This window comes from Chlorocebus sabaeus, chromosome 25, assembly GCF_047675955.1.
Source record: "Chlorocebus sabaeus isolate Y175 chromosome 25, mChlSab1.0.hap1, whole genome shotgun sequence".
In the NCBI taxonomy this organism is placed as follows: Eukaryota; Metazoa; Chordata; class Mammalia; order Primates; family Cercopithecidae; genus Chlorocebus; species Chlorocebus sabaeus.
In genome coordinates, this window is record NC_132928.1 from 27,543,326 (window position 1) to 27,612,682 (window position 69,357).

General features: G+C 47.1%; 3 protein-coding genes, 1 long non-coding RNA gene and 1 other non-coding gene across 9 annotated transcripts; all 5 read right to left on the bottom strand.

Annotated features, from left to right (window-relative positions):
• Positions 1-1,521: 1,521 nt before the first annotated feature.
• On the bottom strand, positions 1,522-6,952 carry ELF3 (E74 like ETS transcription factor 3). Of its 2 annotated transcripts, none has more exons than XM_007988953.3 (9): positions 6,815-6,951; positions 6,222-6,392; positions 5,334-5,555; positions 5,076-5,168; positions 4,753-4,872; positions 4,476-4,565; positions 4,215-4,331; positions 3,517-3,712; positions 1,522-2,312 (listed from the first exon to the last, which is right to left on the bottom strand). In XM_007988953.3, the coding sequence occupies exons 2-9, from the start codon at positions 6,382-6,384 to the stop codon at positions 2,198-2,200; spliced, it is 1,116 nt and encodes a 371-aa protein (XP_007987144.1). In that variant the 5' UTR covers positions 6,385-6,392; positions 6,815-6,951; the 3' UTR covers positions 1,522-2,197. The 2 variants fall into 2 exon arrangements, with proteins under 2 accessions (XP_007987144.1, XP_007987143.2); XM_007988952.3 differs by having other exon boundaries at positions 2,096-2,312; positions 3,517-3,658; positions 6,815-6,952.
• A 4,439-nt stretch (positions 6,953-11,391) lies between these two features.
• RNPEP (arginyl aminopeptidase) lies at positions 11,392-36,081 on the bottom strand. Of its 2 annotated transcripts, XM_007988954.3 has the most exons (11): positions 35,583-36,081; positions 29,737-29,877; positions 29,251-29,399; positions 21,758-21,874; positions 20,482-20,717; positions 17,736-17,849; positions 16,329-16,441; positions 16,050-16,158; positions 14,330-14,554; positions 13,038-13,180; positions 11,392-11,988 (listed from the first exon to the last, which is right to left on the bottom strand). In XM_007988954.3, the coding sequence occupies exons 1-11, from the start codon at positions 36,027-36,029 to the stop codon at positions 11,830-11,832; spliced, it is 1,953 nt and encodes a 650-aa protein (XP_007987145.1). In that variant the 5' UTR covers positions 36,030-36,081; the 3' UTR covers positions 11,392-11,829. The 2 variants fall into 2 exon arrangements, with proteins under 2 accessions (XP_007987145.1, XP_037841681.1); XM_037985753.2 differs by lacking the exon at positions 29,251-29,399 and having other exon boundaries at positions 35,583-36,049.
• A 2,031-nt stretch (positions 36,082-38,112) lies between these two features.
• Positions 38,113-41,966, bottom strand: LOC140710257 (uncharacterized). Its single transcript, XR_012091215.1, has 2 exons — positions 40,040-41,966; positions 38,113-38,557 (listed from the first exon to the last, which is right to left on the bottom strand). It is a non-coding gene; the product is annotated as an uncharacterized lncRNA (long non-coding RNA).
• Positions 40,341-40,474, bottom strand: LOC119619847 (small nucleolar RNA SNORA70). The gene has a single exon (XR_005236292.1). It is a non-coding gene; the product is annotated as a small nucleolar RNA SNORA70 (small nucleolar RNA).
• A 3,845-nt stretch (positions 41,967-45,811) lies between the features above and the next one.
• Positions 45,812-60,293, bottom strand: TIMM17A (translocase of inner mitochondrial membrane 17A). Of its 3 annotated transcripts, none has more exons than XM_073011642.1 (7): positions 60,159-60,293; positions 58,309-58,408; positions 58,118-58,181; positions 52,273-52,401; positions 50,806-50,916; positions 48,618-48,701; positions 46,602-46,695 (listed from the first exon to the last, which is right to left on the bottom strand). In XM_073011642.1, exons 1-6 carry the CDS (start codon positions 60,182-60,184, stop codon positions 48,622-48,624), a joined length of 510 nt encoding a protein of 169 aa, XP_072867743.1. In that variant the 5' UTR covers positions 60,185-60,293; the 3' UTR covers positions 46,602-46,695; positions 48,618-48,621. The 3 variants fall into 3 exon arrangements, with proteins under 3 accessions (XP_007987146.1, XP_072867743.1, XP_072867742.1); XM_073011641.1 differs by lacking the exon at positions 48,618-48,701 and adding an exon at positions 48,320-48,437 and having other exon boundaries at positions 46,603-46,695; XM_007988955.3 differs by lacking the exon at positions 48,618-48,701 and having other exon boundaries at positions 45,812-46,695; positions 60,159-60,258.
• Positions 60,294-69,357: the final 9,064 nt, after the last annotated feature.

Here is a 69,357-nt window from a genome sequence, read left to right on the forward strand (position 1 = left end):
TCTTACGGGTGCAAGGACCCCAAGATATTGTGGCTAGGGAAACTAGACCAGAGTCTAATGCATAATTTTCAAGAAATGGGGTCATTTTTAGACTGAGTAGCTGTGAAAGCTTCCCCAGCTTCTGAGGCTACACCTACGCCCTGGCCCGCATCCCCTTTGTCTAACTGGCTCACACTTCAGAAGGGAAATGTAAATAAAAGTCTTTTTCCAAATGGTTCCAGGATTCTGGGTTCTCTCATGATCTCACTTTTCTCTCCAATCAGCTTCCCTACTCTCTTTTCTACCATTTCTTGCTTCTCCAGAGCAAGCATTTCCAGAAATCCACACACAAGCTTTAGTTTTTCTAAGATCCCTTCTTTACCCACATCACTTCAGCCAATAATCTGGTTGGTATTTCCAAGACAACAGAGCAGTATTTGAAACTCATGAATGGGATTTTAATATGCTCTATGGAATTTGAAGCCTCAAACTTAAGGAACTTTTCACCTGGAAAGCATTCTTCATAAGTAACATCAATGAACTGTCCTCCCTAAAACCTAGACACATTATCGCTGTGGAAACAGAATAATAGTTCTGGAGTCGATTGAGGATTAGGTTAGGAGAGCCTACACCAGGAAAAGCTCCCAGGAAACGGTTTGAGGACAGAATCAAGGCACACCTGTGGAAACTCTTTCCACATCTGTCAAATGGGGATACTGCGTCTCCTCTCTTCTTGGGAGAGGATTAAATGAGCCAGAGTGGGCTAGCACAGTGTCTGGCATGAGATTACGCTTTCAGTGGGTGCTATACTCACTACCTGGGTGACGGGATCATTCGCATCCCAAGCTCAGCATCACACAATATACCCATGTAACAAACCTGCACACGTACCTCCTAAATCTAGAGTAATAGTTGCAATTATTAAATAAAGAGAAACAGACTATACTTTCAACAAATGCCAACTCCTTCCCTCATTCTTTCTCAGCAAGTACTCATCTCCATTTTGTTTGTTTGTGGTTTTTTTTTTTCCTTTACAAGATCCTAACTCTGATTTTGTCAGACTCAAAAGCTGGGATTTATATTACAGATAAACAGCTTACAGCCCACTTGGCTGGAATGCAAAACCATCTATTCCACAAGGCCGGCCATGCAATTCTAGACATCTTGAGAACATCAGGTCCAAACCCTAGCCTTATAGGAAGAATCAGTCCCAAACAGGACAGACTTGGTCAAGGTCAAGGTCACCCAAGCAGTGTCGCGACAGCAGGATGTTTCTGACCTCAGCTTTCTGAGTTCATGTCCTTGCTTGCATGAAGTCTTGTAAGCGTTTTCTGACAGTCTCACCTGCTTCCTTTGTTCGCCTCCCAGCCCAGTCCATGTGTCTGTAAGCCCAAACCCGCTACAGGAAATCTATAACTCCCCTCTTCGTCAGCCTTTGCCCTCACCCTCAGCCTGGTAGACCTGCATTCTCCTCCCCTCCAACCTCTTGACCATATTCGATCCAAAGGCCCAAATTTCAGTACACAGGTAGCTAAGACAAAGGTTAGAAAAAGCCCAGAAGGCACTTTATTGGAGGTCTCTGCCTCCATTCACAGGAGAAAGGAGCCAGGAGTCCCATCCTGAGGGTCCCAGCATCAGCCCACTGGAGAGCCTGGAACAGTCCAGCACTCTGTGGGAGAGGGGAATGTTTTTAGTTTAGAAAAAATAGATCTCTATGTACATCTGACATATTTATAGCACATAAATTAGGGAGTGCTCTGACCCCTGCCCGTGGAGCCCAAGCACTGAGCAGGGAGATGAACGCCAGTCCAGAAAGAAGGTGCTGGAGCCCCTGCTCTGTCCTCTCCATTACGGTGCTCCCCTAGGGCCTCCCCAGGCCTCCTTGGCTCAGTCCAGGTGTCTGCAGGAGGAAGGTGTTGTCTGTATTTAGTGTCTGAGACTGGGTTTGAGGAGGCACCAGATTAAAGGAGACACATTTGCAGCTATACAGTCAGCTTCAAACCCCAGGTCTTGTAATTCCAAGAGAAGGGTGGGGAGGCGAGGCCATAGTCTCCAAGTCCCAGGATGATGGCTGACAATACACCAAAACTTCAGCTTCTCTCCACAGCACAGCTGGGAGAATTCCCCAGTGGAGGGGCCATCCGGCCTGCCTGTCCTCCCAGGAAGGTTTGCAGGCCTCGAGTGGTCGTGTGTTTGGTCCCGGGTATAGTTCCAACCCTCAGTTCCGACTCTGGAGAACTTCTTCCTCCTTCCAGCCACTTGAGTTTTTGCCAAACTTGTAGACGAGTCGCCGGCCATCCACCCGTTCCAGGATCTCCCGTTTGTAGTAGTACCTGGGTGGGGAGAAGGATGGTCAGAGGTGCTTAGGCAGGAAATGGGCCCCAAGTTGCCAGCCCTCCCACCTAGCCCGCGTTACCCCCAGGTGACCCATGCCCACGGGTATCTGCCTAAGCTGAGCCTGACTCACACTTCCTGAACTCCTCTGTTCTTCCCACCCGTAAGCAGAAGCTCTTTCCCTATACTGGCCAGTAACTGTGCCCAGGACACATGGCTCTCTGCCCTTGATTCTTTGTATCCTATGGCTATGACTGGGGTCTGATCATTAAAGTATATGATTTTTAAGGCCAGGCGGCTGGGCACGGTGGCTCACGCCTGTAATTCCAACATTTTGGGAGGCTGAGACAGGCGGATCACTTGAGGTCAGGAATTCAAGACCAGCCTGGCCAACAGGGTGAAACCCCCGTCTCTACTAAAAATACAAAAATTAGCCGGGCATGGTGGCAGGTGCCTGTAATCCCAGCTACTTGGGAGGCTGAGGCATAAGAATCACTTGAACTTGGGAGGCAGAGGTTGTAGCGAGCCAAGATTGTACCACTGCACTCCAGCCTGGTCAACAGAGCGAGACCCTGACTCAAAAAAAAAAAAAAAAAAAAGAAGAAGAAGAAGAAGAAGAAAAAAGAAAAAGCCAGGCACAGTGGTTCACACCTGTAATCCCAGCACTTTGGGAGGCCAAGGCAGGACAGTCATTTGAGACCAGGGGTTTGAGACTGGCCTGGCCAACACAGAGACCCTTGTCTCTATTTTAAAAAGAAAAGAAAAGAAAGAAAGAAAGAAAGTATATGATTTTAGGGCTGGATGGGACCTTAAGATGACCTAGTCTACCCCTGGACATAGGAGGAAACTGAGGCCCGGAGAAAAGCAACCTAAGTGCTTCAACGAGGAGAAAGCCAGGCCCTGGGTGGGCACAGCTCCCACCCACTTCCCGACTCTCCAGGTGCCTTCCTGAGGACGAGCCTCACAGGTGATACAAGAAATGTTGCCATTAGCTCAAGCACACTGTGTCTGCCGTCCACCAGGCTAATACTTTCTCCATGTTGTCGTTTAATCCACAAAGTAGGCCAACCCAGATGTTGTCCTCACTCTACAGGACTCAGCCTTGTTGCATGAAGCCAAGTGGCATCCAGGAGGAGGGCGGTGGAAGTGTGAGCACTGTTCCCGTGTCTGGCTGCATGGTGAGGGTCCTGGTCGCCAGCTCACCTCATGGCCCGGCTCAGCTTCTCATAGGTCATGTTGCTGTTCTTTTTCTTTTGGCCCCACAGTTGGGCCACAGCCTCGGAGCGCAGGAACTTGAAGACGCCTTCATGCCGATTCTCCCACTTCATGAGGCCCTCATTGAGCTCTGGGTGGATGAGGATGTCCCGGATGAACTCCCACAGGTGGGTACCTCTGGGTGCTACAAGGCCAGCCTCTGTCAGTTTGCCATCCAGGTGTCCCCTCTCACTCAAGGCCAGCTGGCCCTGCCCACCCCAGCGCACTGCTGACTCGGCCACAGCATGGGGCAAGCCCCTCCAGAGTGCCCTCTGTGTGGGTACTGCAGTGACTGCTTTTCTCCTCAGCCCACCTAAGCGCCCACCAGCTGCCTCCTTACACCGAGGGTGTTCCAGAAGGCAGGACAGTGGCCAAGCGCAGAGAGGGCTGGAGTCAGTGGACAGGACTCTAGTGCCATGAGCCTCCCACTGGGAGCCTTATTTCCTCCTCCTCTCCAGGACCACCAAGCCAGGCTTTGTAATTAGGTGGTGACCAATACCATAGAGCCCCCAGCTTGTGCACAGCCTTAACAAAGGCCGTGTGGAGGCCAGAGAGAACGGCAGGAGGGATACCCACAATGACCCGCAGTGCCCCGGGCAGCAGCTCAGCCTCGGTGCAGGGAGGACCCAGGGGCCCCTGGAGCTCACCGTGCTTGCTCTTCTTGCCCTCGAGACAGTCCCAGTACTCTTTGCTCAGCTTTCGGGGCCGACCTCGTTTCCGCTTCCCGTGCTTGGGATCCCCCTTCTTGCAGTCAGGAAAGCCGTCTGTGGGGACGGTGGTGGAAGATCAAGGAGGGCAAGGGGGGAGTTAGGGAGAGCAGCCCCTCTACAGGAAAAGGCTGCAGAAAGAGCCGGGCCCTCTGTACACTGCTAAATGGGACACCCTCTTGGGGACCTCCCTCAACTCACCTCTGGGGAAGAGCTTGCCGTCAGTGGGATCCAGGTCCACGTCACTTCCACCGGAGTCTGAGGAGTGGGAGCTCCGAGAAGCACCAGTCCCTGCGGGGTGGGGTCAGAGTAAGTCCCCTGCCGGCCCACCCTCTGCTGAACCATGCTGCTGGCTCTCAGGACACACTTCCCAGCCTGTTCCTATTCCTGCCAGAAGGCCTGAGTTCTGGTGCTGGGAGCCGGAGGGAACCAGGGACACTTTGGGGAAGGGAGGTTGTGGCCCAGAGAGGACTCTCACCTGCAGTGGAGACGTCAGAGCTGCCGGGGGAGGGGGCTCCTGCGCCACAGCTGCCGGGGTGGTAGGGGCTGGCTTGCTGACTGTCGTCCAGCAGCTCCTGGGCAAAGGGGCTGCCCTGGTCTGGGAAGAGGAGGTGAGAACTCAGAGAGGGCTCAGGGGACCAGACCAGGACAGGTGAGGCTGCCCATGGGTCTGATGACCTGCTGCAATTTTTCTAATTGAGGGAAGAAGAAGTCCGGGGAGGGGGTCATCTCTAGCACTCTGTGGAGGGGCAGGGATGGGACAAGACACGCTGGGGAAGGAAGGAGAAAACGGGTTCTCACCAAAGGGCCCTGGGTCTAGGGCCTCCTGGAAGGCCATGCCATCCTTCTCCAGCAGCTCAATGATCCAACTGAGCTCATCAGAAGAGCTGGATGCTGACAAGGAAGGAAGGAAGGGTCACACTCCCTTCGTCCCTCCCTGAAGAGCTCTCTCTGGCTATGCTGCTGGCCCAGAGCTCCAGGGCCTGCCCACTGTCACACTGAACTCAACTCAGCTCAACATATGGAGCTGCTCCCCCGCTTCCAGGGGCCTGGACTCACTGAGGTCTCGCAGCTGGGCATGGAGTTGGTCCCCCAGGGGCCCAAAGACCAGACGCAGCTCCTCAAGGGCACAATTGCAGAGGGTGGCCCCGTCCATGTCACACCGTGAGAAGTCAATGGCGCTTGCGTCGTACTTGTTCTTCTCTACTTGGTAGCTGATCCAGTCCAGAACTTGTGTCTTCGACCAGAACTGGGGCTGTTCCCCCGACCAGCTGGTCTTCTCTGCAAGGGCCAGGCATGGCAACAGGCTCAGCCCAGACCACCCAGCAGACCTTACAGCGCTGTTTTGTTTCTTTGTTTGTTTGTTTTTTGAGACGGAGTTTTGCTCCTGTCGCCCAGGCTGGGGTGCAATGGCGCGATCTCGCCTCACTGCAACCTCCACCTCCTGGGTTCAAGCAATTCTCCTGCGTCAGCCTCCCGAGTAGCTGGGCTTACAGGTGTCCACCACCAAGATGGGCTAAAATTTTTTTGTATTTTTAGTAGAGATGGGGTTTCACCATGTTGGCCAGGCTGGTCTCCAACTCTTGACCTCAGGTGATCCGCCCAGCTCAGCCTCCCAAAGTGCTGGGAATACAGGTGTGAGCCACCATTCCCAGCCCACACAGCCCCATTCCTGGAGCACACTGGGGATTCACACCTCAGCCCTTGGAGCCATCCCAAGAGTAGGGGCAGGAGGTAGCATTCACAACACCCTTGTCCTGGTATCTGACACCTCCCTCCGACTGTCACAGCCCCACAACCCCCAGCACCTCAGTCACTACGTCTCAGCCTCTAGCCCTGGAATTCGCCCAGAGACCCTCCTCCCTGCCCATTCTCCCATTTGTCTAACAGGCCCTTAGATGGATCTGTCTCCCACTCCGTGCCCCATCCCACCCCGCTGAGACCCACCTGTACCCTCCAATGACATCTGGGGGTTGCTCAGGGTCAGCACCAAGTCATCGGCCCCAAAGGCGGCAGCAGGGGGAACAGGGGCCAGGGTGGAGTCCTCTGAGCTGTACATCGCACTGACGTAGTTGCTAAAAATGTTGCTAATCTCACAGGTTGCAGCCATGAGGCTACCTGTGGGTAGGGGGAGAGGGGATGAGGTTGATGAGGGGACGAGGGTCCTCTCCTTACACTCCCAGCTACTCTGCTTTGCCCAATGATGGGCAAGAGTAGCCCCCAGGGGCAGGAAGATCATCAACTCTGCAGACACCCTCTCTTCAAGAAGGGCTCCAAGATCTCAGACCAGGACAGGACCACAGGAGCCTCCAGCTGGACTTCCCTCCTCAGATCTCTGGGGCCCTGGAGTCAGACTGGCAGCGTCATGGCCATTCTGCCCTCCCAGAGACGATCTCTCTCTGTTCTTCGACACTTAGAACACCTACGCTCTTGCTCGGAGATCCTAGACTGGAGTGTGCAGATTCAGAACCGCAAATCCTCTGGACCCCTCTGCAGTTTCCCAAGAGTTGTTCTAGGGAATGACAGGCAGGGAATCCTACCGGAGTGGTGGAGTCCGGCTGTGGCAGGCAGGCTGGCAGTCAGGCTTAAGCCGCAGGTGGGAGAGAAATCCAGTTCTGCCAGGTAGCGCTGAGGTGTCTGGCCGCTGCGATCCCCTACCTGGCTCTAAATAGAGCCTGGAGGGAGCTCCTCCCTGAGCTCAGGCCTTTATAGTACGTCCCCTGCAGTAACCTGAGCTGGTGGCTCATTGGACGGAGGGGATTTCCTGGCCTTTAGACTGGGCTCCTGGCCCCAGGTGATTTGCATATTCAGTGCCACTTGGCCCGGATCTTAGCAGGCGGTGCTGGGAAATCAGGCCCGGCTGGTTTAATGATTGTCAGAGTCTGTCATCCCGCACCCTCTGGGGTTGGGCACAGGGCACTAGCCTGGGCAGGTGGCGGGAACATTGCTGGGGTGGGCATCTGTGCTTTCTGCTGCCCTCTGGCCCAGGAAAATCCTCCCAGGGGCCAGGCCAGAGATGGGCCAGGCAGGGGCAGGGAAAGTGAGGGACTGTGAACCTCTGGCTGACCTAGATCAGAAAGCTGCTGGCCCCTAAATTCCAGCTATTTGGCGACAAAGAGGCCTAGTAGGGAGAGGAGTTACTAGGTTTAGGGGTTTTTCCCAGAACACCCAGTACTCTGGCCAGGGGCTGGCAGGTGCTCCAGGCTCAACGCTGGGCAATATTCATGGTTTAATTAGTGGTGGCTGGGCCTGCCAGCCTAGCCTTGGCTCCAGGGTCCCCACTAAAGGGGTCCTTCTCCAGCACTCAATCTGTTCGCAAGGTCTTCACTACCATCACCTGCCTGAACTCCATCCAAGCATCAGGGTTGCTGCAGTCACTCCTGAAGAGACCCAGCTCTGCTTGAAAGTTCTTCCCTCAGCGCCTGCTGAAGCCCTCCCTGCCGGAGTTGCCAGAATCCACACGGATAAGTTCATCCCTGCTCTCTGGACTCCATCTAATCTCTGGTTCACTCGGCCCAGTTTCCCAGTGCCTTCTGCTGCCCTCTAGTGGTCAGAAGCCTGACTATCTGGGTCACGTCATTCAAAGAGGGAACGCATAGTATTAATATATTTACCAAGCACTTTTCAACATATTCTCTCATTTAATCCTCACACCAAAAAAGTCCTGTAAGGAATGCATGGTTATTCCCATTTTATAGACGAGAAAGTTGCAGCGTGGAGGGTTCCCTCAGAATGGCTTGCCCAGGCCACACAGAGTTGGTGAAGGGGTGGGGCTGAGATTCACACCCAGGTATGCAGGTGTGTTGTACACGAAACCCTTGCTCTTTCCCTGCACAGGACTCAGAGTCTTCCCACCCAGCTCCATGGCCAGAGCCCTCGCCTTCCTTGTGGGCAGAGTCCCCCATGTCTGTGGTTGTCTCTATGGACTCAGCCTGAAACACAATGGACAGGGTCTTGTAGGCCCTCCTTGAGATCCTGAATGGGGTAATACAGGTGGCTGAGGCAGGAGACTTGTAGCCAACATCTGCAACTGTGTCATCTTGGGTGAGACCCTTGGAGTCTGCGCTTGTTTCCTCATCTATAAAAAATGAGGTTGTCTGAATTTAATTTAATAATCCCTAAGATCTCTTCTAGATCTAGCATTTTGTTTGTTTATTTTGTTTTGCGGTGGAATCTCGTTCTGTCACCCAGGTTGGAGTGCAGTGGCGCGATCTCTGCTCACTGCAACCTCTGCCTCCTGGGTTCAAGCAATTCTCCTGCCTCAGCTTCCCGAGTAGCCAGGATTACAGACCACCGCCACACCCGGCTTTTTGTATTTTTAGTAGAGATGGGATTTCACCGTGTTAGTCAGGATGGACTCGATCTCCTGACCTTGTGATCTGCCTGCCTCGGCCTCCCAAAGTACTGGGATTACAAGCATGAGCCACCGTGCCTAGCCCAGATCTAGACTTTTATGCATCTAAAAATGTAGGATCCGGTGGCTCACACCTGTAATCACTCCATTTCAAAAAAAAAAAAAAAAAAAAAAAAGTAGGATCTGTGTGACCCACCTCCATTAATGCATAACTTGCGGAGTTCCTGGCCACCCTCAGCCAGGGTGGGTGAAATGGTTACTCAAACAAAAGGTGACTCCACCCTCCACAGATACTCCTTTCTTTAACTCTATAGCCTGAGGACTAAGAAAATCTGCCCAGAGAATCTGCTTCTTACCTTCCTCCTCTCTGAAGCGCCTGGGTGCCTAGGGGAGAGTAATGTCCAGGATTCCCCCCCCAACCCCACCTCCGCCCCCGCCACCCCCGCACTGGGACAGTGCAGGCAGGAGAGCCTGGGGCTCAGTAGGATTTTCCCCAGCCCTTCAGGGGGCCTCCCCCAAGGAGCCTGAGGCAGGCACACCCTCCACCCAGTCCCTCACCCAGGAATGTGGGAGAACCGGCTTCTAGCCCCAGGGTTGCTCACGTGCTCCCTGCCCTGAAGAGTATCTGGCTGGGGCTCCCAGGATGGCGGGGTGAAGAGGAGAATGTATGAGAAAAATGAGAAGGCTGTCAGCCCCCTTGCCTTCTTGGGGCTTCCTCACCGGTGACATGGAGCTGAGATAAGGAATCCCTACAGACTAGCAGCTTGAGATAAGTGGGAAAGACTTGGATTTGAGGTCAGTGCCTTGGAAGCATGGGGATGGGGTTGGGGAGATGATTCCAGGATAGTGGTCAAGAGAGCTACGGAGCAGGATGCCAGGGGCTTCCCAGTACTCTGTGATGGCAAAAACAGCCCACTCGCCTCCCCTCTCCCCACAGAGCTTGCCCACACGGCAGCACAGCCTCATCTGTGGGATGGGAGGATGTCCTACAAAAGGACAGCCACATCCAGTAGGCCTGTCGGGTACAAAGGTGGCTAGTGAGGCAGGCTACACAGCTCAGGATACCCGTGGTATGAAATGGGAACCCACAAAGTTAGTGGAGTCACAGAACGGCTGTTAGAAGAAGGACTTCCAGCCTTTCCTTCCAGTGACCTTTCATGATTACTGGGCCTGTGGGTGCTATAGATTTTTGTAAAGAGCAAGGAAAGATAGCTACTGATAAGCTAGACACCAGGTTGGGGAGAGGGGGAGGCAACTGGATAGCCCTAAAATAGTCTTTGTCAATAACATATTGCCAGGAACAGTCCTGAAAGAGCCATAGGAGTTTGCTGTCAAAATGCCAGTGCCTAGAGTAGCTCTTCCGATCCTGGGCCTCCAGATCCCTCTCCTGTGACCCACATCGCCCTGATGGTGAAGTTGAGTGTGCCATGGGGCAGAGGCCTCTCCAGTCTACCACTTGGTCACCACTAGTCCCTTGCTCTTGCTGAGTGAAAGCAAATCGACTCATTCCCAACCCTTGTGCAGGGGAGGGAGAAAGCCTGTTCGATAACCTGAAGCCGAGGACAGAGCAGAGCTGCGAACAGAGGCTGGTTCAGGGGTGCCCTGTATTTAAAGAAAGGCAACTGAAACACACTAAATATTTCTTCCAACCCTCCCCTCATCCCACTCCCAAACCCAGATTGCTAACTGTTTAGGTCCCCATGTTGAGGCCAGGAAATCAGAATTTAGTGCTAAGTTCTAAAAGACTACTGATTACCACACCATTCAAATAGTCATCCAGGAGCAAAGACAGGTGAGGCCCAGTGAAGCCTTGGGGATGGGGAGAAGGGTAGAGAAAAAGTCGTAAGACAGTTTTTTATTTTTATTTTTGAGACAGGGTCTCACTGTCACTCAGGCTGGAGTTCAGTGGCACAGTCAAGACTCACTGTGGCCTTGACCTCTTGGGCTTAAGTGATCCTCCGCCTCAGCCTCCTGAGTAGCTGAAACCACAGGTATGCACCACCACGCCCAGCTATCTTTGTTTTGTTTTGTTTTGTTTTTAGAAGTCTTGCTCTGTCACCCAGGCTGGAGTACAGTGGCATGATTTCAGCTCACTGCAACCTCCACCTCCCAGGTTCAAGTGATTCTCCTGCCTCAACCTCCCAAGTAACTGGAACTACAGGTGTATGCCACCATGCATGGCTAATTTTTGTATATATATAATTTTTGCAGTAGAGATGGGGCTTCACCACGTTGGCCACGCTGGTCTTAAACTTCTGACCTCAAGTGATCTGCCTGCCTCGGCCTCCCAAAGTGTTCAGATTACAGGCGTGAACCATCACGCCCGACCTTTTTTTTTTTTTTTTTGGTAGAGATGAGGTCCCACTATGTTGGGCAGGCTGGTCTCAAACTCCTGGGCTCAAGCTATCCTCTCGCCTCAGCCTCCCAAAGTGCTGGGATTACAGGCATGAGCCACTGTGCCCAGCCCATTTTTTTTTTCTTAGTGATGGAAATGATAATAGGAATGCTGCTGCAGGGAGAGAATTCAGCTGCTTCACAGAGAACTGGAATGCTATTCCTTTTTCATTTTCCTGTACCAGCTGTGCCATTTTGCCATATATTTTTTCATATGCATGGGTGGGACACCCACCTCCTTCACCCTGGCTGTTTGCTGAGGACAGGGAAACACTGTCATTCTCTGGGCTTCCCCCAGTGACCTTTCCTGAACAAACACAGTGGGGACCCCTGGTGGAAGAAATGTAATAGTCACTCAATACATAACAATTTTTGCTTGAAAACTTTATTAAAATAAGGATTAAATCTGAAAAAAGAACAATCAGAATGCCAGCCCTTTGCATAAAATCAGCAAGAAAAAGGAGAGAAAAAAGAAAAGAAAAAAAAGAAGAGAAGAGAATCAGTCCTCTCCACTTCTTCCCAGAGACTTAGGCGGAGAGGCAGAGAAGGCCCGCTGCCCTGCAGTGCCCGCAGCCTGTAGCGGGGAGAGCTGTGGGCAGGTTCTCTGTCTCAGGGCTCAGTGGACTAGAGAAGGAAGTTCCCACCACAGCACAGGCCCAAGAGTCACAGATACCTAAGCCTAGAGAACAGATTATCCTGAGGGAATATAAACTCCAGGAAGTTGATCAGAGAACAGGAATTTGGGAACAAACAATTATTCTGAAAGCCTGCAGAGCCTGAAGAGGCAGGGGCCATGCACACGAGCCTCTAACTGCCCTTGGGTGCCACGATCTGCTGGACATAGTTGACAACATTGCTGTGAAGCTGGGAGGCGGTGGACGCAAAGGTCTCCTTGGCAAGGGTCTGGGCCACCTCACTGCCACCCATCATTGCGTGGTACAGCGGAAGTGTATACTTCTGCTTCCCCTGCAAGAAACACACATACACATGCCTAAGAAGCTTTCCCGGTGGGTCTGTCCAGCCCTCCTGCCCCCCAGTACCAGCCTAATAGCAGCCATGGCTAGGTGCTAAAAGGGATGTGGGTACCACAGTGGAATGAGGAGTTTCTTATCAGAAGTGCTCTAATTCTGGCATCTTCTTGGGGGCCAAAGATCCATGGAGATGGATCTCAATATGCATCCCAATCCATGCTAACTTGGGGATGTCTACACTCAACAAAACAAATGAGTTGGGTTGACACAGTGGGACTCCAGACTTTTGGAAAGGGGTAGGTGGTGAGCCATCAAGTGAATAGCAGATATCAACGGCTGCGGCACATAAAGCTCACAGCCGCATACGGTCCAACTGCAGGCAAACAAAGGAAAACCCACAGATCAAATTCACACAAATAAAAGCCAGCAACATCACAAGTTCCTAAAATCCAGAGCCTTGAGGAGGCTGTCAGAGGGCTCAGAATATCCCCAAACAGGCACGCAGCCCTGACTTTATGCAGAGCACTGCTTCGTCTCCAGTCCAGCCCCTCCCTGCTCCGGAATCTGATGACATTCAGTTCATCCTGAGAGCCTGGGGCCCTTCCCCAACAGGGCAACTTCCACATGGTGACAGAGGGTCTGGCTGCTGTCCCAACCATGCCCAAGTCACAGGGCAGCAGGGACCTATCCTCCAAGCCTTTGCTCTTCTCGCTCGACCTCTGGCCCCTTTCCCTCTTGCGTTTCCCGCATGATGTGATCACCCTCTTTCCCGCCTCTGGGTTGGCTCTGGCCAGCTTTTTTTCCTGGGGTCTCACCAGCTGAACTGCAGAAAGCTCCACAGGCCTGCAGGCTTCCTCTTGTCCCTAGGGCAATGCCTTCAAAGCCACACTAGTAAAGAGGCTGAGTGGTAGGGTCCTCAGGTCATTTGCCCCTCCCTCTGTGCCTCAGATGAGTCCTCGATGAGCCCTGTCCACATGATTACTTCATGTATGGCCGAGTGGGTCCCGGTGTGCTTTCGGGAAGAGCGAGGCAGAGGTCACCCACCTGGTTATGCAGGAACTCCTTCACTTTCCAGAAATCTTCCTGGTGGTCGTTCTTAAGGACGATTTGGCCCCATCGTAGCCGGAGCTCTGCATTCCGGGCGTTTGAGATACTTGGGTATGTCTCTCCAAGTTTTTTCACATTCCCTGGAGAAGAGAAAGAAATGATTTGTGGCTAGGCACGGTGGCTCACGCCTGTAACCCTAGAACTTTGGGAGGCTGAAGTGGCCGGATCACTTGAGGTCAGGAGTGTGAGACCAGCCTGGTCAACACGGCGAAACCCTGTCTCTACTAAAAATACCAAAAAAAATTGGCCGTTGTGGTGGTGCACACCTGTAATCCCAGCTACTTGGAGGCCGAGGCGCTAGAATCAAGAATCGCTTGAACTCAGAAGGCGGAGGTTGCCTTAAGCCAATAGCACCACTGCACTCCAGCCTGGTCGACAGAGCAAGATTAAAGCAGACATATTCCCCCAATATCCTGTCCCATTTGTATTCCTGCTACTCACCTGCTAAAAGTCATCTTGGCTCTAACTTTTTTTTTTAACCTCTTGGTGAACATTATTTTGACTGAGCAGCCACAAAACATTAGTGGTTGAGAGCTTTGGATGACTGGCTTCTGTGTGACCTGTTTGTACCTCAAGTTCATTCTCTGTCATGTGGGTATTTAAATCACACCACCTACTTCCCAGAGGAGCTGTGAGAATTAAATGACTTAATAGACACAAAGGGACGGGCACGGTGGCTCAAGCCTGTAATCCCAGCACTTTGGGAGGCCGAGACAGATGGATCACGAGGTCAGGAGATCGAGACCATCCTGGCTAACACGGTGAAACCCCGTCTCTACTAAGAAATACAAAAAACTAGCCGGGCGAGGTGGCGGGCGCCTGTAGTCCCAGCTACTTGGGAGGCTGAGGCCGGAGAATGGCGTGAACCCAGGAGGCGGAGCTTGCAGTGAGCTGAGATCCGGCCACTGCACTCCAGCCTGGGCTACAGAGCGAGACTCCGTCTCAAAAAAAAAAAAAAAAAAAAAAAAAAAAATAGACACAAAGGCTTTACAAGAGTCACCTGCAGAAGCTTCGGACTTGAGCACTGCCAGGCTTTGTGACTTTGTCCTTATGGTGCTTGTAGGTAGAACCCGTAACCTTCCGATGGCACATTCCTTGTGGAGGGCCAGCCTCCCTATTGTACGTGGCAGTCCCCTAGAGGCAGGCACCACTACTTTTTGTGAGTCTCTCTCTAGCCCCTGACATAAAGCTCTGCACACAAGGAGCCCTGGTTCACCATTTTTTCTTACCAGGAGGAAGAGGGGATTTCTGGAGGATCTTATCCAGGAAGTAGACCAGCTGGTAGGTCTTCCAGGGAGAGATGGCCACGGCTTCAATGGCCTTCATGTCCAGCTCCTCGGCTGCCCACAGCTGGGCTAGCTCTTCAGCAGGCTTCATGAGTGAGTCCCCGGGGGAGAGATCAGGGAGGTAAGGGGGCCAGCCAGGGGTATTCAGCCATCGATCAAACTCAAAACCTGTTTGGGAGAAGGAGAGAAGATACTATCAGAATTCTCTGGCCAGGTTACAGTCAATTGGTTCAAGCAACTCCCAGAGACCTCAAGTTTCTCCTCTCTCCATCCCAAACTCTTTCCCCAGCATTTAACATTACTTTCCCATGTAACCACTTGCTCCAGCAGAGTCCTAGTTATAATGATATCTAGAGACTGTGCCGTTTCGACCGTGAAAGTGCTTTTCACTCCAAATTAGCACTGTGCTGTCAGAGCCAAGTTGGTGGATGTTCTAGTCACGTGTACATTCTCCTACTGATCACCAGAACCACACTGTACTTAAGCACCAGGGCTCTAGGACCAGGCTGCCTGGGTTCCTACCCCTGCTCTGCCATTAACTAGCTGGGAGGCCTCGGGCATGTTACTTCACCTCTGCACCTCAGTTTTATCTATAAAGTGGGGGTGATAGGCCCTGCCTCAGTGACGGTTATGAGGATTACATGAGCAAATAAACATTAAAAGCTTAGCATACCACCTGATGCATAGTAAGTACTCTAGAATTATTAACTACCATTAGCTCCGGAGTCCCATGACATTAAAATGCAAGCCTCCAACGGAACAGTAGGTGCTGCTAAAGGCCTGACCAATCCTACTGTCAGAGGACGCAGACTTCATCAAACCAACAACAGAGTGACTCAGGGGGGTTCAGGCCACAGCAAAAAGTGGGGGTATGTCTAATGGACTGTGTCATCCATGACAGAACATTTTTCCTTTTTTCTTTGGAAGCAGTACCTCCCAGGCAGAAATTGGGGGCTGGGCGCAGTGGCTCATGCCTGTAATCCCAGCACTTTGGGAGGCTGAGGCAGGCAGATCACCTGAGGTCAGGAGTTTGAGACCAGCCTGACCAACATGGAGAAACTCTGTCTCTACTAAAAATACAAAATTAGCCTGGCGTGGTGGCGCATGCCTATAATCCCAGCTACTCGGGAGGCTGAGGCAGGAGAATTGCTTGAACCCGGGAGGCAGAGGTTGCAGTGAGCCGAGATCATGCCATTGCACTCCAGCCTGGGCCACAAGAGTGAAACTCCGTCTCAAAAAAAAAAAAAAGAAAGAAAGAAATTAGGACAGCTACTGGGATTGCCTTCACTCAGAAGGCCGTAGGAGGGGGTGCTGCCTCCGCTCCTGCCCTGTGAGTTTTAGCTCGGAGCAGCAGTGCAGCAGCAGCAGCAGCAGTGGCAGCTCTCTGGGCAAGGTAAGGGTCTGACTATGTGTGTCCAGGTGTGAGGAAAACAAGAGGAGAGGAGAGAGTAAGGAAACAGACTGGGAGAAAATGAGGCAGAGAGGAGTCAAAAGAAGTCATTTGTCTGGAATAAATCCCAGGATTCTGGGTTTGCTCCTCAAAATGCCCCTACCTAGCTGACTCTGACCCAGTGTTTCCCACTCACCACCATCTTTCCGAGTGTAAATGAGATATCTTTCTCTACTATTTTTTAGAAGCCTGTAGGCCAGTTCCTCTGCTTACCTGGAATGATATCCACTCTCTTCTTCTTAAGCTCAGGGAAATATTCCAAGTAGAAGTCCAGAAAGTCATCAGCTAAGATGCTTTGGAATTTGAATTCATGCACATAGGCCTGTGAGGAGGGAAGGCTCTTCAGACCCTCTCTGGCCCCGTGGGGAGTGGAGTCCTTCTGTGTCCTGGGTCCTCCCCCAACCCCTTACCTCTTTCGCCCCCTGCCTCTACCCTTGCTCAGGCCCAGTGGCTTTATCCGCTCCTCTTCCTTCTCCCCTCATGTGACTATACCTTGAGAAAATTGTCAAACTGATCCTGATCACCCACCAAGTGGGCCAGGTATGACACAAAGCAGAAACCTTTCTCGTAGGGGGTCTCGTTATAGGTGTCGTCCGGGTCAACACCTGGCAGAGGAGAAAGCAGACGAGATTTAAGCTTTTGTAGCCTGTCACCCGTAACGTTCTTCTCTAGCTCTACAGTCAAAAGACTAGCAATGGAAGAGATCAGAATTCAGCTTCCCCAGGGACAGCAAGGCCAAGGAGTCCAGATCCTGGGCTCTCTCCAGATCTTGGCCTCTCTCAAGGTGCTTCCAAGGAGATCTCAGAGGGTCATTTACTGTGGATATAATATGAAGACAAAGAAACCAGCCTTCCAGAGGAGCGGACACATTTCCTCAGTCCCAGGATATATTGTGTGGGTAGGTTCCATCAACTCTTCCCACTGAGCACCAGGCTGTGTCTTTTCCATCCCTATTGGTCACCACCTAAATACTCAACCTCCCCTCTCAGATCGGTGTTTTTTTTTTCTTTTTCTCTTTTTGAGACAGAGTCTTGCTCTATCACCCAGGCTGGAGTACAGTGGTACAATCTCGGCTCACCGCAACCTTTGTCTCCCGGGGTCGAGCGATTCTCCCGCCTCAGCCTCCCCAGTAGCTGGGATTACAGGCATGCACCACCACGCCCAGCTAAATTTTGTATTTTCAGTAGACACAGGGTTTCTCCATATTGGCTAGGCTGGTCTTGAACTCTTGACCTCACGATCCACCCACCTCAAGCTGGGATTACAGGCATGAACCACCAGGCCCAGCCAATGTGCTGTTTTCACAGCTGTTCCAGGCTAAAACTAATTACCAGTCTCCAAGAAATTCATCTACACACTTAACAGCACCAAGGAACATGAGCTTCGACTGCATAAAAAGGTTTCAGATTAGTCACACATGGAATGAAGGAAAATGTTAGGAAGTAAAAAGCTCTGAATTTGGAGAGAGGACCCAGATCTCAGTTGCAGTCATGCACTGATTAGGTATATGACCTGGACAAGACACTTAACTTGTCTGGCACTCAGTCCCGTCCTCTGTAAAATAAGGCTAATGCTTTTACTCTACAGAATCCACAGATCTGCCCTGATGATCATGAAGGAATGGGAAACAGCCTGGTAAAATAATACAGACTTGTACAAATGCAAAGCAATGGTAAAGTCATCACGAACCGTGCAGACTGGACAGAACTCCTATCTGACTGCAGTGGCTTGGGTTCAGTTAGCCTAGTGGCCAGAGAAATAGCCAGAAAGAGCTCTGGAGTGCCCCTCCCTCCGAATAAAGTATTCTAAGTGTGCACTGATCAACATGAAGTTTGCATTAACTTGGGGCTCCAAGCTCAATTGAAGGGAGTGGGTGTCAGACAGAGGAGCCTCCTGGACCTGGTTCAATCTTCACGCGGAGCTTGTTGAGTGGGTTTTCCTCTCCAGTGATGTCCATGTGCTGACGCAGCAGAGCTCGCCCCGTTGCAGCCTCCAAGCAGGTGTACGCAGCGCCTGGTGCAGAATCAAACATAAGCCCCAGGAAAAAGTCTGTCACCACATCCAAGTGTATTTTCCTGACAGAGACACTGTGCTGCCTCTTTGTGGCCTCAAGAAGAACAGCAACAGATACCTGAAGCTTAATAACATTACCCTCCTGGGGACCCAGGGCAAATAGGGACAGTTACAAAGAGCCTGATTCAGTCCCTAGCTCCGTGTTGCTGTGGGCTACAAAGGACTTGGTTAACTTAGGCTGTTAGTCTCTCTCTTAAATGAGGACTGGGAGAATCGCACCTTTCTGACAGTTACCTTTCCTTATCAAAGTACTATATTTTTATTTTATCTTATTTTATTTATTCTTTTAATTTTTTGAGACAGAGCCTCGCTCTGTCGCCCAGGCTGGAGTGCAATGGCGCGATCTCGGCTCACTGCAACCTCCGCCTCCTCCTGGGTTCAAGCCATTCTCCTGCATCAGCCTCCCGAGTAGCCGGGATTACAGAGGTGCACCATCGCGCCCAGCTAACATTTGTATTTTTAGTAGAGAGGGGGCTTCGCCACGTTGGCTGGTCTCAAACTCCTGACCTCAGGTGATCTGCCTGCCTTGGCCTCCAAAGTGCTGGGATTACAAGTGTGAGCCACCACACCCGGCCCCCGGCCTTATTTTTAGAAAATGATTTGATCTTCTTTTTTTTTGAGACAGAGTCTTGCTCTGTTGCCCAGGTTGGAGTGCAGTGGCACGATCTCAGCTCACTGCAACCTCCGCCTCCTGGATTCAAGCAATTCTCCTATCTCAGTTTCCCAAGTAGCTGGGACTACAGGCGCACACCACGATGCCTGGCTACTTTTTGTATTTTTAGTAGAGACGGAGTTTCACCATATTGGTCAGGCTGGTCTCAAACTCCTGACCTCAGGTGATCCACCCGCCTCAGGCGTGAGCCACCGTGCTTGGTAATGGTTTGATCTTCTGTGAAAACTTAGAATTATTTTCATCTGACTGTTTCTGTCAGACAAAAGAAATTACCAACCCCAAAATTTTAAGGATCTCTAAGTCTCCTTCTGCATTACAAACAATGACTGAGGGAATAGTGGAGGGGAGGGGGACAGGGTTTTGGAACCAGCCAGCTCTGCCCTTTCCTAGATGTTTTGACTCTGAGTAAGTGACTCAGCCTCTCTCAGTCTCAGTTTCTTCAACTGTACAACGGGATAAAAATATTTGCTTGCAGGATTCCTAATGGCTGATTAAGATATTCACAAATAGGCTCTTGCTATATATATTCTGACTGAAAGTATAGATTTGTACAAACTTTCTGAAAGATAATGGACAATATGTACTAAAAAAGACTCTGTAATTTAAAATGTTCAGGGCCGGGCGCAGTGGCTCACACCTGTTGTCTCAGCACTTTGGGAGGCTTAGGCAGGCAGGTCACTTGAGGCCAGGAGTTCAAGACCAGTCTGGCCGATATGCCGAAATCCCGTCTCTACTAAAAACATAAAAATTATCCAGGCGTGGTGGTGCATGCCTGTAATCCCAGCTACAGGGGGTGGGATGTGGGGGAGCTGAGGCAGAAGAATTGCTTGAACCACGGAGGCTGAGGTTGCAATGAGCTGAGATTGCAACACTGTACTCCAGCCTGGGCAAAAGAACAAGACTCTGTCTCAAAAAAAAAAAAAAAAAAGTTCAGACCCAGAAATTGTGTTTCTAAGAATTTATCCTTATTGAAATCATCTGATATGAATAGACATTTATATGTAAGGAAGTTTGTCAACATATTTCAACAGAAAATTAGAAACAACCAGTAAATTAAAAAACATCCATATATGCAGCTATAGAAGAAAATCTAATGAGCCGGGTGCGGTGGCTCATGCCTGTAATCCCAGCAATTTGGGAGGCTGAGGCAGGTGGATCACCTGAGGTCGGGAGTTCGAGACCAGCCTGACCTAAATGGAGAAACCCCGTCTCTACTAAAAATGCAAAATTAGCCAGGTGTGGTGGTGCGTGCCTGTAATCCCAGCTACTCGGGAGGCTGAGGCAGGAGAATCGCTGAACCCAGGAGGTGGAGGTTGCAGTGAGCCGAGATCGTGCCATTGCACTCCAGCCTGGGCAACAAGAGTGAAACTGTGTCTCAAGAAAAAACAAAACAAAACAAAACAAAAAAACAACACTTAATGAGCTGGGGAAATATTTTTTTTAAAAAAGTCAGTTGTCGGCCTGGCGTGGTGGCTCATGCCTGTAATCCCAGTACTTTTGGAGGCTGAGGCGGGCAGATCATGAGGTCAGGAGATCAAGACCATCCTAGCTAACACGGTGAAACCCCATCTCTACTAAAAACACACAAAAAATTAGCCGGGCATGGTGGCAGGCGCCTATAGTCCCAGATACTCAGGAGGCTGAGGCAGGAGAATGGCATGAACCTGGAAGGCGGAGCTCGCAGTGAGCCGAGATCGGGCCACTGCACTCCAGCCTAGGCGATAGAATGAGACTTTCCCTCAAAAAAAAAGAAAGAAAGAAAAAGTCAGTTGTCAAACCATGTATGTGGTTTGTATTCTGAAACCCCACTTGTATTCTGAAACCCCATAAGGAGATCACACTGGCCCCACAGGTTAAGAATGGGAGGCAGAGTCCTTAGGAGAGGGGTGGACACTTTACCAAAGAGGATGGTGGAGATCCTCCTCTGGGCGTACATGGTGAAACCTTCATTGAGCCAGAATTCACCCCAGTTGGCGTTGGTGACCAGGTTCCCAAACCAACTGTGGGAGATCTCATGGATGATGACATCTGCCAAGGAGCGGTCCCCAGCTAGCAGGCAGGGTGTGACAAAAGTCAGACAAGGGTTCTCCATTCCTCCAAACGGAAAGGACGGTGGCATGAAGAGCAAGTCATACCTGCCGAGAAGCAGAGAGGTCACCGAGAGGCCCTGGCTCCCTGGAGCAGACCCCACCTCACTTCCTTTTCCAGCCTATTTCCAAGCCCTAAGAGATGCAGTCACTAAACAGGCAGAGTATGATTTCGGGCCCAGTGTGGAAAATAAAGCCCAGGCTCCTCAGTGCTTCTCCCAGGTGGCTCCCCTGCCTTGCCGGGACTTCCCTCGTCCAGGTGGTGTCTGCTCTCCTGGAGCTCACTCTCCAGGCATTTGTTTCCCTCTCTCCTTCCAAGCAGGTGTGGAGGTGGTAAGTATATTATCAGCTCCATCACATGAAGTCCCCTGGAGGCCAACCTGGGGTCATACCAATGTGCACCCTTTTATCTAAGGAGCCTAAGTCTGAAGATGTCAAAAGTTAAAAACAGAGTGTGGGGAAACTTGCAGCAATGGGAAAACACAGGTCAACAAAGGATCTTGACGGTGGCTGCCCCATCTCAAACTTGGCAACTGCAGGTCACATTTTCATCACCTCAAGAACCTCTTCTCGGCTGGGCCTAGTGGCTCACACCTGTAATCCCAGCAGTTTGGGAGCCAAGGTAGACAGATCACCTGAGGTCAGGAGTTCGAGACCAGCTTGGCCAACAGGGTGAAACCCTGTCTCTACTAAAAATACAAAGATTAGCTGTGGTGGGGGGCATCTGTAATCCCAGCTATTCTGGAGGCTGAGGCAGGAGAATCGCTTGAACCTGGGAGGTGAGGTGGAGGCTGCAGTCAGCTGAGATCATGCCACTGCACTCCAGCCTGGGCGACAGCAAGAAGACTCCATCTCAAAAAAAAAGAAAAAGAAAAAAAAGAACCTCGTCTCCTAGGTCCTCTCCTCAGCAACAGTGCAGAGCCTGGCTCATGTCCTCCTCTTTTCCTCCTCTCCTTCACTTCTAGGATCAGGGAAACTTTGTTCTGGGAGGCAGGAGGTGGAGAAGCCACACGAAGAGGGAGAATGGAAACCAGGGACTCAGTTTAACGGGAGACACTAGAGTCACTAGAGTCAATGTGATACCACACCTTCCCCAAACATAAGGTCCAAAAAGCTTCTCTCCTGTTGCCAAAAATTCTTCTATCACCCCGTTGTACTCCTCCTTGGCAGCATCAATCAAGCAGGGCTCAGCCCACACCCGGCTCCTAAAGACAAGAGAGCAGAGAAAGCAGAATGGTGCTTAGAGACCATCACAGTGACCCGATCCTGAAAGCACCTGTAGAAAACTGGCCTCAGACAAGTGAATGTGACAGTGCAGTCAGCCACAGTGACGGGGTGCAAGATCAGATCACCACACAGATCCAAGAGACCGCTCACCACACCTGAGAAACAAGGACCCCAGACAGCTTCATGGAGGTGGAACCGTGCTACACGGTTATGGTTTCACTACTGAATGCAATCTTGCAAAAGTGATTGAACCTTTCTGAGCCTCAGTTTCCTCATCTGTAAAATGAGTGAAGATTAAATAAGACAACACACAAAAGCCCTTCAAACAGCGGTTTATACAGTAAATGTTAGTTTTCTTCTCTCTACTTATAGGAGAGATAAGAAAGGATTCTAAGGCTGGGTGCGCTGGCTCACGCCTGTAATCGCAGCACTTTGGGAGGTCGAGGCGGGTGGATCATGAGGTCAGGAGATCGAGATCATCCTGGCTAACACGGTGAAACCCCATCTCTACTAAAAGTACAAAAAATTAGCCGGGCGTGGTGGCGGGCGCCTGTAGTCCCAGCTACTTGGGAGGCTGAGGCAGGAGAATGGCGTGAACCCGGGAGGCGGGGCTTGCAGTGAGCCGAGATGGCGCCACTGCACTCCAGCCTGGGAGACAGAGGGAGACTCCATCTCAAAAAGAAAAAAAAAAAAAAGAAGAAGAAGAAAGGGTTCTAATAATAGAATCTGGAATTGAATAAAACCTTAAGAGACAAATCTTTTTTTTTTTTTAAAGACAGGTTCTTGCTCTGTTGCCCAGGCTGGAGTACAGTGATGTGATCCAACCTCCGCCTCCTGGGGCTCAAGTGATCCTTCCACCTCAGCTCCCCAACGCCAGTGGCTAGGACTATAGGTACATGCCATCATGCCTGGCTAATTTTTTTATTTTTCGTACAGGCAGGGTTTTGCTATGTTGCCCTGGTTGGTCTCGAACTCCTGGGTTCAAATGATTCACCTGCCTCAGCCTCTCAAAGTGCTGGGATTATAGGCATGAGCTACTGTGTCCGATCCAAACCTACTAATGTTAATAGGAATATGTTAACTGCCTTAGGTACAGTAATGGGATTGTGGTTCTAAGGGAGAATGCCTCTATTCTTCAGAGAGGCACACAGATTTACTTGCTTTTAAACAGTCTAGCAAAAACAAAAACAAATCCACTCATATAACTAGTATAACAAAGTAGATGGTTCTATAGGTGTTCAATGCATCATCCTTTCAATTTTCTAGATATTTGAAATTTACATAATAAAAAGATAGGGAAACAAAGGTGGCTTGGAGGAAACAAAAACAAAACAAGAAGATCCAGTCTAATGGAAAGATGCAATGGACTCGGCTCCTGCAGCCAAAGGCTCTGCTTGACCAAGAGCCCCTGGCTGCACTGTAGAACTGCTTTTCCATACGGACATATGAATGAGAGACTAGCTGGGCTGGTAGCTCACGTCTGTAATCACCGTACTTTGGGAGGCCGAGGTCAAGAGTTCAAGACCAGCCTGGCTAACATGGTGAAACCCTGTTTCTATTAAAAAAAAATACAAAAAAAAATTAGCAGACCATGGTGATGCATGCCTGTAATCCCAGCTACTTGAGAGGCTAAAGCAGGAGAATCACTTGAACCCGGGCGGCGGAGGTTGCGGAGAGCCAAGATCGCACCATCGCACTCCAACCTGGGCAACAGAGTTAAGACTCTGTTTCAAAAAAAAAAAAAAGACTGATGGCAAAGTGGGATAGGTCCAGGCCAGGATGAGGGAAAACTTCCTCTCTGCCTTTGCTGAAGGACAGGAACTGTTCCAACAGGAAGAAAAGATATAGGGAAACCAGTATCAGGTACTTCCCAAATATCAAAAGCAAAGACCTAGACATGGAACGCTGCATATGCATGTGAGGAAGCACCGAGGGTCTGGGATTACTCGAGGACAGGATCAGACTGCAATGTGGGAGGCAGTGGCAGGAGATGGGACCTGAGAGGCCCAAGAGGGTCGGGTCACAAAGAGCCTCAGATACCCTGTTACAGAACTGGACCTTCAGAGCCATGGGAGCATTTTAAGGCAACAAGTGACATTATCAGATTGAGTTTTAAGAGATCATTCTGGCTGCAGGACACAGAAAATATGTTAAACTACAAGAATGAGTGAGTTTCTCCACGGAAAGCATGTAGGAGAAAAGAACAGGTCAAGGACAGAGCCTTGGGCAACACCGACACACAAGGAGCTGGGCAAAGGGTCAGGGAAGGAGATGAGAAAGGACTAACCAGGAGGCCCGGCGACCAGCATGGGTGGTGGCACAGAAGCTAGAGGAGGGTCAACGGGGCCTGAAGAAAAACAGCAGAACATGAAGGCGAGGGCTAAAAAGCATCACATGTGTTACCTGTATTGAGGCAAATGACCTCTCTTACTACAGAGTTTCAACGGCATGGCAAGGGTGGGGGGCTGGATTCCATTGTAGATTGTAGCAATAAATGATGGTGGGGTGGGGGGGTTTCAAGAAGTGCAGCCAGTGAGTATACATGCTACTCAAGTCACCTGGCTACAGAAGGAAGGACAGAGTGTTGTGCCAGAAGAGAATATGGAGTTAAGGGTTTTTTTAGTTGTTTGTTTGTTTGCTGAGACGGAGTCTTGCTCTTTCGCCCAGGCTGGAGTGTAGTGGCGCGACCCAGGCTCACTGCAAGCTCCTCCTCCTGGGTTCACACCATTCTCCCACCTCAGCCTCCTGAGTAGCTGGGACTACAGGCGCCCGCCACCACACCTGGCTAATTTTTGTTTTTGTATTTTTAGTAAAGACAGGGCTTCACCATGTTAACCAGGATGGTCTAGATCTCCTGACCTCATGATCCACCTGCCTCAGCCTCTCAAAGTGCTGGGATTACAGCCATGAGCCACTGCACCCAGCCAAGTTTGTTTGTTTGTTTGTTTGTTTTTGGCTTTTTTTTTGAGGTGGAGTCTCACTTTGTTGCCCAGGCTGGAGTGCAGTAGTGCAATCTCGGCTCAACCTCCACCTCCCATGCTCAAGTGATTCTCCTGCCTCAGCCTCCTGAGTAGCGGGGGTTATAGGCATGCACCACCATGTCCAGGTGATTTTTGTGTTTTTAGGAGAGATGGGGTTTCACCACGTTGGCCAGGCTAGTCTCGAACTCCTGACCTCAGGTGATCCACCCACCTTGGCCTCCGAAAGAGGTGGGATTACAAGCGTGAACCACCACGCCCAGCCTTGAGTTTGTTTTTTGCTTTGCTATAGATCTAAGAGAAACTGGTGCTTGTCTAGAGGGGGAGGCTGCAGATTTGAAGACAGAGACGTAAGTGATGAGGCAAAGTCCTAGAGGACATGTGAGGGAAGAGATTTGGCTTTAAACAGAAGGAAGGACCCTCATCGCAGTCTGGAAGGATAGAAGCAGATGAAGATAACTTTTTAAGTGGAGGACAGGAAGCTGACATAATCATATCTGATGAATTTAATATTCTCAGTAAAACAGGAGACAAGACCTTCTGCTTAAGTGAGGGGACGGGATTGGACAGTAAATTTGAAGAGTATAGTCTTAGAACAGTGTAAAGGGAGTGAGATGGAAAGATAAACAAAACGACTATTGAACAACGCTGAAAGCACACCTGCTGTTGAAGACTATACATCTGTTACATTTTTCTGGAAAACCTCACAAATGTCTATTTCGACTTTCCTTTAATTCCAACTTTTCACGAGGAATTGAGAAAGTTATAGTGGTAGCTGGGTATGGTGGCTCATGCCTATAATCCTAGCACTTTGGGAGGCTGAGGCGGGCAGATCATGAGGTCAGGAGATCAAGCCCATCCTAGCTAACATGATGAAACCCTGTCTCTACTAAAAATACAAAAAAATTAGCTGGGTGTGGTGGCGGGCGCCTGTAGTCCCAGCTACTCGGAAGGCTGAGGCAGGAGAATGGCGTGAACCCGGGAGGCAGAGGTTGCAGTGAGCTGAGATCGTGCCACTGCACTCCAGCCTGGGTGACAGAGCGAGACTCCGTCTCAAAAAAAAAAAAAAAAGAAAGTTATAGTGGTATTACTGTGTAGTTTCACTATTTTCTATATCTCCCAAATACTCACTCATAGAAGTAGAGAAAAGGAATTGTATAACAAGGGACTGGGACATTACAGCAGCGGAATAGTGGGCAAGGAGGTTTGGGGTGTTGGTAAGAGGTAACCAACCACACACTTGGGCCAGGCAGGGAAGCCCAGTCAGGAGGGTCTTGACTGCCCAGGAGAAATGAGTGGCTTGCCGGAAGGGAGGCTGCCATGAGCTCAAGGAGGAGACGTGGTGGAATATAGTGGGAGGGAGGCTGTCAGAGAGCTGGAAGGTTAGCAGAGTCAGGGTGAATGAGGACAAGTGGCTTAAAAGTTCAGATATGGTACAGTTCATGACAATGACGATGTCTAGGCTCTAGATTCCAGAGCATGGCTGTGAATATGGGTGGCTGACAGAGTGAAGAAGGCTCTCTGAGTAGAGGTCAAGAAACCCTGAAGGTTGGTGCGGTGGCTCATGCCTACAATCCCAACACTTTGGGAGGCCGAGGTGGGAGGATCTCTTGAGCATAGGAGTTCAAGATCAGCCTAGACAACATAGCAAGACTCTGCTTCTGCAAAAAATAAACAAAATTAGCTGGGCTTGGTGACAGAGTAGCTGTGGTTCCAGCTACTCTGGAGGCTGAAGTGGGAGGATTGCTTGAGCCTGGTAGCCTGAGGTTCAGTGGGCTCTTGTGCCACTGCATTCCAGCCTGGACAAGAGAGCGAGACAAGAAAAGAAAGAAAGAGAGAAAGAGAGAGGGAGGGAGAGAGGGGAAAACATGAAGGGCAGGGCAGAGCACAAGAAACCCTGCAGCCACCCTCAACCCTGGGTGTTAGGAGATAAAAGTTGCCAAAGATGATGTGACAGGACACCAGACAGAAAAAGACCATGGGACGGCAGTCAGTGTCTTCAAGGAATTACTTTGTGAACTGTTCTACCGCCACCTTGAATATCAAAATTACCATAGTCCTTCAGCCCAGTGGACTTCAGCTTGCTACAACTAGAAGGTTTAAGACAGTCATCCAAGATACCTCCACCGGGACACACATTTCTGTCAAAATAAATGAGGACGCTCTCAGTCAAGCTGCAATCTCATCACCCGTAGTATAGTGCAAAGAGCACTGGATTTGCAACGGAAATACCTGCATTTTAATTCCAGTTTTGCCAACTAGTGGTCCTGCACAAGCCACTCACCACAGCCTTGGTTTGCTTATTTTTAAAATGTAGAGAGTATCATCCTTATGGAGTCTGTGTAAGGATTAGAAGAGATTATAAATAAAAGGGCCTACTGGGATATATCCATAATTCCCCTCTGCCCAGGATTTTCCTCTGGCAGTAACAGGGACTGGGATAGGTGACATACCTTGCCAGAAAACCCTCCCATTTAATAAACCCCCACGGCCGGGTGTGGTGGCTCACGCCTGTAATCTCAGAACTTTGGGAGGCTGAGGTGGGTGGATCACGAGGTCAGGAGTTCAAGACCAGTCTGGCCAATATAGTGAAGCCCCATCTCTACTAAAAGTATAAAAACTAGCCAGAAATGGTGGCATGCACCTGTAGGCCCAGCTACTCAGGAGGCTGAGGCTGGAGAATCGCTTGAACCTGGGAGGCGGAGGTTGTGGTGAGCCAAGATCGCACCACTGCGCTCCAGCCTCAGCAACAGAGCAAGACTCCGTCTCAAAAATAATAAATAAACCCCCCACAAGACCCTACAATGTGACCCAGGAGGCAAGGACTGTCCATCTAATCAGGGAAGGAATAAGTCATTACCACCAGTTAAGTGGATCCTGTCACCTACTTCAATATACCATGTTGTCATTTTATTACAGGCAGTATAAAAAGAAATCATTATCATTCAGTATCTTTAGAATCTATTGTTCTCTCATTTCCCATTAATAGTTCATACTCTCACAAATAGAACCTTAGTAAGGGTATTCTTGGAAACGACATTCCTTTACTTATCTACTTGCTTGTCTGTTGCAAAGATGACATCCTTTTGGTTATTTCCTACCCTGCCTATTAGGAAGACAGCCCTTCGTAAGACGAGGGCACTTTGTCTTTCCAGACTGGTATTGTTTTGAGTGTGTGCACTGGGAGCAGATGCCAGTGGAATCCCATCTATTATTCCATCTGATAACCAGAAACTAAGACTCATGATACCAGCAGTGCCACTGAGCCCAATTATGAAGTCTGAGGCTTATAACTAATCTTGTCAAGGACACCACTGCCTCTAGGAACTGGGAGCAGGGCTAGAGATAAAGAACAGCAACAGCACCAGGAAAAGGTCACCAGTTTCACTGTCCAGCCTTTGATGCTCCCACACTGGGACCAAGTTACAGTGGCAGGTAATATGTGAGCCAGGAAAAATCTAGACTCCTGGTCAAACCTCTTTTCTCAGGAAACCTTACAAAATCACTTTTTATCTTCCCAAGATCCATCTAACCTCACGAAGGCATTGCTGCCACCGCAGGCTTAGACTCACGCATCCGCTGCAGACACGAAGGAGAGTCCACTTCCCTCTTAGAAGGAAATAATGATACCAAAGTTGTGTATTTCCAGTAACTAAGTGCAAAAGAAAATGGGGAAGATTTGGTATGAAGATAGGAAAGTAGACATAGCTGCTAGAAGGGCATTAAAACTTAAAGATATTAATAAAGATCCATTTCCCAGGCCGGGCATGATGGCTCATGCCTGTAATCCCAGCACTTTGGGAGGCCGAGGCAGGTGAATCACCCGAGGTCAGGAGTTTGAAAGCAGCCTGGCCAACATGGTGAAACCCCGTCTCTACTAAAAATACAAAAATTAGCTGAGCGTGGTGGGGCATGTCTACAGTCCCAGTTACTTGTGAGGCTGAGGCAGGAGAATCGCTTGAACCCAGGAGGCAGAGGTTGCAGTGAGCCGAGATCATGCCATTGCACTCCAGTCCAGCCTGGGCAACACAGCGAGACTCCATCTCAAAAAAAAAAAAACAAAAACCAATTTCCCAAAATTGCAGCCTAAATTCCAACATCCCTCTGTAAGGCAGCCCAGGACAACACTACTGCTAGCAGGGCTGATGATGTTATTCCAGGCAGCAGGATTGGAACTGGAAAGAGGGAGTAGGAAAGGTGGGGAGAAAACGAGCACTTCCTCCAGCTGTGCTCATGCTGCATGAGCTGCAGAAAGGCTCTGGACTCAGACAGAGGATCCAAGACTCCCCAAGAACCACCCCAGCAGGTCCACTGGTCAGAGTCCTCCTTGCCTCTGAGGCCAATCCAACCTTGCCTGTGGGGTCTTTGTCTCCTACCTGGGTCCAACTTCAGCCGAAACCAGATCTCCGATGGCCAAAGCTATCAGATAGGAGGGGATGGGCTGACACATCTGGAAGAAGAACTTATTTGGACCTCTCTTCTCCCAGGTGCTAGCACTCATCACAGCTGTGAAGCCATCTGGGACCTGACAACAGAGAAAGCTTAGGAGATTTTACCTGGAGAGAGTCTCCTTTTGATTAGTTTGAATAAAGCATGACCAGCCACCTGTGTGTGATGATAATGGCCCGGAGTCTATCTTGGAGAACACAAAGGTTTCAAGAAACTAAATCTGTGCTCAACTGATGGGATTTAGAGGAAGGCTACGTACAACTTCAGTAGGTGGAAGAATTTAAAAGTAAGCAATTTTTCAGAAGTACTACTGAATGGATATAATAATTTACCACTGAAATGTGACCTGTTTGATAGATCTGAAATTATTTCTTAATCCCAAGGGAAGGTGCACCTAATCTTAGTCTCCTTACCTCAATAAGAGCTGAATATTTGTATTTAACAGCAGGCGTGTCGAAGCAAGGGAAGAAGGCCCGGTTTAGGACAGCCTGGCCCTGGGTGTACACAAAGGGCTTCTTCTTTCCTGCTGTCTGCTCAGGAGCCAACCAGCAAACCTAAGTGAAAAGAAGAACATTTCAGAACTGACATCTCTCCCACACGAGCTCAGTCTGGCCAGAAAAGTGAGCTGGCTGGAATGAGAGAATTTTAGGTAATCCTTAAAACCCTTCTGCCAGCCAGTCTGGTTCGAACTAGAAAGCTCTCTCCTCTTGTGTATTTAGTTCATCCTGGAATCCAAGCCAAAGTATGACACCCACTTCACAGGGCAGAGCCACCAGAAAGGGTCCTTTCCTTACGGCATCCCATGCATCATCTCAGGGACCCTGGACCTAGCCTCTGACCCTTTCATCTGTACCCTGTCTGTGTCCTTCTCTCTACAGTAGTTTCTCATCAAACAAAAAACTACTGAAGCAACTGCATTTGGACTTGTGATGACTCAGAAAAGCAGAACTCAACTGGGAGTCAGTGATTAATACGTATTCTCTTTTCTTTTTTGAGACAGAGTATCGCTCTGTCGCCCAGGCTGGAGTATAGTGGTGCAATCTCGGCTCCCTGCAACCTCCACCTCACAGGTTCAAGTGATTCTCATGCCTCAGCCTCCCAAGTAGCTGGGACCACAGGCGCGTGCACCACCAAGCTCAGCTAATTTTTGTATTGTAGAGATAGGGTTTCAACATGTTGGCCAGGCTGGTCTCCAACTCCTGGCCTCAAGCAACCGGCCCACCTCAGTCCCCCAAAGTGCTGGGATTACAGGAATAAGCCATCATGCTCAGCCTAATATATGTTTTCTTTTTTCTTTCCTTTTTTTTTTTTTTTGAGACAGAGTTTCACTCTTGTCGCCCAGGCTGGAGTGCAATGGTGTGATCTTGGCTCACTGCAATCTCCGCCGCCCGGGTTTCAAGTGAGTCTCCTGCCTCAGCCTCCCAAGTAGCTGGGATTACAGGCATGTGCCGCCACACCCGGCTAATTTTGTATTTTTAATAGAGATGGGGTTTCATCATGTTGGTCAGGCTGGTCTTGAGTTCCTGACCTCAGGTGATCTGCCCGCCTCAGTCTCCCAAAGTGCTGGGATTACAGGCATGAGCCACTGCGCCTGGTTTAATATTTGTTTTCTATTCCTAAAATTTACCTTTTCAAAAGAAATGTATTCTATATCATAGGCACTGGTTATATGATTCTTTATCTGCATTCTGTTAGCTCTTAAACAAAGGGCAAATCTGGGTTGGGTGCAGTGGCTCACTCCTGTAATCCCAACACTTTGGGAGTCCGATGCAGGTGGCTCACTTGAGGTCAGGGGTTCATGACCAACCTGGCTAACATGGTAAAACCCTGTTGCTACTAAAAATACAAAAATTAGCCAGGCGTGATGGCATGCATCTGTAATTCCAGCTACTCAGGAGGCTGAGGCAGGAGAATTGCTTGAACCCAGGAGGCAGAGGTTGCAGTGAGCTGAGATCATGCCAATGCACTCCAGCCTGGGTGACAGAGCGAGACTCTGCCTCAGAAAAAAAAAGGCAAATCTGAATGATTATAATGAAACCCAGTTTTTGCCTACAGCAAACAGGCTTTCATTTACCTGGAAGCAGAGCAGGGTGGAGTATATGTCAGCAACAAATACCATTTAGAATTTAGAAATGGATTCGATTATTCCAGGATGATTTCACAGAGGAAGAAAGAAAACTTTCTGGCTGGACCTTCAAAGACAAGCAGGATTGAGATGGCTGGAAAGGCAGGGAGGAGACATTGACAAGGAGACAAGCAGCAACATGAGCAGAGGCATAAACAGATGCAGGCTCCAGATGCAGAGTGGGAGAGGCAGGCCTGGGCAAGTCTAATGAAGGGCTCTGAACACAGCGGTGTCTGAGACCTATTTTAAGAGGCATAAGGAAGCTACATTGGGATGCTGGGTTTTTCTTTGAGCTTTTGTGTGTGAAAAAATTAATTAGTGTCCTTATAACAGGTACAGTGCAGTATAGAAAGGGATGAGAGAGAGTGGAGAAAGCTGATAAACATTGCTTCAGCCAGGGGACCGAGATCAACGCTGACAGTTATAAATCATATGGATACTATGCGTCCTCAACACCCAATGAAAATGGCACTTTGGCTGGGCGCGGTGGCTCACACCTGTTAATCCCAGCACTTTAGGAGGCCGACGCGGGTAGATCACCTGAGGTCAGGAGTTCAAGACGAGCCTGGCCAACATACGGAAACCCTGTCTCTACTAAAAATACAAAAATTAGCCTGGCGTGGTGGCACATGCCTGTAGTCCCAGCTACTTCAGAGGCTGAGGGAGGAGAATCTCTTGAACCAGGGAGGCGGAGGTTGCAGTGAGCCAAGATCACGCCAATGTACTCCAGCCTGGGCAACAGAAGCGAAACTCCATTTCAAGAAAAAAAAAAAAGGCACTTTACCTCTGTGAATTGCCCCTCAAAACTCATAATCCCAGTCTAATCATGAGAAAACATCAGATAAGTTCCAATACAGGGACATCCTACACTATACCTGGCCAACACTCCTCAAAACTGTCAAGGTTGGCTGGGTTCAGTGGCTCACATGCCAGCACTTTGGGAGGTCAAGACAGGAGGATTGCTTGAGGCCAGGAGTTTGAGATCAGCCTGGGCAACACAGGGGGACTCTGTCTCCATAGAAAAAATAAAAATAAAAAAATAAAAAACTGGCTGGGAGCAGTGGCTCATGCCTGTAATTCTAGCACTTTCTTTGGGAGGCCAAGGTGGGAGGATTGTTTGAGCCCAAGCGTTTGAGACCAGCCTGGACAACACAGTGAGACCTCATCTCTACAAATAATAAATTCAAAAAATTAGCTGGGTGCAGTTGTATGCACCTGTAGTCCCAGCTACTTGGTGGGGAGGCTGAAGCAGGAGGATCGCTTGAACCAGGGGGATCAAGGCCGCAGTGAGCCATGATTGTGTCGCTCACTGCACTACAGCCTGGGTGACAGAGCAAGACCCTGTCTCAAAAAACAAACTGTCAAAGTTGTATCAAAAACAAGGAAAGTTTGAGAAACTGTCAGAGTCCCAAGAGGATACATGACAGCTAAATATAACATGGAATTCTGGATGGCTTCCTGGAACGGAAAAAGACATGAAGTAAAAACTAAGGGACTCTGAAAAACCTATGGACTCCAGTATCAGTACTGGTTTATTAATTATAACAAATATTATACTAATGTAAAATGATTTAGTCTTGGTTAATAATATATCAGCATTGGTTAACTGTAACAAATGTGTCATACTAATGTAAAATGGTAGCAAGAGGGGAATCTGTGTGTATATGAGTATGTTATGTAGGGAGTACTGGACTGTATATGGGAATTAGCTGCTCAATTCTTCTATTAATGTTTTAAAATATGAAGTCTATTAAAAAAAAATTAGGCCAGGTATGTTGGCTCACACTTGTAGTCCCAGCACTTTGGGACGCCAAAGTGGGCAGATGACTTGAACCCAGGAGTTCAAGACCAGCCTGGGCAACATGGCGAAACCCCATCTCTATAAAAAATAACAGAAATTAGCCAGGTGTGGAGGTGGCAGGTCTGTGGTTGGTCCCAGGTACTCAGGAGGCTAAGGTGGGAGGATCACTTGAGCCAGGGAAGTCAAGGCTGCAGCGGGCTGAGATGGTGCCACTCTACCAGTCAATGATGATTGATCAATTGACTGATCATTGAATGCCATCAATCAGTGATGTTTTTACTGATCAGCTAGGAAATGAGATTTTTTTTTTTTTTTTTTTAAGATGGAGTCTTGCTCTGTCACCCAGGCTGGAATGCAATGGCATGATCTTGGCTCACTGCAACCCTCCGTGTCCCAGATTCAAGCAATTATCCTGCCTCAGCCTCCCAAGTAGCTGGGATTACAGGCGTGAGCCACCACACCTAGCTAATTTTTGTATTTTTAGTGGAGATGGGGTTTCACCATGTTGGCCAGGCTGGTCTCAAACTCCTGACCTCAGGTGACCTGCCAGCCCTGGCCTCCCAAAGTGCTGGGATTACAGATGTAAGCTACAGCACCCAGCCTGGAAATGAGATTTTGAAAAAGAACAATGTAGGGAGCTTTCTGACCCTGTCTCAAAAAAATAAATAAATAAATACAAAAGTTAGCAGTAAAAGTTAACACAGCTTACCCACCATGCACCATGCACCATGTTAGCCACTTATGGAAAGACAACTCATTTAACATATGTCAAGCACTTAAGACTAGTGCCTGGTTCATCTTATTAAATATTAGCCATAATCCCCACCTCCACCAAAATTGCTTACTCATCATCTTTGCTTTTTTTTTTGTTAAAACAGGGTTGCACTCTGTTGCTCAGGATGGAGTGCGGTGGTGTTATCTGGCTGTGAAAGGAAAATCTCTGGGGCCCCAAAATCACTAAGGAAAACTCCAGCTGGGAACCGCTTAGGGCACACCTGCCTCCCATTCTATTCAAAGCCACTCCTCTGCTCACTGAGATGGATGCATATCTGATTTGCTTCCTTTGGAAAGGCTCATCAGAAACTCAAAAGAAGGTAACCATTTGTGTATCACCTATCTGTGACCCGGAAGCTCCTTCCTGCTTCCAGTCTTCCTGCCTTTGCTTCAAGTTGTCCCGCCTTTTCAGACCGAACTAATGTACTTCTTACATATACTGATTGATGTATCATGTCTCCCTAACGTACAAAACCAAGCTGTGGGCCCGGCGCGGGTCTCGAGGTCAGGAGTTCTCAGGAGTTGAGATCAGCCTGACCAACATGGTGAAATTTTGTCTCTACTAAACAATACAAAAATTCGCCAGGTGTGGTGGCGCACGCCTGCAGTCCCAGCTACCAGAGAAGCTGAGGTCCGAGAATGGCTTGAACCTCTGCCCAGGAGGCAGAGGTTGCAGTGAGCCGAGATCTTGCCACTGCACTCCAGCCTGGACGACAGAGTGAGACTCTGCCTCAAATACATAAATAAAAGAAAAATTAAACTGTAAGCAAGCTGTTTACTGTGAAACTTGCAACTCATTCTACCTGAGCGATAACTGGCAGCCACAGCCTAAGGATTTTCTGACTCTTACAGACATAAGCCACCTAACTCCATCTCTTATTTCCAGTATTTGCCCCCCACTCCGAAAAAAATTAAAGAGCTAACTAACAGTGAGAAGGCCAAATTATTACTTATAGCACCCTAATTCCGGTTCTCACTTTTACTCAAATTCCTTGGTTAATCAAATCCAGGACTTCACAGGAGGAAACAAAAACAAAGATATAAGCTTTAACCGTGGAACTAGAAGGCCACACAGAACAAAGACCTAGATCAGCATCTGGCTAATTCCCGAGGCACCATAAAGCAGAGATAAGGTGGCTGATAATCAGGGACCTCGGTGCAAAAGTCCAAGACAGCACTAAGTGAAATGCATGAACAATAGGTCATCCAGGAAGCCACGGAAGATGTCAGAAACGGCAGTGTGCGATGAGCGGGAATGCGGCGCAATGTAGACAAGCCGCCAAGGCCAGGGAAGAGACGCCGAAGGATGGAAAAGGCGAAGGGTGCACCGCTCAATGACTGGAGCAAGTTCAGAAGAAGGAAACCAGGCAGCCCGGGAGGAAAACAGGAAGCAAGGGGAGGAGGCCGAGAGGCGGCGCGCGGGGAGCTCGGCCCCTCCAGGGACGCGCTGGAAGGGTCCTCCCGGTCCCTCCTCCTGGGTGGGGTAGGTGCGGGCGTAGGGCGGCTCGGGGCCGGAAGGGCGGGCAGGCAGCCGCGGGCGCAGTCCGGGGCTCACTCACCCCGGGTCCCTCCCCGACGCGGTAGGTGAGCAGCACCTGGAGGCGCTCGGCGGCGCTGCAGGGCTGCGGGAAGGACACGCACAGGGCCTGGCCGTAGTGCGAGAAAGGCTGCGTGTAGAAGCTCACGGGCTCCGCGGGCGGCTCCTCCGAGCCGGGTCGCTCCCGCCGCAGGGCCGCCGCCGTCACCTCCAGGCACGGGTGCGAGTCCAGCCGCAGCTCGACAGCGCCCTCGGGCTCCAGGCAGCGCAGGTCCAGGACCGCGGTGCCGCTCAGCCCCCGGGTCCCTACGCCGGGCCCTGGAGGCCCAAACTCAGCCCGCAGGTCCAGGTGCAAGTGCAGCAGCTCAAAGGCCCGGAAGTTGGAGGCCGAGGCCACGTCCACCGCCTGCGCCGAGTGCAGTGGTCGCCGGGCCGCGCCGCCGCCGGGGGAAGGCTCTCCGCTAGCCATGGTCCGCAGCGCCGTTGCTCACCCGCCTGGCCACGAACCCGAGGGGAGCCCCGCCCCCAGCACCGCGGGCCCGCCCCCACCGCGCGGGCCCCGCCCCCGAAATCTGCGCCCGATCGCATCCCCTCCCTGCGCTCTACCGCCCACTCTTCTACCTGCACCAGTGCCTCGGCGCTTAGGACAAAAGAGGCCAGTGGGATCGTGTGGCCCACGTTTGCGCACCTGTATCCTACTGAGGTGTTCCAGTCGTCTCGGTGGGGCACCCTTCTCTGCTGACCCTTCCTGCTGCCTCATCTTCTAGGCAGCGTCGAGGACTGAGCCCCGGCTGGGAAGGTCTGAGTTCGAGATCATACACCCTGCGGTAGGCCGGTTGTTAGGACTGTGTATCACCTTGGGCAAGTCGCACAAGAAACATGACTCTTCCCTAGCCTCTTTCTGCATCAGTAAAATAGAGTCATAATATCTGTGTATCTCACGAAGTAATGTGAGAACTCTACCAGGTAACGTGTCTAACACACTTGGCAAACAGTAAAACCCTGCACAAGTCCACGGAATTCACACTGGATCGAGGCTTGCCCCCCAGCAACTCCAGGCACGCCTATCTTTCTACTGTTGGGTTAAGGGACAGCAATCAGCACCGCGCAATTTTAGACCTGGCTGTCCATCGCATGTCACTTCTATTTCCCTTACTGTATTGTACCGCTTATTGTGCTAGGGACATCTTCACTGAATACTTTGTTTCTCTTCTGTACCAGTGGGTTGCAGTGGGTCTTCTATGAACAGGAGCTAATCAGTGATGAGGTTTTTACTGTTCAGCTAGGAAATGAGATTTTTAAAAAGAATAATGTAGTGAGTTTTTCATCAAGGGAAATAGTATTCTATTCTGTGCTTCCTAGTTTTATAGAGTTGAAATTATTTTATTTCATGAAATAATGCTTATGGTAGATATGCTTGGTACATAGTAGACACTGAATACTCCTATCTTGAAATTATTCAGTCTTTGATGCAATGCACTTTGAGTATCTACTAGACCCCAGTTGTTCAGCTTAGTGCCTGGGGTACAGTTGGAATAAGTCTGGCACAATTCCTCTCCCTGTGGTGTTCATAGCCTGACTCACATTTTAGCACACGCACGAGAAAACAGGTCATGACACTTCCACGTGCTGTGCTTGATATGGGAAGAAAAGGAGGCTGGGGAGCACAACAAAGAGATGCCTAGCCTGATCCTTCTAGTTAAATATTGACAGAGGAAGAGGATGTCATCCTTGGCTAAAGGGTAAAAGATTTTAGGCCAGGTGTGGTGGCTCACGTCTGTAATCCCAACACTTTGGGAGGCTGAGGCGGGAGGACTGCTTGAGCCCAGGAGTTCAAGACGAGGCTAGGCAACAGAGGGAGATCCCCTCTCTACAAAAATATTTTTAAAAATTAGCTGGGTGTGGGCCGGGCGCGGTGGCTCACGCCTGTAATCCCAGCACTTTGGGAGGCAGAGGCGGGCGGATCACAAAGGTCAGGAGATCGAGATCATGGTGAAACCCCGTCTCTACTAAAAATAGAAAAAATTAGCCGGGCGCAGTGGCGGGCGCCTGTAGTCCCAGCTACTCGGGAGGCTGAGGCAGGAGAATGGCGTGAACCCGGGAGGCGGAGCTTGCAGTGAGCCGAGATTGCGCCACTGCACTCCAGCCTGGGCGACAGAGCGAGACTCCGTCTCAAAACAAAAACAAAAACAAACAAACAAAAAAAATTAGCTGGGTGTGGTGATGCACACCTGTGGTCCTGGCTACTCAGATGACGTACGGGTATTGCTTTGGCCTGGGAGGTCAAGGCTGCAGTGAGCCGTGATCATACCATTGCACTCCAGTTGGGGCAACAGAGCAAGACCCTGTATCCAAAAAAAAAAAAAAAAAAAAAAAGATTTTAGGAATTATATTATTTCCCCTAATAGCCTTACTTCTTCCTAGGAATACCAGGAACCTCATTTCCACTTGTGCTTCCCTGCATGGCTCCCACAGTGTCTAGTTTGCCTCAGAACTGGCCTGTAGAAGGTACTGTAATAACTTACGGCAGAGAGATTCAGGAATTCAGAGAATTCAGGATTGAAGAAAGGGGACACTGTGGGCACAACCCACCTCTCCCCCAATGCATTTTCTTTATTTGTAAATGATTATAATGTAACATATGATGGGCATTTCAAAATAATAGCCACAGATTTTCCATTCTATAGAAAGGCATAATTCTATAGATTTAAAAGTTACAGGGCCGAGCGCAGTGGGTTACGCCTGTAATCCCAGCACTTTGGGAGGCTGAGTCTGGTGAATCATTTGAACTCAGGAGTTCAAAACCAGCCTAGCCAACATGGTGAAACCCCCTCTCTACTAAAAATACGAAAAATTGGCCGGGCAGTAGTGGCACACATCTGTAATCTCAGCTACTCGGGAGGCTGAGGCAGGAGAATTGCTTGAGCCTGGGAGGCAGAGGTTGCAGTGAGCCAACATTGCGCCACTGCACTCCAGCCTGGGTGACAGAGTGAGACCCTGTCTCAAAAAAAAAAAAAAAAAAAAAAAAAAAAAAAAAAAAAAAAAAAATTAAAGTTACAATTATAAGCAAAAATAAAAATAAAGCTATCTATAGACATGTTTTAGTTAAATTGAAGAAAACCAAGACATAAAGATCTTACAGCAGTGAAAGAAAAGAGACAGATTATCTACAAAAGAATGGCAATTAGAAATTGGACCAAGGGGCCAGGCGTGGTGGTTCACACCTATAATCCCAGCACTTTGGTAGGCCGAAGTGGGTGGATCACCTGAGGCTGGGAGTTCAAGACCAGCTTGACCAACATGGAGAAACCCTGTCTCTGCTAAAAATATAAAATTAGCCGGCCATGGTGGCACATGCCTATAATCCCAGGTACTCTGGAGGCTGAGGCGGGAGAATCACTTGAACCAGGGAGGCGGAGGTTGTGGTGAGCCAAGATCACACCATTACACTCCAGCCTGAGCAACAAGAGCGAACCTCCGTCTCAGAATAAGAAATTGGACCAAGGGCAGACCTCTCATTAATAACATACAAGCCAGAGACATTATCTTCAAAATACTGAGGAAAAAAAAACCAACTGTCAAATTGGAATTGTATACCCAACTAAACTATTATTTGATCACATGCAGTGGCTCAAGCCTGTAATCCCAGCACTTTAGGAGGCTGAGGCAGGAAGATCTCTTTAGCTAAGGATTTCCAGACCAGCCTGGGCAACATAGGGAGACCCTGTCTTTATAAAAATAACATAAATAAAATTAAAAATGAACTATTAAAAAGGGAAAACACAGATTTTTAGATAAAAATTTAGAGTATTTACCATCCATAGATTCCTAAAGAAATTCTAAAGGAATTTTTTTTTTTTGAGATGAAGTCTAGTTCTTGTCCCCCAGGCTGGAGTGCAGTGGCACGATCTCGGCTCACTGCAACCTCTGCCTCCCGGGTTCAAGCAATTCTCCTACCTTAGCCTCCCGAGTAGCTGGGATTACAGGCACCTGCCACCACGCCCAGCTAATTTTTGTATTTTAAGTAGAGACGGGGTTTCACCATGTTGGCCAGGCTGGTCTCAAACTCCTGACCTCAGGTGATCCGCCCCCCCACCCCCTCGGCCTCCCAAAGTGCTGGGATTACAGGTGTGAGCCACTGCGCCAGGCCAGGATTTCAAGAAGGAAAGGAATCACTGAAGGAAGGAATGAGATGCAAAAAGGAACAGTGAGCAAAGAAAGTAGATAAATTTAAACAACTGTATAGAAACAACACTAATAATATACTAATAATGTTTTTTGAGGGAATCAGGATAAAACTAAAATAACAGACTTAAAGTATGTAAGAAAGAGGGGTAATTGAAGTGAAAGCTTTTTTTTTTTTTTTAGGTGGACAGGAAGTAGAATTCATTGGTGAATATTAAGAGGGGGCAGCACAGTGGAAGCCCTCATGAGTGCAGGGCCTGCCACTTGTCCAGAGCGCCACGATTGGGAACGTACTTGACCCATCTGGGATGAGCCGCTTCTCAGCCACCATGTCTTCAAATTCATTGGCATTGAACTTGGTGAAGCCCCACTTCTTTGAGATGTGGATCTTCTGGCAGCTGGGGAGCTTGAACTTGGCCCTGCACAGGGCCTCCATCACATGCTCCTTGTTCTGCAGCTTGGTGCGGATGGACATAACTTGGCCAATGTGAACCCTGGTCACAGTGCCCTGGGGCTTTCCAATGGCATCTCGCATGCCTGTTTGGGGCCTCACTGGGGTACTGCAAGGTCAGAAACATGAACATCCATCTGAAAGGACTGTCTCCAAGGTCCTTTAGAGCAACCCATATAACAAACAGGCTGCATCACTACCAGGGAAGCTGCTGTTTGCAGCCATTGCACACTGGGCCCCCATGAGGAAAGGAACTCAGTCGGCTTAATTGGCTGCAGGAAGTTAAGGCATTCTAAGCTCCTTGTATTATTAGATGGAGAGTAGGAATAAATGTGAGATCTTAAGTATCTGTGTTAAAGTTTTAAAGGAAACCACTTAAGTAATATAAATTGAAGACAGTATATAACTCATAAACCAATAAATGGGGAAATACGTAGTTTAAATTAAAAAAAAAAAAAAAAAAAAAACTCGGCCAGACACAGCGGCTCACACCTGTAATCCCAGCACTTCAGGAAGCTGAGGTAGCCAGATCAGGACTTTGAGACCAGCCTGGCTAACATGGTGAAACCCCATGTTTATTAAAAATATAAAAATTAGCCCGGTGTGGTGGTGCATGTCTGTAATCCCAGCTACTCAGGAGGCTGAGGCAGGAGAATCACATGAACCCGGAGGCGGAGGTTGCAGTGAGCTGAGATTGTGCCACTGTACTCCAGCCTAGGCGACAGAGTAAGACTTTACCTAAAAAACAAAACAAAACAAAACACTCAAGGAAAAGAAATAATAAGACAGGATGGTATTACTTCAAGTTGAGGAGGCAGAAACCTGGGATGGTAAGGAGTTCACAAATACCTAGGTATAAATTGCTTGTTAGTGTTCTAACTCACATGTTAGAGTATTATCTATCTAATAATACAGTATCAAAACAAACAAAATAGAAATTGGCTGAGCACAATGGCTCATGCCAGTAATCCCAGCACTTTGAGAGGCCAAGGCAGGTGGACTGCTTAAACTCAGGATTTTGAGACCAGTCTGGCCAACATGGTGAAACCCTGTCTCTAAGAAAAATACAAAAATTAGCTGGGCGTGGTGGTGAACACATGTAGTCCCAGTTACTTGGAAGGCCGAGGTGGGAGGATCACTTGAGCCCAGGACGTCAAGGCTGCAGTGAGCCAAGATCATGCCACTGCACTCCAGCCTGGGCAACAGAGCAAGACCCTGTATCAAAAAATAAAAAAATTAACAGAATACAAGAGAAAACGGACAAATTCACCAACAGAGTAAGAAACGTTACACACCTCTCCCAGTAATTAACAGATCAGAGAATACTTTTTTTGTTGTTGTTGAGATGGAATCTTGTTCTGTCACCCAAGATGGAGTACAGTTGCACGATCTGGGCTCACTGCAACCTCCACCTCCCAGGTTCAAGCCATTCTCCTGCCTCAGCCTCCCGAGTAGCTGGGATTACAGGTGCATGCCACCACACCCAGCTAATTTTTGTATTTTTAGTACAGATGGGGTTTTGCCATATTGGCCAGGCTGGTCTCGAACTCCTGACCTCAGGTGATCCACCTGCCTTGACCTCCCAAAGTGCTGGGATTACAGGTGTGTGAACCACTGCACCTGGCCCTTTTTTTTTCCTTTATTGAGACAGGGTCTTGCTCTGTTGTCCAGGCTGGATTGCAGTGGCATGATCTTGGCTCACTGCAATCTACACCTCTAGGGTTCAAGCAATTCCTGTGACCCAGCCTTCAGAGTAGCTGGGACTATAGGCGTGCGCCACCATGCCTGGCTAATTTTTGTATTTTTTTTTTTTTTTTTGAGACAGAGTCTCGCTCTGTCGCCCAGGCTGGAGTTCAGTGGCCAGATCTCGACTCACTGCAAGCTCCGCCTCCCAGGTTTACGCCATTCTCCTGCCTCAGCCTCCCGAGTAGCAGGGACTACAGACGCCTGCCACCTCGCCCGGCTAGTTTTTTTGTATTTTTTTAGTAGAGATGGGGTTTCACTGTGTTAGCCAGGATGGTCTCGATCTCCTGACCTCGTGATCCACCCGTCTCGGCCTCCCAAAGTGCTGGGATTACAGGCTTCAGCCACCGCGCCCGGCCTAATTTTTGTATTTTTTAGTAAAGACGGGGTTTCACCATGTTGGCCAGGCTGGTGCCTGTCTAACTCCTGGCCTCAAGTGATCCACCCATCTCAGCCTCCCAAAGTGCTAGGATTACAGGCGTGAGCCATGCACCCTTGTGTCCTTGTGTTATAAAACACAGTATCTATCCAAATAGCTTTGGAACATGTTTTGAATAGATACTGAAGACTGAAAACAACTGTGTACAAACACTATTATAGCTGGCAAATCCATTTCTCAGAGCTATGGTTTACTAACTCCAAAATATATGTAACCAGGATTGAACAAATGAGTAAATTATTATAATGAGAAGCCAGGTTTCTTGCTATTACAACTAAGAGAGACAGCTAGAATGAATCCCGTGGTGCTAGATTGCAGTTGGAGGGACTTAGTTTTTGTTTTATAACACAAGGACACATACAGAAATAAACAGAAGTTTCTGTGCATGGATTATATACTACATATTTCCTAGCTTTATGCACTGAAAAGGACTAGAATATGTAAAACATGGGGAAAAGGAAGGAAAATATCCAATAATTATTTGTCTTATTAGCTAAAGATGTTAGCCATTGTCAATTTTCTTGTTTTTGAGACAGGGTCTTGCTCTGTTGCCCAGGCTGGAGTGCAGTGGTGTGCTGGAGTGCAGTGGTGTGATCTCGGCTTACTGCTCCCTCCATTTCTCAGGATCAAGGAATCCTGCTGCCTCAGCCCCTTTGAGCAGCTGGGGCTACAAATATATGCCAGCATGCCCAGCTAAATTTTTTGAATTTTAGTAGAGACAAGGTCTCACCCATGATCTAACAGATTGAATTATCTTATTATTATTACTATTATTATTAGAGGCCAGATGCAGTGGCTCCCAGCACTTTGAGAGGCCGAGGCGGGCAGATCACCTGAGGTTAGGCGTTCGAGATCAGCCTGACCAACATGGTGAAACCTCAAGTCTCAGCCTCAAGTGATCCACCCACCTCAGCCTCCCAAAGTGCTGGGATTACAGGCATGAGCCACTGGGCCTGGCGTGAATAGAATTTGGACAATGAATTTTAACTAAAAGTAACATGCCACAGGGTGGAGCTATGACCATGCTTTCATAATTTGCAGACATTTCCTATGTGAAAACAGATGCACTTTCAATAGCAGGTGCAGCTGTACCCATGTCTTCCAAATCCTGATTCAGAAATCCACTATTTCGACCAGGCACAGTGGCTCATGCCTGTAATGCCAGCACTTTGGGAGGTCAAGGTGGGAGGATTGTTTGAGTCCAGGAGTTTAAGACCAGCCAGGGCAACGTGGCAAAACCCTGTCTCTATTTAAAGAAGAAAGTGCTGGGCACAGTGGCTCACGCCTGTAATCCCAGCACTTTGGGAGGCCGAGGCGGGTGAATCATGAGATCAAGAGTTCGAGACCAGCCTGGCCAACATGGTGAAACCCGGTTGGTACTAAAAATACAAAAAAATTAGCTGGACATGGTGCTGGGCACCTGTAATCCCAGCTACTTGGGAGGCTGAGGCAGAATCGCTTGAACCTGGGAGGCAGAGGTTGCAGTGAGCTGGAATCACGCCACTACACTCCAGCCTGGGCAACAGTGCAAGACTCTGTCTCCAAAAAAAAAAGAAAAGTAATCCACTATTGTATGCCAATTTGGCACAAGGTGTCAGATACAAAGAAAAACAGATGGGGTATTTCTGATGGGCATTTCAACCTTAAAAGTGAGAAACTAATTTCACTATTCCAGTAAAGACCTAGGGAAAACCTCCTTCCTAATCTGCTTGTTTCTCCAGTTATTTTAGTAATTAAAACAATTTAGTTTTTTTACTTTTTATCTTGAGCTCTACTCTAGTATACCAAATTTAGTTTTAGAATATTTATTAAACAATTTGGCTGGGGATGGTGGTTCACACTCATAACCCCAGCATTTTGGGAGGCTGAAGCAGGAAGATCACTTGAGGCCAGGAGCTGGAGACTAGCCTGGGCAACATAGTGAGACGTTATCTCTATAAAATGTAAACTTAGCCAGAGATGGGGTGCACACTTGTAGTAAGTGGCTGCTTGGGAGGCTGAGGCGGGAGGATCCCTTGAGTCTAGGTGGTCAAGGCTGTAGTGACCTATGATTATGCCACTGTACTCCAGCCTGGGCAACAGAACAAGACTCTCTGTCTTTTTGGTTTGTTTTTTTTTTGAAACAGAGTTTCACTCTGTCACCCAGGCTGGAGTGCAGTGGCGCAATCTCTGTTCACTGCAACCTCCACCTCACAGGTTCCAGCGATTCTCCTGCCTCAGGCTCCCAAGTAGCTAGGACTACAGGCACCCGCCACCATGCCTGGCTAATTTTTGTATTTTTATTTGAGACGGGGTTTCACCATATTGGCCAGGCTGGTCTCGAACTCCTGACCTTGTGATCTGCCCGCCTTGGCCTCCCAGTGCTGGGATTACAGATGTAAGCCACTGCACCCGGTCAGACTCTGTTTACCAAAAAAAAAAGTTAAACCTAGAACTACCACATGACTCAGTAATCCCACTCTTTTGTGTATATCCAAAAGAACCAAAAATGAGTTGAAAACAGATAGCTGCACACCAATGTTCATAGCACCATAAATCTTAACAGCCAAAAGGTAGAAACAACCTAACTGATCATCAAAGAAAATGTGGTATATGCACACTATGGAGTATTATTCAGCCATAAAAATTAATTTGCTACATACTACAACATGGATGGACCTTAAAACATGCTAAGTGCATTAAGACGGACACCCAAAAACAAGTATTTTATGATTTCCCTTATATAAAGTACCCAGAAAAGGCAAATTCACAGACAGAAAGCCGAATTGTGGTTACTAGCGGTTGCAGTGAGGAAAGAATGGGAAGTTATTATTCAACAAGTACAGAGTTTATGTTGGTGAAGGCTGGACATGGTGGCTCATGCCTGTAATCCCAGCATGGTGTGTGGGAGGCTGAGGCAGAAGGATGGTTCGAGGCCAGGAGTTCGAGGCTGCAGTAAGCTATGACTGTGCCACTGCATTCCAGCCTGGGTGACAGAGTAAGACCCTGTCTCTAAAAATAAAACACAGTTTATGTTTATGATAATGAGAACATTTTGGGTATACATAGTGATGGCTGTTATACAATCTTATGACTGTATTTCAATGCCACTGAATTATACACTTACAAACAGTAAGTATTATTTTATATATATTTTACCACAGTAAAAAATTCCCAAATTATCCAAACACAATCAGTAATTAAATGCCTACCATATGTATGGCACTGGGCCAAAAGATAAACGTGTGTTTACAGTACCCACATGGCTTTGTTCTCCATTTCCCACAGATGTAGGCAAATGTGGAATTAACTAACATCATGCCTCCTATAAGGCCGCATGTCACTTCCAATATTATCAGGAAAATGACCTGTTCTGAAGTCCTCATCCATTTTCTAGGCCCAACCAGACCCCAAAACACATCCTTTATGAAGATCAGCTTCAGAGGACTTGGAACACATTCAAAACAGTACATATTTTATTTTCAAGCATACAAGAAACACTAAACTCTTCCAGTGCCAGTACACTCTCCATGAATTCTTCATATAGAATTGGGTATATTGGAAGCAAGTTGTTTCTGGTGAAATTTCTGATGATCAGGAATCAAGACTCAGCAGCCCTAAAGGAAGAGAGTTTTGTATCCAATATCCTCAAAACCAAGACATAGTATATTTTACTTTCAAAGTAAAGTATAAATATTTTACCATATCCTTCAATCCATAAAGCATCTCACTGTGAAATGATCCATGTTGACTCTGCATAATTCTCATAAGTCACTTCAAGTGATAAGGGACTAACTACAAAACATGCATTATTTGAAGTACATGAGCATGAAACGTCGAAGTCTACAACTTATCTTAAAAGAAAGAGTAAGTTCCACCAGCTTTTTATTGTCTGAATAGCAGAACACACAAAACCAGGCAGAGAAGTCCCCAAGGAGATGATGATCATATTTTACTGTTTTTTGGCCCTTTGGTCCTTCATCTTTCAAGCACTTATTGTATTTTCCTTTAGCGATTTAAACATTTATTTTGATCACAGATGTAATTCAAGTGTGAATAAATAAATGTATTATCTTTTAGCACCCCTCCCCCCTTGTTCCTTTAAATAGAAAAAAGTGCTAAATGTCTCTTTATAGCCTATTGGCCATAGCTGTCCCACCTATGGTTTTAAAAACAGACGGTACAACTTGATCTTCTGAAATCCTTCTCGAACTACAACTCGTTCTGTTAAAGAAATCCTAGGAAAGAAGTCCTACTGATATTGTCGATAGTCTCCAAAAGGTGAGGAAGGTAACTGAGTTGAAGACAACTGGGAGGGGTCTTCTGCAAATTGAGGACCTGCAAGTGAGAAATAAAAAGGATTTAAAAATCACCTGAATATTATATAATTAAAAGGAATGAGTCTCTATAGAGAGTAAATCAATCAACAAAAAAAAATATGCTGTAATCCCAGCACTTTGGGAGGCCGAGACGGGCGGATCACGAGGTCAGGAGATCGAGACCATCCTGGTTAACACGGTGAAACCCCGTCTCTACTAAAAAGTACAAAAAACTAGCCGGGCGAGGTGGCGGGCGCCTGTAGTCCCAGCTACTCCGGAGGCTGAGGCAGGAGAATGGCGTAAACCCGGCAGGAGGAGCTTGCGGTGAGCAGAGATCCCGCCACTGCACTCCAGCCTGGGTGACAGCGCCAGACTCCGTCTCAAAAAAAAAAAAAAAAAAAAAAAAAATGCTAAATTATAGCTATAACCCTAATTTCTTTATAGATCTAACTAATTCCCATTAGAGTACTGGAGAACCTTCAAATTTAGTATAACATATGACAGACTGGCTTGCTATGCTCCAGAATGAACAGTTCTCAAACACTATGCTAGCAAAGTCAGACAGATTAATTATAGCAAGAAGCAAACTTCAAGTTTTTAAAGCAATTGCTGTAACAAGCTGCCATATATCAAGATTAGAAGAGTTTCTCCCACTTCTTGTCATATTTTTCAGGAGCTATTTAAAATTATTTTCACAAAGTATAAGTATCTTAGTCATGTTTTAAGAGAACTTGGTAATCCAATTTATGTAACCAATTAAGTAGGGAATGAGTTCTGAAATGGGAAGACACCACATAGCTTGCTGTTGAACAAAGTCTTGCAGTTTTCATTTTCAAGGGACAGGAGAGCCTGTGAACTAAGAAAAACAAAGTGCTTAAAAAAAAAAAAGGACTTTTAGGGGATGAATCAATCTTTTCTCCTTTAAGAAAAACTGAAATAGACTAAAAAATATCTGGAAGAGAGAAAGAGAGCAGTGGTAGAATTCTCTGAAGCTTTCAAAGTGTTTCACTCATATATTTTTATTTCATTATAAATGCAATTATCTGTTAATTACAGAAAACTTAAGAAGAAACTGGGTAAAAAAGATAAGCCGGAGCCGGGCACGGTGGCTCTCACCTGTAATCTCAGCACTTTGGGAGGCTGAGGTGGGCGGATCACCTGAGGTCAGGAGTTTGAGACCAGCCTGACCAACATGGAGAAACCCCATCTCTACTGAAAATATGAAAATTAGCCGGGCATGGTGGTGGGTGCCTGTGATCCCAACTACTCAGGAGCTGAGGCAGGAGAATCACTTGAACCCGGGAAGCGGGGGTTGCAGTGAGCCAAGACTGTGCCACTGCACACCAGCCTGGGCGAGAGAGCAAGACTCTTCTAAAAACAAAAAAAAAAACAAAAACAAAAACAAAAAAAAAGATAAGCCAAAGAAAATCACTGTTGCCATTTAAATACAGTTCTATCTACTCTTTTCCCACTGTTTTAAAAACTTTTCGCTGGGCGTGATGGCTCACATTCCTGGCACTTTGGGAGGCCAAGGCAGGCGGATCACGAGGTCAGGAGTTCGAGATCAGCCTGGCCAATATGGTGAAACCGTGTCTCTACTAAAAATACAAAAAAAAAAATTAGCCAGGCATGATGGCGCGCACCTGTAGTCCCAGCTACTCAGGAGGCTGAGGCAGAAGAATCACTTGCATCCCTGAGGCAGAGGTTGCAGTAAGCTGAGATTGCGCCACTGCAATCCAGCCTGGGTGACACAGCGAGACTCTGTCTCAAAAAAAAAAAACAAAAAACAAACATTTTCATGTAAGTTCACTGGAAAAATATAATTAACTCTTCAAAGATTCCCCCCTACACAGCTTTTCAGAAACACTTTCTGGCTGCTTCTATATAAATGCTGAGTTTTAATTACTCAAAAGGAGATTCCAGCTGGGCGTGGTGGCTCACCCCTCTAATCCCAGAACTTGGGAGGCCGAGGCAGGAGGATCGCTTGAGCCCAGGGGTTCAGGATCAGGGGCAGAGACCTCATCTCTACAAAAAACATAAAAATTAGCTGGGTGTGGCGGTGCACACCTATAGTCCCAGCTGCTCAAGAGGCTGAGGTGGGAAGATCACTTGAGCCCAGGAGGTTAAGGCTGCAGTGAGCCAAGATTGCATCACTGCACTCCAGCCTGGGTCACAGAGACTCTGTTTCAAAAAAAATTAAAATAAATAAATAAAATAAAAAGGAGATTCCCTCTCAGGAAAAAAGCCTAAAACAAAGTACTCAAGGCTAATTTCTATGAGACAATGTAACTATTTAAGTTTTTGCTATATACATTTCTGAATTTCTGCAAATATAGAACTCTTTTGATGTTTTATGTAAAGTCTTTCACACTGAGGCAGTCAAAACAAAATTGGAAAGTGACCATCCCAACAGAGTGTTAACTCAGAAGGAATGAAAAACAAACAGAAGGTGAGAGGGTCTGCAGGGTCATCCAGATTACCTCATTGGCATTTAACAAGCAGTGCACTTGAAAATTGTGCCAAAAAGATACTGAATCTCTTGCTAGGTGCCTCAGGGAAATCAAAGCAAATTGGGATGTATGATCTATTCCTAACTTCATGCTGAATGTTTTCCAAGCTCCAAAAATAATTTTCAACATGTCTCACTCTTCTGCATGTTTCTTTCCCAAATGCCAGGTCAAATTTTCACTACTATTATTCTCTCTATATATACACATATATACACACACACACGTATATATATGTATGTATACATACATACATACACACACACACACACATATATATATATATATATTTTTTTGAGACAAAGTCTTGCTCTGTTACCCAGGCTAGAGTACAATGGCGTGATCTTAGCTCACTGCAACCTCCGCCTCCCAGGTTCAAGTGATTCTTGTGCCTCAGCCTCCTGAGGAGCTGGGATTATAGGCGTGTGCCACCACGCCCGGCTAATTTTTGTATTTTTAGTAGAGATGCGGTCTCACCATGTTGGTCAGGCTGCTCTCAAACTCCTGACCTCAAGTGATCCGCCTGCCTCAGCCTCCCAAAATGCTAGGATTACAGGTGTGAGCCACCGTGCCTGGCCACCTCACAATATCTTTCTGCATACTTCCACTGTCAAGGGATATTTTCATTTAGACACTGAAAAATTTTTTTTTTAAGAGATGGGGTCTTGCTGTGTTGTCCAGGCTGGCCTTGAACTCCTGGGTTCAAATGAGTAGCCTCCTGAGTAGCTGAACTACACGAATGGACCATCTACAGGAATGGACCATCTTGACAGAAGTTTTTTGTTTTGTTTCATTTTGAGACAGAGTCTCGCGCCGTCGACCAGGCTAGAGTGCAGTGGTGTGATCTCGGCTCACTGCAACCTCCATCTCCCAGGTTCAACTGATTCTCGTGCCTCCTGTGTAGCTAGGACTACAGGTGTGAGCCATTATGCCTGGCTAATCGCTGAGAGCACATTCTATAACCATGTAATGATCATTCAGCCCACAATTTAATTATTACCCTATGCATCAGATAGGAAGAAAAACAGACAACGAATTAAACGAATATAAAATTAGCCAGGCTAACAAATTTTCTAAGATTCTAAATTTTCTCCTGTGAACCTTAAAGTGACCTTCCCAAATATAAGTCACTTTTCACTACTCTCTTCTTCAAAACAAGCAACACTATCTAAAATAAGCTAATTTATCTGTTAATGTGTTAGTCTGTCTCCCCCTACCAGAATGTAAGTCCTTGAGGGCAGGGACTGTCCTGTTCACTACATAAAACAGTGTCTGGCATGTAGCTATACAATACTAAATTGTCAATTGACCATCATCATTGCTACACATCTGCAGATCCATTCTTCAAGCCCCTTTAAAATGATCAGACATTTCTTGCAATACATGAGCACTGATAAACCCTACGTACTATAAAGAAAGATCAACAGCAAATTTATACAAAAAATTTTTGTTACTGTGGCTAAATGTAACATGTTCATTTTTTACCTATTATCACAGTCCTCATGAACCACAGCATATTAATACATACCACACATTTTGGCAGGCAAAGTATGTTCTTTCTTAACATCAGAAAACCATTCCAAAACGTTTGAGCTATAGTTTTAAGCAAAAAGAAGACTCACCATTGGGAAACTGTGCAGAGGCAAATCTTGTCAACAAGATACCAGCTCCTTCAATTAAAGCTAGGAGAATGCCACCCATTGCAGCTGACCCAACCATGGCCACTGGTCCATCTGAAGACATTAATAACGAAGAGATTATTTTTTACAGAAATCTAGTTTACTGTAAGAGATAGTAAAGAAGAGAACTGTCCATATGGCTACATGCTCCTCCAATTCCCAAACTCTTACTGCCTAAGACCCAGAGTCAGTAAACTACGGCCGCCCACAGGCCACCCGCTGCCTATTTTTGTAAATAAAGTTTTACTGAAAGGCCAGGTGTGGTGGCTCATGCCTGTAATCCCAGCACTTTGGGAGGCCAAGGTGGGCAGATCACGAGGTCAGGAGTTTGAGACCAGCCTGGCCCACATGGTGAAACCCCGTCTCTACTAAAAATACAAAAATTAGCCGGAAGTGGTGGTGGGCACCTGTAGTCCCAGCTTCTCAGGAGGCTGAGGCAGAATTGCTTGAACCCGGGAGGCGGATGTTGCAGTGAGCCGAGGTTGTGCCACTGAACTCCAGCCTGGGTGAAAGTGAGACTCCGTCTCAAGAAAAAAAATAAAGTTTTACTGAAACACAGCCATACTGTTTCGTTTATGTATTATCCATGGCTGCTTTCATGCTATGACAGCAGAGTTAGGTAGCTATGACAAAGACCACATAGCCCACAAAGCCTAAAATATTCACTATCTGGCCTTTTACAGAAATAGTTTGCAAACCCCTTGGTCTAAACCACTAAGCTCAAAGGAATTCTGGTTTGCTCTCTGTCCTGAGGATCCAGAAGATGGTTCTAACTTCCTTATTCATAACAATTCTATATGGCAGGTATAATTATTAACTAACTCCAGATTACTGGTGAAGAAATTATAGCATAAAGTTTGATAAACTGACCAGTCATACAGCTAATTAATGGCAGAACTGGGACCTGAAGTGCTCTCAACCACTGTAATATATGGGTTAGAATTCCATGCTTTCTTATTCTCAAATATTGCAAATAAAGAGATCCCCTTACTTTTTTTTTTCAAATCACCATATACTGTATATTTATGCTATGCCAAATTAAGCAATGCTCGTTTTTTATAATTATTATTATTTTTGAAGCAGGGTCTCGCTCTGTTGCCCAGGATAGAGTGTGGTGGCTCAAGGGATCCTCTTGCCTCAGCCTCATGAGTAGCTGGGACTATAGGCATGCACCAACACACCCAGCTAATTAAATTTTTTTTTTGTAGAGACCAGGTCTTCCTATATTGCCCAGGCTGATTTTAAGCTCCTGGGCTCATGCAATCTACCTGCCTCAGCCTCCCAAAGCGATGGAATTACCATCATGAGCCAATGTGCCTGGTCAATAATCAGTTTTATATATTACAGATGTCATTCAATTAAGGCAGATGAGGTTTTCAAAAAAGTGTGACTTCTATAATGACTACTTACTTCTTGCTGCCAGTATGGCTCCCGTTAAGGCACCACTTGTGATGGAGTTCCAGGGATCTTCCTTTCCTCTGACTTGAACCATGCTACAGTCAATCATGGAAAACAGGCCTCCCCAAACTGCAAAGCTACCTATTGTATTATAAAAAGAAACAAGCAAATACTAATTTAAATTTCATCTTCCATTTAAAATATGATGGTCAAAAACAACACTCACTATATTCTCAAAACTCTTATAGTTCAATACATGCAAACACAAGTTTGAATAAACACTGAACAAGAGTCAGAATACTTATCTTTTGAATAAAGCTGGATTGTATTGTATCAGCTGGAAAATTAGCAATGGCCCAAAGCCTAAAAGAAATAAGCCAGCCGGGCACCGTGGCTCACACCTGTAATTCCAGCACTTTGGGAGGCTGCCAGGAGTTCAAGACCAGCCTGGCTAACATGGCAAAACCCTGTCTCTACTAAAAATATAAAAATTAGCCAGGTGTGGTGGCGGGCACCTGTAATCCCAGCTACTGGGGAGGCTGAGGCAGGAGAATCGCTTGAACCCGGGAGGCAGAGGTTGCAGTGAGCCGAGATCGTGCCACTGCACTCCAGCTTGGGCAACAAGAGCGACACTCCATCTCAAACAAACAAACAAAAAAGAAATAAGCCAAGCCTAAAAGAGTCAGGTTGCATATGTGTAAAAACAAGCAAATCACCTTTCCAGAACAACCTATCTCTCTGGTTTAAGTAGCAATAAACAAAATCAAACTACTCTGCTTCCTCTTTCCTTTTCCTTTTCTTTCATAGCTTCACTTACCTCTATTTTTGGCCTTTCTTCATTATATGTCATTGAGCATCTACTCTATGAAAATTATCGATGGGAAAACAAAAGAAATCCAGCTATTCTGGAATGTATTTCAGGTTTAAGCCAATACATGCTGAAGGGGCAAATGAATGATATAAATAGCTAGAATTATGGAACATCAAAGGGATGGAAATTGCCTTTCCATCCTTTATTCCTCAGATATGAATTTAAAACAACCTTAAATCAGCAGATTACTTTGCACTTAAACTCTATCTAAATACAAAAACAGTATCGCAAAATAAACAAAGACCCACACACATACATACATATACAAGTACAAACAAAATCTAAAAAGACAACACTAAGGTTTTAATTGTCAGTATTTCTGGAAGACGTGACATGATTTCATTCCTTTGTGTTTTTCTATATTTTCCAAGTCTTCTAAAATGAATACGTAAGACGTGCATCATATAAAGTTATTATATTTAATAGGATTAAAGAAAAAAGTGGCTGGTCCTTTCTTTGTTGTCTCCATTTTCACTGCTCCACTTGATTAGCCAAAAAAAGAAAAGAAAGAAAGAAGAAAAGCTGTACAAAGCAGTCACTTTAATCTTTACCCTTTGAAATATTAGGGTAGGAGGTAACTTGTGTTAACAAGAGCAATAAATGGAGTTCCACCAAATGTCTGAACCAGAGCATCTCCAGGATCTTTTTCCAATTCTCACATTATCAATTAAATCTAGTGGATAGTACCAGTGGAGTATAGCATAAGCGTCCTCATTTTTAGTCCAATATTAGATATCACATCCTATGTAAAAATAAACCAGTTATTTCTTCTCAGTAGTTCTATGCCCTGGGAGACAGCTATGATGTCTAGGTATATTAGAATTACCTCACTAAAATTTTCTGACAAGACCCTCCCATTTCCTCACGAGAGCCTAAAATCTCAGGAGAGCCCTCCCCTGAAAATCACTGCCAGAATAAGTTTTGGCTACTGATGAGAATAGAGAGTTTGAGTCTAAGCAGGATGAGGAGAAGATCCAGAAAGGGTAGCCTGGTGTGAGGATCCAGAGCCAGATGAGGCGAATGTGTACACACCTGGACAGCCTAGAACAAGGTTTTAGAGCCTAAGCAAGAGAGATTCTCAAGGAATGCAGCCTGGCATGGAGTGTGAGAGTATACCCTGACAAAGGGCAGCCTGTTGTGGGGTACCATAGCCCAAGCAGGTTAAGAAGGCAGGTATACATATGAAAAGGAAGAAAATAATGAATCCTGTGGGGCTGAATTAGAAATACAAGATATCAAAGTAAACTTGTGATTTTCAATATGTATAGATATACAGAAATATAGATTGTATACCATTCTTGATTTTTCCTTTCTTTAAAAAACTTTTTTTGTAGAGAGGCATTCTCTCTAAGTTGTCAAGGGTGTTGAACTCCTGGGCTCAAGCCATCCTCCTGCCTTGGCCTCCCAAAGTGCTGGCATTATAGGTGTGAACCACCACTCCTGGCCCTAAATACCATTCGCAACTAAAAGGAACCAGGGCTCTTTGGAGAAATGGCTACGACAGGAAAAGCTGCCCTGCCCACAGCTAGGGCATGAAAAGTACAAGATGAGCCTAAATGTCTTATTCCAAAAATGAAAGAAAGTGCTCAAAGAGTAACAGGGACATGTCAAAATCCTATCTTACTTTCTCTATGAAAATATAAGACCTAGGCCAGGCAGGATGGCTCATGCCTGTAATCCTAGCACTTTGGGAGGCACAGGCGGGTGGACTGCCTGAGCTCAGGAGTTCGAGACCAGCCTGGGCAACACAGTGAAACCCCATCTCTACTAAAATACAAGAAACTTAGCCAGGAGAGGCAGCATGCGCCTATAATCCCAGTTGCTTGGGAGGCTGAGGATGGAGAATTGCTTGAACCAGAGAGACGGAAGTTGACATGAGCCGAGATCCCGTCACTGCACCCTAGCCTAGGCAACAAGAGTGAAACTCTGTTTCAAAAAAAGAAAAAAAAAGAAAGAAAGAAAATATAAGACCTAAGGCCAGGAGTGGTGGCTCATGCCTGTAATCTCAGCACTTTGGGAGGCTGAGATAGGCAGATCACCTGAGATAGGGAGTTTGCGACCTGCCTAACCAATATGGTGAAACCTCGTTTCTACTAAAAATACAAAAATTATCCAGGCTGTGGTGGTGCGTGCCTATAATTCCAGCTACTCTGGAAGTTGAGGCGGGAGAATCACTTGAACCTGGGAGGCAGAGGTTGCAGTGAGCCAAGATTGTGCCACTGCACTCCAGCCTGGGTGACCCCATCTCAAAAAAAAAAAAAAAAAAGAAAACATAATACCTCTCAGAACACAACTATGATTTTCCCATACTGCCTGTCCCTGCACCTTGATCTGAATTCCTTAGTAAATGCTCACCAAATTAATTAAAAAAACCATTGTAGTATTTTTAGAATTTAAAATACCATAAAAACTTCTCAATAGCTTCCTAAAAAAGGCTAACCTCAAGGATTTGAAATGGGTAATTCCAATTCACTCACACCACCACTCACCCTTCCTCTGTTTCACCTGCTTTGTAAGAAAACACAAACTTTTCCAGTTTTCCCTATTACCAACATCAACATTAGCATGGAGCATTTGTCACAGCTAATAACCCACAGGCCACCACCACAACCGGCTAATTTTTGTATTTTTAGTAGAGATGAGGTTTCACCATGTTGGCCAGGACGGTCTTGAACTCCCAACCTTAGGTAATCCACTGCCTCAGCCTCCCAAAGTACTGGGATTACAGGTGTGAGCCATTGTGCCTGGTTGACACATTACTATTAACTCAAGTCCATACTTAATTCAGATTTCCTTAGTTTGATAATGTCCTTTTTCTGTTCCACAGTACCACATTACATTTAGTTTTATTTATTTATTTTTTGAGACAGAGTCTCACTGTCACCCCAGCTGGAGTACAGTGGCGGGATCTGGGCTCACTGCAAGCTCCGCCTCCCAGGTTCATGCCATTCTCCTGCTGCAGCTTCCCGACTACAGGTGCCCTCGACCACGCCCGGATAATTTTTTTGTATTTTTAGTAGAGACAGGGTTTCACCACGTTAGCCAGGATGGTCTCAGATCTTCTGACCTTGTGATTCACCTGTCTCGGCCTCCCAAAGTGCTGGGATTACAGGCGTGAGCCACCGCGCCCAGCAATAATTTAGTTGTTATGTCTTCACAGGTTTCTTTTGGCAGTGACAATTATCTGATGGTATTTTAACTTACTGAAAATGCATAAGGTGATAGAAGCAGCCTCTCAAAAAACAAGCAAAAACCTATATGGCTTCTGCATATACTAGAGATTCAGGGTTTGGTGAGAACTTTTAATACCACTTATCATTCTTGAACAACACAATAACCACCAACGCCAAAACAGAAATTAGTTACTAATTACTTTCCAGGGTAGATAATTATTACAGAGGAAAAAAAGGAAAAAGATACAACATTACCTCAACCCTCAGGGCCTAAATTTCCTCATCTGGAAAATGAGAGATAATAATAGTACTAACTTCTTCATTACTGTGAGAGTTAAGAAAAGCAAAGAGAAGATTATTTTGATACCCAAAACTTCTAAGGAAAGCCTGAATTATTAAGTCTTTTTCATGTCTTATATACGGTCTCTCCAATCTAACTATACCCTTGTGTTGTCTGTTTGTTTTTGTTGCTGTTTGAGACAGGGTCTCACTCTGTCACCCAGGCTGCAGTGCAGTGGCGCAATCACACTGCAGCCTCAACCTCCCGGGTTCAACTGATCTGTCCCTGTGAGCCTCCCTACTAGCTGGGACCACAGGCACATGCCGCAACGCCTGGCTAATTTTTGCATTTTTCTGGGGAAATGGGCAGCCATGCTGCCCAGGCTGGTCTCCAACTCTCGAGCTCAAGCTATCGCATCAACTCAGCCTCCCAAAGTGCTGGGATTACTGGCATGCGCCATCGCACCCAGCCCTGACTATACCTTTGTAAGTGAATATAATCTACGAACATTTTTTGTCACCTCCCTTTTCCCAGCTTCTGAATAACCAAGTTTACAAAGTACAATGAATAGAATCTTTTCAAATTTTGCAATGACCTCTGCACAATGTCCCAAAGCTAACCTTAGAGAACAGCCCAGTCAGCTTGATTGGTTTTCTCCTGCATGAAACCCCAATCCTTCAGATCAAATTCTCTTCAGCTTTATGTTACCTCAGAAGCTATCGTTCCTGACTCACAAACCTGACGTGTTTTTTTTTTTTTTTTTTTTTTTTTTGAGACGGAGTCTCGCTCTGTCGCCCAGGCTGGAGTGCAGTGGCCGGATCTCGGCTCACTGCAAGCTCCGCCTCCCGGGTTTACACCATTCTCCTGCCTCAGCCTCCGGAGTAGCTGGGACTATAGGCACCCGCCACCTCGTCCGGCTAATTTTTTGTATTTTTTAGTAGACACAGGGTTTCACCGTGTTAGCCAGGATGGAGCTTTTTTTTTGAGACAGAGTTTCGCTCTTGTTGCCCAGGCTGGAGTGCAATGGCGTGATCTTGGCTCACTGCATCCTCTGCCTCCCGGGTTCAAGTGATTCTCCTGCCTCAGCCTCCTGAGTAGCTGGGATTACAGGCATGCGCCACCATGCCCAGCTAATTTTGTATTTTTAGTAGAGATGGTGTTTCTCCATGTTAGTCAGGCTGGTCTTGAACTCCCGACCTCAGGTGATCCGCCTACCTTGGCTTCCCAAAGTGCTGGGATTACGACCCACGCCCAGCCTCAAACCTGAGCTTTAAACACACTTTCTTCTGGAGAAGCGGGAAAAAAAATCACAGAGTATCTGAAGGACGGAGATAAGATTTTCAAATGGCTATCATAATTCAGGTTAATTTTTCAAACAAACTACAAATCAAGAAGAAACTATAGGGATATATGTTTGTGACAAACTGTTAGACCAAACTAAAATCATTAATTGTTATAATCTAAAAATAAAAATAGCTCCATCTTCAAATAAACAGAAAAAAACAGTTCACTTAAAATGAAAATTCTGCTCACCTCCTAACTGTGGAGCCCTGGTTTTAATAGCTGTCAAACTCCCTCGTAGTCTGTGGTTTACTCCCTATAACAAAAAAAAAGAAGCAACAAAAAATATATTAGAAGTATATTTCTAAGCCACTGATGGGACCACCAGTAATATCAAACCCACACTTCAAGTGATGATAAAATAAGACCATTCACCCACTTACCACTGGAGAATTGCGAAAACCTTTGATTGCTTGAAAGATACCACCACCAATGGTACCCATCGTAAAGGCCCCACCACAGTCATCCACAATTCGCCATGGGCTAAGAACAGAGGGGGAAAAAAAAGACCACGTTTCTCATTCACAAACCATAAAATCTTTGCTAATACAGTAAGGATTATAATGGAACAGATTATATTGCAGGACCCACTGCAACCAATAAATATTTGGCCTATAAAATGACTTGAGGAAATGCTGTAACCAAACAGGGCAGTCAAAAAATCAAAGCAGTTTTGACTACAAAGCTAACCAGGTAACTGATTATATTGTTTCAGGACATACGTACTGAATGTTAAGGGGTTACCTAATGATTTAGTAAATGAAAACCCAGTATTTTTCTAAGAATTTTTTTTTTTTTTTTTTTGAGATGGAGTCACACTCTATCACCCAGGCTGGAGTGCAATAGCTCGATCTTGGCTCACTGAAACCTGTCTCCCAGGTTCAAGCAATTCTCCTGCCTCAGCCTCCCGAGTAGCTGGGACTACAGGCGTGTGCCACCATGCCCGGCAAATAATTGTATTTTTAGTACAGACGGGGTTTCACCATATAGGCCAAGCTGGTCTCAAACTTCTGACCTCGTGATCCGCCTCGGCCTTCCAAAGTGCTGGGATTACAGGTGTAATCCACCACGCCCGGCCTTATTTTTCTAAGATCTCTAACTCAACATAGTTAAATATTTTAATCCTCTGCTAACCTGTATCATTGTACTACATCAAACAGCTATTTACAGTGTGCTGAGTCCTCCATATCTGAGCACAATCCAGAATGGAGGATAACTGCTTTGAAGAAGAAAAGTTTGAAGAGCCAGGAGACCCTAAAACTTGTATTTTGTATGCCATTTAGGAGAGAGGGGAACACGAAACAGGCAACAAGGCTAGGAAAGCAGAGTAATAATTCAAGGCTAGGATAACAGAGTAATAACTCAAGGTCCTGGGCACTTTCACAAATTGAGGACATCTTGGTTGCTGCTCTTACACAATAAAACAGATGATTAATCGAAATATCAAGATTTGATTTTTTACTTATAACCCCAGAAACTTTAAACTCTGGCAACCTGAGACTTCTGACAGCAATTACATCGTTTTATAATTATCTATGTGTCTGGTTTATTCACACTCAATAAACGCTGGATGAAAGAATGAATTTCTGTCCATGGCTTTTCGGAGAACACAGGCTATTACCTCTTCCTATTTCCCAGGTAATTTTTGTCCCCCTCTACCTCCAAGAAAGGATTCCAAGGAGAAAAACAAGGCCCCACTGTCTAAAGAAGCTTATCCAGACCCCTTGGCTAAAATCTATGTTCCATTCATTTAAAATGCTTTGCTCTGCGGACACCTATCATGATACAAGTAAAACCTCAGAATGACACTCCCTCAAATGCTTATTCTTCAGTTCCTCAACGCAGGAACTGAGCAAGGCGAGACGGAGGGACGCGCCCAAGGTCACCTCGGCGAACAGAGGGGATTATAACTGGCCCCGCATAAGGTCGATTATGCCCTGCGTTGGGAGGAGGTTCCAAGGTTCTATCAAACTCAAGTCTGGACCTCTCTACCATCCACCACAGGATCACACGGGTGATGGGTTAGGAGAGCGAGGCTCACGAGGCCGGGAAGGTAGTGGGTACAGGGCTAAGAAGCCGACTGGCCGTGAAAGACTGCACTGCCCACAGTTACCAGGCCCAAGTCGACAAGGCTGCGGTTGAGTCTGGCTTGCACCTTGGGAGCATGGACAGGGGAGAAGGAGGGCAGTGGGCAGGCGGGCAAGAGAAATGCAAAGACAGCGGTGAGTCTCACCAAGGCTCTCGCGCGTACTCCTCCATGTTGACTCCAACGCCGCGAGTGATGCCGGGCAAGCTGGGCGGAGCCTGACCCCAGAGGCGGAAGTGACCCCGAGAGGAGGGCGTTAAGGCCTATGAGGATTGGTTCACCGTTTCCCGCTGCAGCCAATGGGAGCCAGGACTCCTGTGAACTGCGTGTGGTTGGGGCATTGGCCGCGACGGGGCGAGACTGGCCCTGTCCATGTCCTCGAAGGCCGCGGGTCCCGGCTGTGTGGGCGGGGAGCTACCAAAGACGGAGTTACACTACCCGGTCACCAGAGGTTCCGTGGCCTGACATCAACGCGATACTTCCTAAATACGCTTCTTTCTTTCCCTTCCCTTCCCTTCCGGCTTCCCTTCCGCCTTCCCTTCCCTTTCCTTTTCTTCTCGCCTTCGCGCCTTGCCTCCCTCCCTCCCTTCCTTCCTTCTTTCCTTCCTTCCTTTTTCTTTTTCCTTTTCTTTTCTTTCTCTTTTTCTTTTTCTTTTTTCTTTTTTGAGACGGAGTCTGGCTCTATCGCCCAGGCTGAAGTGCAGCGGCGCGATATCCGCTCACTGCAACCTCCGCCTCCCGGGTTCAAGCGATTCTCCTGCCTCAACCTCCTGAGTAGCTGGGATTACAGGCGCGCGCCCCCAGGTCCCGCTAAATTTTGTATATTTTTAGTAGAAACGGGGTTTCGCCATGTTGATCAGGCTGGATCGAACTGCTGACCTCGTGATCCACCCACCTCGGCCTCCCAAAGTACTAGGATTACACCACCGCATCCGCCCTCTTTCACCTCTTTTCTTTCTCTCTCTTCTTTTTCTTTCTTTCTTTTTTGGTACTTTTGCTGTCAAATGTGGATTAGTGCTATCTTATTCGTCACGTATTGTGAAGCTGTTACTAAATACATGTAGCTCCTTTAGGGCAAACAATGTCTCAGTGATTTATAATAACCACAGTGCCTGGAATGTAGTAGATGCTCAATAAATGTTTGTGAACTGAAACAAGCTGTTTGGGCCATCTGGAGAGCCATGACCAATTTGGAGCCCTCGATTTAAGGGACATTGACCTCTCACAGGCCTCTCCACTAATGATCACCGGAAGGTGTGAAGATGTTTGGCTCGGAGAAGAGGGGACTTATGCGGACCAGGCCAGGCATAGTGGCACGCACTTGTAGCCCTAGCTATTCAGGAAACCGAGGCGGGAAGATTGCTTGAGCCTAGGAGGTCTAGCCCGTAGGGAGCTGTGATCATGCCACTGCACTCTAGTGACAGAGTGAGACACTATCAAAAAAAAAGGCGGGGACCCATGGAGCTTTTAGTTTACTGTCAACAAAATCCCAATCATGTGATGGCTGTTAAAGTGCTCCTCTCCATTCTGTACGTTTGTAATTGATTTAAAAATATGTGTATATTTATTTTACAGAAAAGTCAATGTGATAAATAATGGAAGAGGCTGGGCGCAGTGGCACATGCCTGTAATCCCAGCACTTTGGGAGGCCGAGGCGGGCAGATCACGAGGTCAGGAGTTTGAGACCAGCCTGACTACCATGTTGAAACAAAGTTTCTACTAAAAACACAAAATTTAGCCCTGTGTGGTGCCTGTAATCCCAGCTACTCAGGAGGCGGAGGCAGGAGAATTGCTTGAACCTGGGAGGTGGAGGTTGCAGTGAGCCGAGATTGTGCCTGAGCCACAGAGTGAGACTCCATCTCAAATAAATAAATAAATGAATAAATGAAGACTGCAAAGAGGAGTGAGGGTCCCTCCAAAAGCTTGGAAATAAAGTAAGCAGATGAATCGAACCCTCCATGGAACTAAAGATTATCAATAAATGTGTCTTGCATGTGAGAATGGTTCATACTAGTCATCTGATTTGGGTGTGTAAGTTGGAGAAGACGTGCTCGGAATGTGACTGTAATTAAGAATGGTTGGCTGGGCGCGGTGGCTCAAGCCTGTTATCCCTTCACTTTGGGAGGCCGAGACGGGTGGATCACAAGGTCAGGAGGTCGAGACCATCCTGGTTAACACGGTGAAACCCCGTCTCTACTAAAAAATACAAAAAACTAGCCGGGCGCGGTGGCGGGCGCCTGTAGTCCCAGCTACTCGGGAGGCTGAGGCAGAAGAATGGCGTGAACCCAGGAGGCGGAGCTTGCAGTGAGCTGAAATCTGGCCACTGCACTCCAGCCTGGGCGACAGAGCGAGACCCCGTCTCAAAAAAAAAAAAAAAAAGAATGGTTAACTCTATTTAATTGTACAGGCTGAAGAGAGAATATGGGAGAGGGGACATGGAGGAATTCAGAGGGCAAGAATCTGATGTATAGTCAGCACTGAAGACGTGGTGGGTATAAATATTTTAGTAACTAGAGGTTTGCACTCTCATGGGGCAAGGATATTTTTTCTGGTCTCAGCAGGACACAGATAAAATATCCCTTAGCTCTAGCTGCCTCCCTTTGTTCTTATTCCGTATTTATTATGCAATCTTCTTTTTATTTGGCTTTTGAATAGATTTCGATATAGGAGAGAATTCCCTGGCCTGTGTTTATAACTATTCTTCTCCACTTGGTAGTTAATACTGGCTTATGTATCTGCCTCTTGTGAGGTCAGTTATTTTGACTAAATCACCAGGAATAGTCAGGGTTCTCCAGAGAAACAGAACCAAGAGGATATATATACACACACATATATACTATTGTGTGCAAATATATATATATACTTCTGGTTCTGTTTCTTTGTCTCTCTATATATGTGTGTATATATATGCCTATATGTGTATATATATTATTTGTTTATTTATTTATTTATTTATTTTTGAGTTGGAGTCTCACTCTGTTGCCCAGGCTGGAGTGCAGTGACGCGATTTTGGCTCACTGCAACCTCCGCCTCCCAGGTTCAAGTGATTCTTCTGCTTCAGCCTTCTGAGTAGCTGGGACTACAGGTGCGCACCACCACGCCTGGCTAATTTTTGTATTTTTAGTAGAGACGGTTTCACCATATTGGCCAGACTGGTCTCGAACTCCTGACCTCGTGATCCGCCTGCCTCAGCCTCCCAAAGTGCTGGGATTACAGGCATGAGCCACTGTGCCCAGCCTATTTATTTATTTATTATGAGTAGTTAGCTCACATGATTATGGAGGTTGAGAAGTCGAATAATCTGTTTCTGCAAGCTGGAGATGGAGGAAAGTCAGTGATGCAGTTCGGTCCAAGTCCAAAGGCCTGAGAACCAGGGGAGCTGATGATGTAAATCTCAGTTTGAGGGCAGGAGAAGGTGAAATGAGATATCCCAGCTCAATAGTGAGGCAGGAAAAGAGGGGTAAATTCTTTCCTCTGCCTTTTCAATGCCCAAACACACTGAGGAGGGCAATCCACATTGCTGAGTCTACCAATTCAAATGCTATTCTCGTGTGGAAACATCTTCATGGACACACCCAGAACAACATTTAATCTGGGCACCTATGGCCCACTCAAGTTGACACATCAAATTAACCATCACAGTGATAATGAGTTTCCGAGTTTGCAAAGCTGAAGTCCAGTTTCCAGGTTGTAGTTCTCCAGCTCATTTAATTCCAACAGTCCCTATCCTAAAGGAGTTTACTGCTCTGGGAAGCCCCACTCCAGTGGCCAAAGAAACTTTGAGCAAAGAGACTTCTCTTTGCTGTCTTCTAATTGCAACAGATAACAACATTTTTGGCTAGGCAAGGCCCAGGAGGAAGATGTCACATCTCCTCAAAAATAATCACTTCCATTTGGTTCCAGGGTGCTAAGTGAAGAAACTTTTTGAAAAGGGTTCAAAAGAAACCTTTTGAAAGGATTAGAAGGATTGCTACTCTAATCTCCCCCTAGTAAGTCTTAAATAATTCTGAGGGACTGTGGTGGCCCTCACTGATGGAATGGTCAATGATACAAAGGCATAATAGAAGAAAGCAGTGGAAGTCCTTGACAGAAAACTCACCATAAAGGTGAGGGGAGTTTGAACTTCTGATTCAACATACCAGTGTATATTCTATTGAAAGTTACTGTTCTGGGCTCAAGATAGGACTGCTGCTAGAGCCCCATGTGGTCCAGGTACTCAGTAGATTGAGCTCCCTTGAGCCAGAGGCTGCTGTGGTCTAAGGAACTCCATCCACCAAGTCGTAGGTCATGTACATGGCACCAAACCCACAGTCCCACCTGGTCCATGTCGTGGAGAAATTCAGATTGGCATGGATAAGTAAGCCTCCTGTTGGGTTTGGGGTTTTAGTTTGTGACCAGGGCTGATTTGGTAGACAGAGGGGTTTTAGCCTAAGTAACATTGGTGGAGGTGAAGGAGGCAATCTCTTGTTTCTTTGCTGCCCCCTTTTTCCTCCCACTGCTTTCCTCTCAGGAAGACATTAGCCTGGCCTGTGTTCTGTCTCGAGCTCTCCTCTGCCCATTTCTGCTCATCTCAAGAGTGTTGGGCCAGGCCAGTGGCTTGCTCCCAGAGGCAAAGTCTGCTGCCTTCTGGGGAAACTGTCAGCATCCCCCAAAAGGAAAGAACCAGTGTGAAAATTTCTGTCTTTCGTGATCTCTTTCAGGACCCTGCCATAGTCATTCTATGTCAACATATCTATTGATCTTTGTGTGTATATACACATACATATGGCTATATAATTTAACTATATAGCAAGCATTAGTGAGTGCTTAAAATATGTCTGATGCTGTTAAGTACTTTGTGTGCATTATCTTATTTAATATGTTTAATAATTCCATAACTCTGTGAATTAGGTTTTTTTAATTTTTAAATTATTTTATTCTTATTATTTTTTTGAGACAGTCTTGCTGTGTCACAGGCTGGAGTGCAGTGGCATGATCTTGGTTCACTGCAACCTTTGCCTCCCAGGTTCAGGTGATTCTTGTGCCTCAGCCTCCCAAGTAGCTGGAATTACAGGTGTGTGCCACCAAGCCCAGCTAATTTTTGTTTTTTTGTTTTTTTTTGAGATGGAGTCACGCTCTGTCGCCCAGGCTGGAGTGCAGTGGCCAGATCTCAGCTCACTGTAAGCTCTGCCTCCCAGGTTTACACCATTCTCCTGCCTCAGCCTCCTGAGTAGCTGGGACTACAGGTGCCCACCACCACGCCTGGCTAGTTTTTTGTATTTTTTCAGTAGAGACGGGGTTTCACCGTGTTAGCCAGGATGGTCTTGATCTCCTGACCTCGTGATCCGCCTGTCTCAGCCTCCCAAAGTGCTGGAATTACAGGCTTGAGCCACCGCACCCGGCCTAATTTTTGTATTTTTACAAAAGAGACGAGATTTTGCCATATTGGCCAGGCTGGTTTCAAACTCCTGGCCTCAAGTGATCAGCCCACCTTGGCCTCCCAAAGTATTGAGATTACAGATGTGAGCCACTGTGCCTGGACAAGGTTTTTTTTTTTTTTTTTTTTTTTTAAGAGATGGGGTCTCACTCTGTTGCCTGGGCTCATCTTGAACTCCTGGCCTCAAACATTCCTCCTATCTCCTCAGCCTCCCAAAATGTGGGGATCACAAGCATAAGCCATCATGCCCGGTCCAGTTTTGTTTTTGTTTTTGCTTTTGTTTAAGAGATGAGTCTCACTATTTTCCCTAGGCTGGACTCAAACTCCTGGGCTTAAGCAATCCTTCCGCCTCAGCACCCCTAGTTGAGACTAGAGGCACACACCACTGCACCCAGCTTGTAGATGCTCTTAATTTCCTCATTTTCCATTGCCTAAGGCTCAGAGAGGTTAAATAACTTACTTAAGGTCACACATCTCAGATTTGAGCCCCTGTCATTTGACTCCAGAGCCTGTAGTCTTATCTGCTATACTATACTGCCACCCTATATTCCTGAAAATGTGACTTTCCTGGGGTCATTCAGCCAACTGAGAGCCACCTAAGCATTGATTAAATTGGTTCTGGATCCTCATTCTTCCCCCCTACCCTGCACCACATATTTTGACTGAAGCTTTGAGTCTCTTTTCCTTCTTTTCTCTCCCCATCCCTCTAGCCACAACAGTGCTTGTTTTCCTCTGGGAAATAGATCACACCAGGGTCCCCTGATATCTGGGATGGATTTGTTTGAGGTGGAATTGGATTCTGAGCTGGAACGACCAGTGCTCCCTACAGATTGGTTCAGGCAGTGGCCTCTCATTGTAGGGGCTGGAGGTGGCTGTACTCCCTGGCCTCTGGGTTCCCAAATCCTCCAGCTCCAGCCGTGATGCCTCTCAAGGGAAGACTTTTGGAGTCTGTGAGCAGTCTCAGGGAGCCCTTGGGGCTCCAGGGAGTAAAAAGCTTCTGACTGAGTCATGTCAGAGGAACCAGCGATTTGGAATTGGGAGGCCTGATACAGAGAAGATACTGGGGTTAATGTGTAGAAACCTTTGGTTAGGAGGCATGAGTCCTGCCCTTTACATTTGAAAGCTATGGATTTATTTTTTTGAGTGTCTTCCTGGACCAGCGACCACTGGGCCCAAGAAAGAAAACCACTGAAATCAGATGGTACAGGGCTAACCCTGGGGCTGAAGGTAATGATTTGCTTTTAGGCCCTGACTCCTCCTCAGGGAGCAGTGAATATTTTTGGCAAAAAGCCTGAGAAAGAGTTCTTGGAAACTAGAAAGAGAAATTGCTTTCAGCTGACTGGGAGACTAGAGGTTGGCTGAAGTCCCAGAGCCAGGGACCCCAGAAGATGATGCTTTTTTCTGGGCAACACTGAGGATGAAGGCCAGCTGACCCAAAGGAGGTACCGGGGGAGGGGGTGGGCATAGGGAGTGCCATGTCCACTCAACGTACCTAACTAAAAGCCCACTCCAGCGCGGCTCAAACCCTTTGTTATGCCCTCTGAGATGACCACCCTGACTCCTCCCTGTAAAATCAGTGTGTCTTCCACTGGGTTTTTAACAGTTGTACCTGTCTACAAGACTCCTTGTACATGTCTAGCTTGCTTCACTTTGCCTTACAGTGTAGTTATTTTTTTTCTTTACTCCATTGAATTTTACATGTTTAAGAGAATAACAATGTTGTAATGACAATGTTGTAGTGCCTGGCAGGATGCTATATATAAATAGTAGTATCTGAATAAATGTTTGAGTGAATGAATGAATGAATGAGAACCAGGTGAGAAAGTGTGTGTGTGTGTGTGTGTGTGTGTGTGTGTGTGTTTAGAGGGTGTTTACTGTTGAGAGAAAGAAAAAGATGAGAGAAAAGGTGGGATGGGAAGAAAAGAACCCAGGATAAGAGTAAATAAATAATTATAGTCAGGTGCCGTGGCTCATGCCTGTAATCCCAGCACTTTGGGAGGCCAAGGCCGGCAGATCACCTGAGGTCTGGAGTTCGAGATCATCCTGACTAACATAGTGAAACCCCATCTCTACTAAAAATACAAAAATTAGCTGGGTATGGTGGCGCATGCCTGTAATCCTAGCTACTTGAGAGGCTGAGCCAGGAGAATTGTTTGAACCTGGGAGGCAGAGATTGCAGTGAGCCAAGATCGCGCCATTGCACTCCATCCTGGGCAATAAGAGTGAAACTCCATTTCAAAATCAATAAATAAATAATTATAATAATTACTAATAAATATGGTGTTTACGATGTACTGGGTATATCAATGAATGTTTTCATGTGTAGGACCTAATTTAATATTCACAACAATTACACAAGGTTGGTATAACAGTTGTCCTTATTTTACAGATGATGAACTCAAGTCTCAGAAAAGAAGGTAGCTTGCCCAAGTCACATGGCCTGTAAGTAGCAATATGAGGACCAAATGCTGGTCTATTGGCTTCAAAGGCCCAAGCTCTTCACTGTTAAATCATACTTCTATCCAGTCTCCTCTTGTTGTGTTTTCCTATAGCCCCTGTGCTTGCCTCCCACCCTCCCTCCTTCCCTCTCTCCTTCCTTCCTTCCTTCCTTCCTTCCTTCCTTCCTTCCTTCCTTCCTTCCTTCCTTCCTTCCTTCCTTCCTCTCTCTCTCTCTTTTCCTTCCTTCCTTCCTCCCTTCCCTCCCTCCCTCCCTCCCTCCCTCCCTCCCTCCCTTCCTTTCTTTCTTTCTTTCGTTCGTTCGTTCGTTCGTTCGTTCGTTCTTTCTTTCCTTCCTTCCTTCCTTCCTTCCTTCCTTTCGATGGGTTTTTGCTCTGTTGTCCAGGCTGGGGTACAGTAGCATGATCACAGCTCACTGCAGCCTCAACCTTCTGGCCTCAGGCAATCCTCCCACCTCAGCCTCCTGAGTAGCTGGGACAACAGATGCTCACCACCACATCAGGCTAATTTTTTTTTTTTTTTTTTTGAGAGATGGGGGTCTCATTATGTTGCCCAGCCTGTTCTTGAACTCCTGGACTCAAGCAATCCTCCTACCTTGGCCTCCCAATGTGCTGGGATTACAGGCATGAGCCACTGCACCTGGCCTGATTTTGTATCTTTAGTTATATCTCTTGCTCTTAGAGCAATGCCTGAATAATAGGCACTCAATAAATCACTCAATAAATATATACTTATGGACTGACCAATAAATTGGCTATTGACTCTTAAAGTGACAACCCCCAGGTTTCCCTAAAGTCTTCTTCCACTTTTCCCATCAAGTCTGCCTGCCTTCCCTCTGTCCTTCAGTCCCTGCAGTGGGCACCATTCCCCTCTTCAGCCTTAACCTAAAGTTGGACTAGTGGACATTAAATGGCACAGCCAAGTTTTAGTCCCAGACGATCCCTGGCCTTAGCAAATGCTGATCAAGTGACTGTCTCTCTCTGGCTTAGGATGGAAAGACGCCAGGAAAGATCGAAGCATCTACCCTGATGGGTTACACCAGAGCTTCTAAAAGGGATTTTGTGGCAGGAGGGAGGGGGGCAGGGGATTGAATGTCTCTGTGACTTGTGCAGGGCAGCATGATGGATGAGCAGTGGAAAGCCCTTCTATGAAACATGCCAGACCTGTTGCAATCGTATCTCTCCCGACGGCCCAGAATTCTGCTTCCCTGAAGACATACTAAATTGTGCTCTGGATTTATATGTGGGTGGTGACCTGCCTCTGTGCTCCCAAAGGAGGTCTGTCTGCAGATGCCCAGCAGAGGAAGAAACAGATGACAACAGGGGGAGGTTTGAACTCTCTTCCCAAGAGCCTTGGAACTTCATGGAAAGTGACAGCCCTTTAAGAGTTTCTCAACTTCTGCAGATCCTCCTCTCTTTCCCAAACAACCTGCCAGTTTTCAGTTTTGGTACACAGTGAGGATTTATTCTCTCT

Coding starts and splice junctions, on each gene's coding strand:
- ELF3 (XM_007988953.3), bottom strand. CDS start 6,384: ATGGCTGCAACCTGTGAGATTAGCAACATTTTTAGCAACTACGTCAGT. Junction 5,556..6,221: donor GATGTCATTGGAGGGTACAG/GTGGGTCTCAGC, acceptor TGGCCCTTGCAG/AGAAGACCAGCTGGTCGGGG. Junction 4,332..4,475: donor CGGCAAGCTCTTCCCCAGAG/GTGAGTTGAGGG, acceptor CCGTCCCCACAG/ACGGCTTTCCTGACTGCAAG.
- RNPEP (XM_007988954.3), bottom strand. CDS start 36,029: ATGGCTAGCGGAGAGCCTTCCCCCGGCGGCGGCGCGGCCCGGCGACCA. Junction 29,400..29,736: donor AATATTCAGCTCTTATTGAG/GTAAGGAGACTA, acceptor CTCTGTTGTCAG/GTCCCAGATGGCTTCACAGC. Junction 13,181..14,329: donor GAAATCCCCTCTTCCTCCTG/GTAAGAAAAAAT, acceptor TCTCTTCTCCAG/GGAATGTGAAAAAACTTGGA.
- TIMM17A (XM_007988955.3), bottom strand. CDS start 60,184: ATGGAGGAGTACGCGCGAGAGCCTTG. Junction 50,917..52,272: donor AGCCATACTGGCAGCAAGAA/GTAAGTAGTCAT, acceptor TAATGTCTTCAG/ATGGACCAGTGGCCATGGTT. Junction 46,696..50,805: donor CTCTGCACAGTTTCCCAATG/GTGAGTCTTCTT, acceptor TCTCACTTGCAG/GTCCTCAATTTGCAGAAGAC.